Raw genomic sequence first — 72089 nt, forward strand, 5'->3', positions numbered from 1 at the left:
ATTGAGATGGGCTGGAGCTGTTGTTGTGGCTGTCCTGTTAAAATCCGGGCCCATTTCCTAGAAAAAACAAAACACACAGACACACATGGAGAGAAAAGAATATCAAAAATAGAAAATGCAGCTTCTGTCTCTGGCATTGACTCTCACTTTCAACCTCACTGCCGGAGAAACACAGGCACAGCAGAAGTCCTTATGAGTCAGTCCTGGACCTGGTAAACTTGTACCAGCACAGGGCTAATTAGGGCATTGCTTTTAGCTGCCTCTTTGATCACAGGCTTACAGCAGTGTTACAAAACATATAGTCTTGGCCAGCTAAGCCAGACTTCTGTTATACAGAAGAAAAAAGGAGAGAAATAGGAAAGAGAAGAATCAGGGTAGGGAAGGAAAAGGAGACACAATAATCTTACATCCCAAATGGGTGAGCTTGCATGCTTGGTATTAAATGAGGATATTGATATAACAGGCATTACAGAAACTTGGTGGAATGATGATAATCAATGGGACATGGTAATGCCAGGGTACAAAATATATATGAATGACTGACAAGATTGCATTAGTGGGGGAGTGGCACTATATCTGAAAGAAAGCACAGAGTCAAATATAGTAAAAATCTTAAATGAATCAAATTAAATCAGAGAATTCATATGCATAGAAATTTCATACTTGAATAATAAGTGTATAGCAGTAGGATTAAACTACCAACCACCTGACCAGGATAATACCAGTGACTGTGAAATGTTCAAGTATATTGTAAAGAGTCTACAATAACAGAAAGCCCAGTAATAATGGGGGATTTCAACTATCCCCATATTGACTGAGTACATGTCACTTCAGGATGGGATGCAGAGATAAAATTTCTAGACACCATTAATGAGTGCTTCTTGGAGCAGCTAGTCCTGGAACCCACAGGGAGAGGCGACTCTTGACTTAGTGCTAAGTGGAGCACATGATCTGGTCCAAGACCTGAACCGCTCAATAATAGCTATTACAATGTAATTAAATTTAAGATCCTTGTAGGGGGGGAAATAACAAAGAAACCCACCACAGTAGCATTTAACTCAAAAAGAGGAACTATACAAAAATGAGGAAACTAGTTAAACAGAAATTAAAAGGAACAGTCACAAGAGTGAAATGTCTGTAAACTGCATGGAAATTTTGAAAAAAAACCACAATAGGGGCTCAAACCATATATGTACCCCAACTAAAATAAAATAAAATTAAGGAGGATCAAAAAATGTCACCATGGCTAAATAACAAATTAACAGAGTCTGTTACAGACTAAAAGGCCACTTTTAATAATTGGAAGTCAAATCATATTGAGAACAATAAAAAGGAGCATAAACTCTGGCAAGACAAGTGGAGAAGTATAATGGGGCAGGCCAAAAAAGAATTTGAAGAGCAACTAACAAAAGACAAAAAAATACAATTTTTTTTAAGTACATCAGACTCAGGAAGCCTGCCAAACAATCACTGGGATCACTAGATGATCAAGGTGCTAATGGAGCACTCAAGACAGACAAGGCCATTGCCAAAAAGCTAAATTAATTCTTTGCATCAGTCTTCACTGCAGAGGATGTGAGGAGATTCCCAACCTAAGCCATTCTTTTTAGGTGACAAATTTGACATACTGTCCCAGATGGAGGTTTCAGTAGAGGATAACAAATTGATAAATTAAACTGTAATCAGTCACCAAGGCCAGATGGTATTCACCCAAGAGTTCTGAAGGAAATTGCAGAACGCCTAGCTGTGGTATGTAACCTATTGCTTAAATCAGCCTCTGTCCCAGATGAATGGCAGATAGCTAACATGACATCAATTTAAAAAAAAAAGGCTCCATGCGTGATGCTGACAATTACAGGCTGGCAAATTGGTTGAAACTATAGTAAGGAAAAGAATGATCAGACACATTGATGAACATGGTACCTTGGGGAAGAGTCAAAATGTTTTTTTATAAAAGGAAATCATGTCTCATTCAATCAGAATTCTTTGAGAGTGATGACAAATGTGGAAAAGATTGATCCAGTGGATATAGCAGAGCTGTGGATTAATAGCAGTTAACTCATACAATTAATTGTAATTTAAAAAATTAATTGTGATTAAAAAAGTGATTAATTGCACTTTTAATCAGACTGTTAAACAACAGAATACAACTAGAATACAATTTATTAAATATTGTGGATGTTTTTCTACATTTTCAAATATATTGATTTCATTTACAACACAGAATACAAAGTATATGCTGCTCAACTTATATTATTTCATTACAAATATTTGCACTGTAGAATTGATAAAAGAAATAGTATTTTTCAATTCACCTCAGACAAGTACTGTAGTGCAATCTCTTTATCATGAAAGTGCAACTTACACATGTAGATTTTTTTGTTACCTAACTGCACTCAAAACAAAACAGTGCAAAACTTTAGAACCTAGAAGTCCACTCAGTCCTACTTCTTGTTCAGCCAATCGCTAAAAGAAACAAGTTTGTTTAGATTTATGGGAAATAATGCTGCCCTTGTCTTATTTACAATGTCACCAGAAAGTGAGACCAGACATTTGCATGGGACTTTTGTAGTCAGCATTGCAAGGTATTTAAGTGCCAGATATGCTAAACATTCGTATTCCCCTTCATGCTTCAGCCACCACTACAGAGGACATGCTTCCATGCTGATGATGGTCCTTAAAAATGCATTAACTGAATTTGTGACTCCTTGGGGAGAAATGTATATATGTTCGGCTCTGTTTTACCTGCATTCCGCCATATATTTCATGTTATAGTAGTCTCGGATGATGACTCAGTTCATGTTGTTCACTATAAGAACACTTTCGCTGCAGATTTGACAAACTGCAAAGAAGGCACCAATGTGAGATTTCTAAAGATAGCTACTTGACCCACAGTTTAAGAATCTGAAGTGCCTTCCAAAATCTGAGAGGTGTGAGATGTGGCAACTACAGAACCTGAACCACCAAAAAAGAAAACCAACCTTCTGCTGGTGATATCTGACTCAGACTGTGAAAATTAACATGTTGGTCTGCACTGCTTTGGATTGTAATCCGGCAGAACCTGTCATCAGCATGGATGCATGTCCTCTGGAATAGTGGTTGGAGCATGAAGGGACATATGAGTCTTTAGCACATCTGGCATGTAAATATCTTGTGATACTGGCTACAACAGTGCCACGTGAATGCCTGTTCTCACTTTCAGGTGACATTGTGAACAAGAAGTGGGCAGCATTATCTCCTGCAAATGTAAACAAACTTGTTTGTCTGAGCGATTGACTGAACAAGAAATAAGCCTGAGTGACTTGTAGGCTCTAAAATTTTACATTGTTTTATTTTTGAATGCAGTTATTTTTTGTACATAATTCTACATTTGTAAGTTCAACTTTCACAATAGAGATTGCACTATAGTACTTGAATTAGGTGAATTGAAAAATATTTCCTTTTTACAGTGGAAATATTTGTAATGAAAAATAAACATTAAGTAAGCACTGTACACTTTGTATTCTGTTACAATTGAAATCAATATATTTGAAAATGTAGAAAACATCCAAAGGCTCCCCAAAGGCTCTTAAGCAAAGTAAGTTATCATGGGATAAGAGGGACGGTCCTCTTGTGGACCAGTAACTGGTTGAAAGACAGGAAACAAAGAGTCGGAATAAATGGTCAGTTTACACAATGAAGAAAAGTAAATAGCAGGGTCAACCAAGGATTGTACTGGAACCAATGAGTTCAACATACTCATAAATGTTTTGGGAAAGTGATAAATAGTAAGTTGGCAAAGTTTGCAGCTGATAATGAATTATTCCTGATAGTTAAGTCCAAAATTGATTGCAAAGCGTTACAAAGGGATATCTCACATCTAGGTGGCTGGGCAAGAAAATGGCAGAAGAAATTGAATGCTGATAAATGTAAAGTAATTCATATTGGAAAATATAATCCCAACTATACATACAAAATGACGGGATCTAAATTAGCTTTTACCACTCAAGAACGAGCTTGGGGTCATAGTGGATAGTTCTCTGAAAACATTTGCTGAATGTGCAGTGGCAGTGAAAAAAGTTCACAGAATGTTACTAATCATTAGTAAAGGGATAGATATCCTGATCTTAATTATTCTGTTCTCATTTTTGACTGTTGCTGCACATTGAGTGGATGTTTCAGAGAACTATCCACAATGACTTCAAGATCTCTTTCTTGAGTGGTAACAGTAAATTTAGACCCCATAATGTTATATGTATAGTTCGGATTTATGTTTTCCAATGGGCATTACTTTGCATTTATCACCATTGAATTTCATCTGCCATTTTGTTGCCCAGGCACCCAGTTTTGTGAGATCCTTTTGTAAGACTTCGCAGTCTGCTTGAGGCTTAACTATAATGAGTAGTTTTGTATCATCTGCAAATTTTCCCACCTCACTGTTTATCCCTTTTTCCAGATCATTTAAGAATATATTGAATATGACTGATCTCAGTACAGACTCCTCAAAGACACCACTATTTACCTCTCTCAATTCTGAAAACTGACCATTTATTCCTACCATAGCATATCAGGGTTGGAAGGGACCTCAGGAGGTCATCTAGTCCAACAACCTGCTCAAGCAAGACCAATTCCCAACTAAATCATCCCAGCCAGGGCTTTGTCAAGCCTGACCTTAAAAACCTCTAAGGAAGGAGAATCTACCACCTCCCTAGGTAACCCATTCCAGTGCTTCACCACCCTCCTAGTGAAATTTTTTCCTAATATCCAACCTAAACCTCCCCCACTGCAATTTGAGACCATTACTCCTTGTTCAGTCATCTGCTACCACTGAGAACAGTTTAGAGTCATTTTTTTTGGAACCCTCTTTCACAGACTCGTAGACTCATAGACTTTAAGGTCAGAAGGGACCACTCCTGTAACAATGCCCTAACCTATGTCTGAGTTATTGAAGTCCTCAAATTGTGGTTGGAAGACCTCAAGCTGCAGAGAATCCTCCAGCAAGTGACCCGTGCCCCACTCTGCAGAAAAAGGGGAAAAACCTCCAGGGCCTCTGCCAAATTTCCCGGGAGGAAAATTCCTTCCCGACCCCAAATATGGCGATCAGTTGTTGCAGGTAGTTGAAAGCAGCTATCAAATCCCACCTTGTTCTTTTCTTCTGCAGACTAAATAATCCCAGTTCCCTCAGCCTCTCCTCATAAATCATGTGCTCCAGACCCCTAATCATTTTTTTTTGTTCTCTGCTGGACTCTTTCCAATTTTTCCACATCATTCTTGTAGTGTGAGGCCCAAAAATAGACCCAGTACTCCAGATGAGGGCTCACTAATTCCGAATAGAGGGGAATGATCACGTCCCTCAGTCTTCTGGCAATGCTCCTACTTATACAGTCTAAAATGCCATTAGCCTTCTTAGTAACAAGAGCACACTGTTGATTCATATCCAGCTTCTCATCCACTCTAACTCTTAGGTCCTTTTCTGCAAAACTGCTGCCTAGCCACTTGTTTCCTATTCTTTTACCAGTTACTGATCCAGGACAGGACCTTCCCTCTTACCCCATGACAGCTTACTTTGCTTAAGAGCCTTTGGTGAGGGACTTTGTCAAAGGCTTTCTGAAAATCTAAGTACATTATATCCACTGGATCCCCCTTGTCCACATGCTTGTTGAACCCTCCCCGAAAGAGTTCTCACAGATTGGTGAGACATGATTTCCCTTTAGAAAAACCATGTTGACTCTTCCCCAACAAATTATGTTTATATATGTGTCTGACAATTTTGTTCTTTACTTTAGTTTCATCCAGTTTTCCCAGTACTGAAGTCAAGTTTACCAGTCTGTAATTGCCAGGATTATCTCTGGAGCCCTTTTTAAAAATAGGCATCACATTAGCCATCCTCCAGTCATGTGGCACAGAAGCTGATTTAAATGATAGGTTACTGACTACAGTTAATAGCTCTGCAATTTTACGTTTGGTTTCCTTCAGAACCCTTGGGTGAATACCATAGAATCATAAAATCACAGGACTGGAAGGGATCTGAGGAGGTCAGTTAGTCCAGTCCCCTGCACTCATGGCAGGACTAAGCATTTTCTAGAACATCCATCTGGTCCTGGTGACTTATTACTGTTTAGTTTATCAGTTTGTTCCAAAACCTCCTCTTATGACACTTCAATCTGGGAGACTTCTTCATATTTGCTATCTAAAAGATTGGCTCAGGTTTGGGAATCTCCTTCACATCCTCAGCCATGAAGATGGATGCAAACAATTCATTTAATTTCTCTGCAATTACCTTATTGTCTTTGAGTGCTCCTTTAGCATCTCAGTTGTCCAGTGGCCCAACTGGTTGTTCCTGCTTCTGAAGTATTTTTAAAAAAATGCTATTAATTTTTGAATCTTTGGCTAAGTATTCTTCAAATTCTTTTTTGGCCTTCCTAATTATATTTTTACACACAATTTGCCAGAGTTTATGCTTCTTTCTATTTTCTTCACTAGGATTTAACTTCTACTTTTTAAATGATGTCTTTTGTCTCTCACTGCTTTGTTTTTGGTTCTCTTACTATGTTTTTTGATTTGGAGTATACATTTAAGTTGAGCCTCTTTTATGGTGTCTAAAAAGTTTTCATACAGCTTGCAGGGATTTCACCTTTGGCACTGTACCTTTTAATTTCTGTTTAACTTCATCATTTTTGTGTAGTCGCCCTTTCTGAAATTAAATGCTACAGTGTTTGTCTGCTGTGGTGTTTTCCCCACCACAGGGATGTTAAATTTAATTATATTATGGTCACTATTTCAAAGCACATGGCTCATGAACCACAGTTTGGCAACCCCGGTCTAGATAATTATGAATAGTGTGGATAAAGTGAATAAGGAAGTGTTGGAGGATCAATGTCCATCAATGCGTATTGGACAAGATGATCAGGGATACAACAAGGATGCAACTCCTAAACCCACCCATAGTCTGGGTGTCCCTAAACCTCTAACTGCTAGAAGCTGGGACAGGATAGCAGTGTATGGATCACTTTCTGAGGTCACATGCTCAGTAACTTGACCATTCGCAAGAGTCTCTTACCCTGAATATTTATATACAGCTGCTCCCAGAGCTGAAGGATTAACCCTTTCACTGCCAGCCCAGGGATACATTTGTGAATGCCATCACAATGTCCTGCATATCAGTATGAGTCAATTATGTTACAATAATAATTAACTAGAGTCATCATTAGTTATTTTGTGCAGTGTATTTACTCTAACTGTAGTATTTGCTTAATACAGATTGTAAGCATCAAGGCTTTAAAAGTATGCATTGTAGATATAGACATATATTAAATTTATGTGGCATTTGGGTTTCAGGAGCTGCCCAAGATTGTATTCAGGATTTTAAAACTCATTCTAAATGTACCCTATACTTTAAATTATTTCCAACCACCATCTGCACGTTTGTGGTGTGTTATTGGGTCATTTAAGCCCATGTTGCTGGCTTGAATCCAGGCAGGTTGATAAGTCAGCATTCCAGGGACCTTTGCATTAATTCTGGATTCTCACACATAAAGCAAAAATATTTCGGGTGCAGCAGAGACCTCAGTACTCAGTGCTGGGTTGTTATATGAACTTTGATAGTATGCCTTCAAAAGCTTAAAAGCCCTGCCACTGGAGGACAAGTAGTGGTGAGAACCCTAGAAGACCCAACGGCTATCTTCTGTTCTGGCCCGAAGGCTGTAAAGGGATTTCACACTTTAGTGTTTTAGAGCAGGAAAAAAAGGAGAGAGGGTAAAGATAGGGAAGAGCAACCTAGGAACTGCTTTGTCTGAAGCCTGTCAGCTCAGAGAAATAGTACAGACATGAAAAGCAAAATCCAATTATGTATGTCTAGCATGTGACAACTGCCCTGCAACAATCTGAACAGGGAAAACAATAACAAAGAGCTCTGAAGTGAAAAATAAAAAGGACATGGACTGAATACAGTTTGTTTCATTTTATATAGATATTGTCACAGAATACACTTTTGCATGTAGATGTACAATGTGCACAGTGCACACCTGTAAGTCTATCCAAAGAGTACAGAATGCTGGCCTTGAAAGTCAATTTCCTGCTTGCGTATCTCAAAGTATATGGTAAATGAACAATTTATTTAGGGTAGCAGATTGTCTTATTCCTTGTGAATACCAAGAATGCTTTTTTTACTTTCATAATGTAAACTGAAGAGTAAAGACTGGCATAGATTAGAAAAAAAAGTTCCTCAAACTGAGATTAGAGCTAGTCTAAAATGTCGTCTCTGTGAATGTTATTTTTAATTGCCTTCCTTCTGTTTGCAAATAATTCATGAACTGAGTCCTGACTTTGAAATTTGTTATTAATAACTTTCACTGAGTAGTTTGAACCAATGCCTTTCAGACTATGGATTGTTGTTGTCTATTTGCTATTCACAGTGTATGATTTGTCATGTAAGTCACATGATATATCTTCTGCTCCTTGATAACATTTTAAATATGAGATTCATGACTAACAACTGCATACAAGTAATTAGTAAACAAATAAATACTAAATATTTTTGTTTGACTGTTCTGGGTAGAAATATAGGTTATGTTAGGCCTATTTACAAGGTCTGAGGCTCCAACACAATGTTTATTTGCAGTATGCAACCAACACCAATTGAGACTTTTTTAAATGTAGCCTTAAAGCACATTATAAAATTAACAATATTTGCTATTTTTGAATCTGTTTCTCCCTTTTCTGCACCTAGCAGTCAGTGTTTGACAGTTGTCAACAATGTCATGAGCTGTAGCAAACATCTAAAATGATATAAGGAATATGGCTGTTTTGGAGCACAATCCTGAAAATCTTTTACTGACATGAGTCATCGATGATCCCTCGGAATTCAAGGATGATTGTCTTCCACAAAATGATGGCCAGTTATCACTAATAGATCTGCAGATGGCTAATGAGACTGTTCTGGGATCCACAGATCTTGTCACTATTCGGGCAGACATTTCTCAATGGAAGGGACAGATCTGGATTGTTGAGATTCAGGCTGCAATGCGTTCCTTCCTCCTTTCCCATTTCTCCATTTCCTATTGTCTCTGTTGGATATTGAAATACTTGGATCTTTGCTGCAAGGTCCTTTTCCATTTTGGTTGGTGCAGGGCTTTGGTTTCCGTGAGTTTATGTCTATAGTGCACTTCATGTCGGCTTTGATGGTGTATTTGAAGAGCTTTTTTTTGGCTGCTCCTAATCCACAGGCCATGGCTCATTGTGAGAATATGACCTGCTTTGGGAGTCGATTTTCTGGCATTCAAAGAACACAACCAATCCAATGGAGTTGGTGGAGGACGATCATAGCTTTATTGCTGGAGGTTTTGGCTTGGGATAGAATACTGATATTGGTGTGTTGGTCATTTCACTTGATTCAGAATGTCTTATGGAGTTACTATTGATGGTATTGTTCAAGAACCTTGTGATGTCTAGTGTACATGACCCAGGTTTTGGCACCATACAAGAGAGTAGGGATAACAATGGCCTGATACCCAAGATTCTTGAAAAAGGGGTTTCTCACATTCCAGATGAGTACCTTCACCTCTGCACTGATGGTTATAAAGAAAGCCTTCCTCCTCTTCCTCTCTGACTGTTTTGTGGAGTTAGATGGCTTCTAAGCATGCCTACCATTCTTGATGTCACAATCTTTGAAGACATGTTTTCTCAAGTGTCCAAAAGCTGCTCTGGCGCATTGATGAGTAAATTCACCACCACCTTCAATGTTAGCTTTCTATGATTGATAGTTGCCAAGGGAAAAAAAGAGCTCAATGTTATCCAGGGTCTCTTTATTGATCTGAATTATGGGAGCAGGATCCTGGTGATCTGGAACCTGTTGGTGCAGTACTTTAGTTTTCTTGATGTTGTGCATGAGGCTGAGTTCATTGTAGGCCTTAGAGAAAGTGTCAGCTATTTTTTGAAGATCTTCTGAGTGGGTGCACAGGGCACAGTCATCTGAATATTGGAGTTCAGTGACTGATTTAGTGATTGTCTCTGTCCTGGATCAGACGTGAATGAGGTTGAAGAATTTGCCATCCAGTCTGTATTGGATGTCAAGTCCAGAGGGGAGCTTGTCAATGATCAGAAGGAAAATGACAGCAAGGGAGATGGAGAAAAGAAATGGAGCAATGACACAGTCTTGCTTATCCCCTGTCTTGACTAGGAAGGGGTCCATTTCAGATGATTGCTGATGTTTTCATGACATGTTTTCATGGAGGAGTCGAAGGATGTCAACAAATTTTGGCAGGCATCCAAATTTAATGAGAATTTTCCACAGAGCCTCACAAATGATGGAGCTGAATGCTTTCAGGAAGTTGATGAAGGTCATGTAAAGAGGTTGATGTTGCTCATGGCACTTTTCCAGAATTTTGATGGGTAGTGAAGATCATGTCGGAGGTACCTTGAGATGATCTCAATTGACATTGTGATTCTGGAAGGATTTCCTTGGCTAACAGAGCAACCAGTTGAGGAGAATTCTGGAAAAAACCTTTCCGGAGGTGAACAGGGCAATTCCTTGATAGTTTCCACAATCTGATTTGTCTCCTTTCTTGAAGATGGTCATGATCATGGCACCTCTAAGATAAGAATTGGAATTCAGAAGAAATCCCAGCTGGAGAGTTAAGACTTGAAGCTGGGAGGCCAATTCTTCTCCTCCTTCTTTGAAGATTTTGGTGGGGATTCCATTAGGTCCAGATGTGTTATTACTCTTCATCTTCTTGATGGCTTTCTTTACTTCAATTAATGTTAGTGGGGTTCTGAAGTCATCCTTGATAGGATGTTGACATGAGTAGTCATTACTCAACCACATGACTATCCTTCCTCATGGGACTAAGGTCCAGAATTTTAAAAATTATTTAGATGCCTAAAGATACATTTAGGTACGTGATCAGATTTTCAAACACACCTAACACCATGGCAGTTACTCAAGAAATCAGGGTTCAAGTCCTGTCTCTGTCACTGATTTCCTGCATGACCTTAGGCAAGTTACTAACGCTCAGATCCACAAAGAGAATTTGATGTTACAACATTTCACTTTTAGGCACCTAGAAAATCACAGGAACAACACTTATTTACTGAGCCAGAGTTAGGTGCCTAGGCTCCCTCTACAATGAAAGGAGAGAAAGAAGTACCACAAAATATAATCCACAAAGATAGAATACAGGTGGGGAGCTACCTAAGCTAGCCAATGGCAGATGCTAGTGAGAAGGATATGCGCTAAGCTGCACATACCTGAGAATTCGGTGCCTAAAGGGCTGCAGGGAGGCACCTAATTCTGCTTGTGAACCATGAACCCGGGAAAGAGAGAAATTCAGTTGCTTAAATTTTGTTCAGGGCCTGATCTGGTAGGCATGCTTAGAAGCCATCTAATTCCACAAAACAGTCAGAGAGGAAAAGGAGGAAGACTTTCTTTATAACCATCAGTGCAGAGGTTAAGGTACTCATCTGGAATGTGAGAAACCCCTTCTTCAAGTCTGCCTCCTGAGTAGCAAGGATTTGAAAAGGGATCTGCCACCTTTCAGGGGAGTGCTCTAACCAGTGGACTAGAGTTATTCTAATACTTGATAAAGCCCCACATCAGAATATCTCACATCCCATTGCTCAGAGCACTCAACTGAGAAGTAGTAGATCCCCGTTTAAATCCCTTCACCTCACCAGGCAGAGGGGAACTTCAACCAGTAGTCTCCCAAATCCTGTGTGAATAGCCTAAACAGGTAAAAAAAGCTAAAGGTTTTAAGGGAGGTGGTCCTCTTCTCTCCCTGGCTGTTTTGTGTAGAGTTAGGCAGCTTCTAAGCACTCGTACCAGTTTGAGTCTGTCACGGGGCAGGACTCACTGGTGTGGTGCCTCTTGCTGGTCGTCCAGGGAATTAGCATTTCCAGCCTCTGGAGCACCCTCTGCAGGCCAGTGTCCTGCTTGCTGCTGGGCCCGAGTCCCTCCTGGACCCCAGTGCCTTTTCAGGCGGGGTGCTTCCCCTTAGCAGTCCCCCTACAGATCTGGGTCTCCCCTCCCAAGGGAACCCCCTCCCTCTAGCCTCACCTTGCCGCAGACTATGGCTACTGCCAGTTTGAATCTAGCCCCCAATCACTGGGGCTGACTGCAGTGTAAATGCCACTCATCACCGGCAAGGAGCGTTTGGACCTGCTGCCTCTGCTTACTCTTGGGCTGCCCCTTTGCAACCCCAGTACCCTTTCCGGCCTTTAACAAGGCCTGTAGCCTGGGGGATTTCCAGGCTTGAGTTCCCCCAGCTCCTCTAGCCTGCCCCCAGCCCTGCTCCACCTTAGGTACTCTTTCTCAGCTCCCAGGCAGCCAGGCCCTTCTCCTTCAAGAGCTAGAGGGATAGTCCTCTCAGCAGGGCTGGCTCTAGGTTTTTTGATGCCCCAAGCAAAAAAAAATTGGCTGCCCCCCATCCCAGCCCTGGGCTTGTCGCTGCACCCCCCTGCTGTCCCAGCCCTGGGCTCTTCCTCCACACACACACCTTCTGCTGCCCCAGCTCTGGTCTCCCCCCTTCTACCCCCCCAACATTGCCCCATATACACACTTCCTGCCACCCCAGCCCTGGGCTCTCCCCCTCCCCCACCTGCACCCTCCTTCCGCCGCAGCCCTAGGTCACTGATAACTTGCTCCCAGGGCAGGTCGTTCAGCAGGAATTTTAGATGTGCACAGAACAGAGACAGGATTGGTTCCCATATGGTTACAGTACTGCAGTAAAGTGGTACAATTTTCAGCTTGTGTGATTGGAGGATATCTGGATGCATATTATAAGACTGTCCTCCATAAATGAGGAAAAGTTGAGGTGCCTTCATTATTCTTTTTTTCCACTCTTTCTTTCTATGGGGAATTTGCCAATGCAATATTACTGTCTTCCTTTTAAACAAACAAACAAACAAACAAAAAAGGTAATGGCTGTTGAAAATAGCAATTCCAGTCGTAATAACCACTAGGAAGCATTTCTTGCTCAATTTTATCCTCCTTTTTCTACAGCAAGTTACAGTGGATCAGTAAATTTGATTTGGGAGAAATGAAGTAACAGCTGCCCAAACTAAGCTTGAGCACTCCTGAATTTTGAGGTGTTCAAATCTGGAAGGCAAGTGCTGTGGGGGGGTGGGGCTGGGGGGTCAACAGGGGAGCACGGCAGCATGTATGCAGCAGCGTGTCTGGCTCTGTGCAGAGCCAGAACCGCTGGTCTGAGTGGCAAGGTAAGGGGGCTGGGAGGTTGGAGAAGGGGTAGGAGGTTCCAGGGGGGCAGTCAAGGGACAGGGAGCAGGGGGCGTTGGATGGGCAGAGGTTTGGGGGGGCAGTCAGGGGCAGGGAGAAGGGGGGGTTCCATGGGTCAGGGGTTCAAGGGGGCAGTCAGGGGACAGGCAGCGGTTGGATAGGCATGGGAGTCCCAGGGGGTTGTTGGAGGACAGGTAGGGGGTAGGGTCCTAGGGGGGAAGTTGGGGGTGGTCTCAGGAGGAGGCAGTTGTGGACAAGGAGAAGGGAGGCTCAGATAAGGAGTGGGGTCCCAAGGAGCAGTTAGGGGCAGGGGTCCCAGGAGGGGTGATCTGGGGACAGGGAGCAGGAAGGGTTGGATGGGTTGGGGTTTCTGTGTGGGGTAGTTGGAGGGAGTGGATGGTAGCAGAGTGGGGCTACCCTCCCTCCCCGTGGAGTGTCCTATTTTTTTGAATATTAAAATATGGTACGCTACCCTTCACAGTGCAACTCTCCATTCACAGCAAGCTGCTGCATGAGGTCTTAGCTACCTCACTCCCTCCCCCTTCCTTTCCTATTGGTAGTTGCCAAGGGAATGCTGGGAAATGTAGTTCTTTCCCTGCTCCAGGGCTGGCTCTATAGGCAGGGAGCTAACCAAGGAACTACAGCTCCCAGGGCCCCCTGTTGATTCTCAGCTCCCAGGCTGGATCCCTGCCGCTCCTGCAAATGGGCTGCCTCAAGCACATGCTTGCTTTACTGGTGCCCAGAGCCACCCCGGAGTCAGATGCGACTTCACAGTACTTACTATGTGGAGTGAATTTGGTCCGTGTAAGTAATGTGTATAGGACTAGGATTTCAGGTTTTACTGATGTAATCAATTGATGATGCTACAGAAACTTGAAGGGCTGTACTCACTTCCCAGTACATCTGCAAATATTAGTCACTTAACTGTGCACATTTTTTTCCTGTTAATAGTTGGGGTAGTCAAACTGATTAGTTTATTTGTTAACAAACAGTATTTCTATTCGTCTCAAAAGATTTATGTCTGTTCCCCTTGTGCTTCTTCATTTTCTTTATACAGTTATGCTTAACTACAAAATAATCCAATTAACTATATCCAGATTTCTCTCTTCCTTATGCCTGCACAGCTCAGGTTGTGCTTGAAAAATTCCCAAAGTGTTTAATCATGGATCCAGTTTTCAGAAAATACTTACATACAATAAGACAATATTCATAATTGTTTAGAGACATATCTTATTTTGCATATCAAGGAAGATGACTGACTCATTCCTACTGAAATACATGTGCCTCTGAATGAAGATGTATGTTGACCTACAGGTATCTTAGGAGGCTAGTCACCTTCCCATTCTTTTCTCTGCCTAGGTGAATTATATGCACAATGCAGTAAGCACAAATGGAAGGGGCTATTTTTTTCTGTCTTGTCACAGATATCCCTTGAGACTGTTTTTGAACTGATTGTGAGAGTGATACCCAACTGGCTCACACACACACACACACACACACACACACACACACACACACACACACACACACACACACACACACACACACACACACACACACACACACACACACACAGGAGCACTTTACTGCTAATTTGCCAGTGAAGACTTTTATCTACCTCTGCATGTGTGATGACTCAGACATTACATTCTCCAGAGACTAGAAATTGGCAATACTATTATTCCTGGAACTATCTCCTATACAAGGAGATAATATGTAATTTACATGGTGAAACCATCAGTGTATAGTAAAGAAAACCTGCACACCACCTACTAACCCTAGGGAGGTACTATGACTTCTCAAACATTGCAGAAGGCACAAAACCTCACTGAGCACTTTATCTCCCACATAATGCTTTGATTAACTCCTTTCTACTTAAGTCTGTAAGTTTAATAAATACTAATAAACACTAGTTAATGCTCTGTTGCAACACTTAAAGACCCCAAATTTCCCTGGAGATGGGCAGGAGACACATTGCCCCAGCAGCCAGCCTAGAGGTTTGAAACACTCAATTATCCCCATGGCTTCTAGGTAAGAGGAGAAGAGAGATCCATTCCTGTACTTTTACACCAGCACTGTCCCCAGCACAGTTCTCCTAGTGTGCAAGGACAGAGCACAGCACCACTCTGACCCTGCAGTAATAAGGCCCCACTGGAACTGCTAGTGCAACCCACAGTGCATGGGATCCAGTTTATGCCTAGCCTGCCTCTATGTGAGTGAGATGTGGGAGACAGGCAGAAAGGGCTGACTGTGATCTCTTCTCCTCTGTGCCTTACCCTAAAGGTAGAGGCATTGATTAGCTTTAACTCTGTAGCTGTAGAATGCTACGTAAAAAAAATACTTTGCTCCAGGTAGTTTAGTAAGGATAAGTTGCCTTTCATCTTCTGCACAGATACTTGAAAGGTTCTCTAGCAAAGTGTTTTCCAAGAATGCAGTCTTGAGAATGAATTAAGTGATTTTTGCAGCAATGAAATCAAAATGTTATTTTGTATGATGATGATTTTGTAATTCTAGGGGATAGAGAGTTAACACAATTTACAGCCAACTCCCCCACCCCCCTTCATTAACAGAATTAAAGCTGAGCACAGGAATAAGGGTCAGAAAGTCCTGAGTTGTAATCCTGGTTTTGACATTAACTATCTATAACTTTGCATAGGTCACTTCACTGTTCCGTGACTCAATTTCCCCATAAGTAAAATAGGGCTAATTTGTTTGACTAGAAAATAATGAAGAAAATCCTTATTAAAATTACAAAATTAATAATAAAGAGTGAAAAAGAGGAGTGTTTCAATTGTGCAGGAGCCAAAGAACTGAACTACAGCTTTCCTTTTCAAAACCATATTAGCTATGCCCCCATCACCCAGTACCACTATCCACAAACATTTTAAGAACCACTGCAAACTATGAGCACTTTAAGCTCTTTAAAATCTGCAGAGTGAGCACTTGAAGATTCATAACAGGAAACAAAAGCTTTTGGAAGTTTACAATGTCTGCAGGCTGTGCTATCAGACATTGATTTAGTCATAACAGTGAGAATGGAGCTGTTAAGCTCTGTGCACAATGCCTGCCAACCTTATGAACTCGGAAACAGCCAGCAGGCAGCTAATAAAGTCCACACAAATTAATACAGAGGTAATCATATCTTTTGTAGCCTGATTCCCAGAAGTTCTGAGCAACTGCAACTACCACTGAAGTTAGGGACAGCTGTAGGTGCTCAGCACTTCTAAAAATCAGGCTACTAATATCTGAGACCAGTGTTCCTCTTCACCCTCACAGGCCACAGTCGGGGGGCAAGGGAAGAAGAATGGGTGGCAACGAAGGAAAGTGGCAGCTCTACAGCCTCCTCTACTCCCTCCTTCCTCAGAAGACCATGAAAGTCCTTCTGTCCCAACTTCCTCTGGCTGGGGAAGGAATGCATTATTCAGACAGGGTCAGAGACATAGCAGCCGTCCTTTCCAGAACATTTCTCTCAGAATGCCACAAATATCAAGCTCGATGTTAATGTGGCGAAGAGCATTTATAGACTCATAGACTCCAGGACAGGAAGGGACCTCGAGAGGTCATCAAGTCCAGTCCCCTGCCCTCATGGCAGGACCAAATATTGTCTAGATCATCCCTAATAGATATTTATCTAACCTACTCTTAAATATCTCCAGAGATGGAGATTCCACAACCTCCCTAGGCAATCTATTCCAGTGTTTAACTACCCTGACAGTTAGGAACTTTTTCTTAATGTCCAACCTAAATCTCCCTTGCTGCAGTTTAAGCCCATTGCTTCTTTTTCTATCATTGGAGGCTACAGTGAACAAGTTTTCTCCCTCCTCCTGATGACACCCTTTTAGATACCTGAAAACTGTTATCATGTCCCCTCTCAGTCTTCTCTTTTCCAAACTAAACAAACCCAATTCCTTCAGCCTTCCTTCATAGGTCATGTTCTCAAGATCTTTAATCATTCTTGTTGCTCTTCTCTGGACCCTCTCCAATTTCTCCACATCTTTACTTCCATTCTGCTCCATGCTCACATCTAGAAGGAACCTATTGTATATGTTTAGACAGAGCAAATAGTTAAATGAAGCCAGGCTGTCAGAGAAAGTTTGATACCAAGCAGCAACTTCCTCCACTGCTTAGAGTTCCTGTACTCAGCTTGTTCAAGTAGTTTGTAGCCTGGAGGTGCTTTTGGACTTCCCAGTGGCTACTGGATTTCTGTATAGCCATGGCAACAACAAGCAAGCAAGCAAACAAACAAACCCCACTAACCCAAGAACTTCCATCTGTGACCGATCATAAGACTGTACTCCTCAGTGGGGATAGAGCTAGACACAGTGATCCATGTACTCATGACCTACAGACTTTTTTTTCCCAAAAATATTATATTTAAGACAAAAGCTGCACACATAAGGGATTTCTTCCTGATCCAGAAAATGGTCAGGACTCTTGGTCCATGGAGGGCCCCGATCCTCAGGAAAGGCTTGGAAGGACTAGGCCTACTGAGACTCCATAAAAAGCATGTGCTTGGGCTGAGTCAAAGATGTGATGAATTTAAAACCACAAGGAAATCCTTGCATGGGGCTTTGAAGAACCGCTCCTGTCAAAGCCCAGGTTAGGGATGGGGTGACCTCTGGTAAGATTATTAGCATAAGGTTAGGTTCTTTTATTGTTTTTAATAAGTTTGCTGTAATGTTTTTACCTTAAGAATAAAGTTGGCTTGCAGAGGAAGTGCTATGTGGTATCTTATCACTGTGAGCACTTACTCTGTTATCAGTAGGGTCCTACCTTATTTACAACCATGAAAAATGCATTGCAGACCATGAAATCTGGTCTCCTCCTGTGAAATCTGGTCTTCTGTGTGTGTTTACCCTATACTATACAGATTTCAGAGGGGAGACCATCATTTCTGAAATTGGGGGCCCTGACCTGAAAGGGAGTTGCAGGGGGTGTAACAGAGTGGACACCTGCTCCTGCCCTGATGACCTTAAAACAGCCCTAGGAAAGGGCAGAGACAGGAGAAAGCAGCCACTGGGCTGATTGGGGGAAGCAGGCAGAGCTGTGGCCATGCCCCAAACAAAGCCCAGCTGGCCCCTATAAGAGGCTGTGAGCCAGGAGCCCAAACAATCTCTCTCTAGCTGTAGAGGGAGATGGGTCTGGCTGCAGGGAGCTAGAGACAAGGTACCGGGAGTGGAGCAGAACTGGGGGAAGACCATGGGAGCTGGGGAGCTCCAGCCTGGAAACACCCCCAGGCTGCGGCCTAATATAAGGCTAAACAGGTACTGGGGTTGCAAGGGATAGCCCAAGGCTAGACAGAGGCTGCAGGCCCAAACTCCCCTTGCCAGTGATGAGTGGCATACACTGCAGTCTGCCCCAGGGAACGAGGGCTAGTTGGTGACTGGCAGTAGCCTTACACTGAGGCAAGGTGGGGATAGGGGATGGGGGGCTCCCCGTGGCAGGCAGACCCTGAGACTGAGTGTTTACTGCCAGAGGGGCAGCACCCCAGAGAAAGGGGCACCGGATCCTGGGAGGGACACTGGGGCCAGCGGTCAGATGGATCAGCAGCCTGCAGAGGGTGCTCCAGAAGCTGGACGAGCTAATTCCTGACAGAGCCCAGCAGGAGGCGCTGCAAGGGTGAGTCTGCATCCTTATAGGGGGTCACAAGGTTATTTTAGCGGAGTCATAGTATTGCCACCCTTACTTCTGTGCCTTCAGAGCTGGGTGGCCAGAGAGCAGTGGCTGTTGGCCGGGTGCCCAGCTCTGAAGGCAACGCCCCACCAGCAGCAGCGCAGAAGTAAGGGTAGCAATGCCATCCTTCTGCACGGCTGCCTTCAGAGCTGGGCAGCAGAGAGTTGCAGCTGCTGACTGAGCAGGCAGCAGCACAGAAGGGTGGAAATACCATCCCATATCATCCTTACTTCTGCACTGCTGCTGGTGATGGCTCTACCTTCAGAGCAGGGATCCTGGCCAGCAGCTGCCGCTCTCCAGCTGCTTAGCTCTGAAGGCAGCACTGCTGCCAGCAGCAGCACAGAAGTAAGGGTAGCAGTATCACAATCCCCCTACAATAACCTTGCCCCCCCCAATAATTCCTTTTTGGGACAGGACCTCTACAATTACAATACCGTGAAGTTTCAGATTTAAATAACTGAAATCATGAAATTTATGATTTTTGTAATCCTATAACCGTGAAATTGACCAAAATGGACTGTGAATTTGGTAGGGCCCTAGTTCTAAGTCTCTGAAAGGAAGGCAAGCAGGCCTATTTAGGTAAAGCCCCCTTACACTATAAGGGGACTGTGCAGCCTGGAAAGACCCCAGTCAGAATGGAGTGAGATGTGAATCTCCACTCAAGAGATGTAATGGCCAGGGAAGCTGGAAGCCTAGTATGGGTGCCTCTTGCTGGACCATAGAGGGGAAATACAGGTGCAGTTCCCACTAGTTCAGAAGTAAGGTGAATAGGGAAAATATTTGACCATACCATATACCCTCAATACTTCCATTAACACAGGACTTTATCATATCACTTAATATAGTTAGTCTAATTAAAAAGAAATAAAGAAATAGTATGGGTTCAAGATAAACTGGGAAATCATCACGTATATGTACTTAGGCTGTTCAAACATTTGTCAGAGACTTACAAAAACAATTTGGATTTGAAAATTGTCTATTTGCTCTTTGCCTGAAGAAACAGTAGGAAGGCTGAAATTCATTTTGGCTCACATTACCAATCTTTCAAATTAAGTTATATCCTCACATTGAAAACCCTATTAGGCTCATTGTTTGAAGGCTTGTCTTCCTTTGCCCCAAGCTTTTTGGAAATACTAGTCATTTGTTAAACAAAGACAGGAGTAGTATGGTTGCTTTGCCCTTCCAATACAAAACCTTGATTTTTAGTATTTTTTGCAAGAGAACAGGAAGAATTAAATTAAAAATAAATCACATGGAAATGCCCGTTTGCAATTAATTCATTGAAACAGGGCTTTTATTTCATCAGATTCTTCTTAACTGAGGCAAATGATGTAGTTTAATGATAAACCAGCAGAAGGTTTATTTAAACAGACGGTTCTCGACAGGACCTTTGATCTTTCCACTGAACAAGGATCTTCCCACTTCTTAGTCCAAAAGCCAGCTGCCTTGTCACATTTCCTTACTTCTCAGGAAAAAGTGTATTAGATGGTGATATTTTTCAATCAAGGATTCACATTGTGATATTTGGAATTTAATAACCTGACAGAGTTAAATGTTTTTTTCATTGTCAAATAGATGGGGCCAGTAATCGATACTTACCTCTTAGAAATTGGTTTATTTGGCTTAAAATTTAATGCTTAAGTTTGATTAATAAAAGATAAAAGGTGGAGGGAAAGTTACTGGGTATTTTATTGGTTTAAACAAAGAGCAGTTTCACTGATACCAACTAAGTTACTTCAGTTTGGCAACAAAGTAACCAAGAACAGAATTTCCTCATTGCCCTTATCCCATATGGTTAATAAATGGATGTTCACTTAGGGTTCAATCCCGCAAGTTCCAAAACGTTCTAGCCCCAATCCATAAAAGCATTTAGGCATGTTCTTATCTACCATGTAAGTAATCCCACTGAAATTAAGCATATGCTTAAATGCTTGGCTGGAGTATTATGCTAGTGCTCAGCCCCTTGAAAGATCAAGTCCATAAATACCAGTGTCTGTTTGCTTTAGGGACCCACACTATGATGATAGCACAAAGTAAATTTGGATAATCTGTATAATCCATTATAACCTATTGTGATGCTCTGTACCTCAGGGGAACACTCAGGACGCCCATGTTCATCCTTGTAAAATGATTGTGTGGTATCAATGCAAAGTTTGTCATGTTGGGTGTCTTCGGAAGGCTCATGATGTACAGAGCATTGTCATTATAGTGATATTATAGCAATTGTGGTTGCAGTAATGTTACAGTAATCTTATAGGTTTTAATTTCATGTATATAGTTATGAGGCTGAAAATGTATCTTCATGGCTTAAAATAAGCCCAGGCAAAAATTCTCCAAGAGCAGAGAGGCAGTTCACACCTTATCAGGGCATGTATGGGACAACCCAGCCCAGCCTCACAGGAACAAAGGACGCTGGCCTAGGCAGCAACAAAAGGATCTGTTAGACTCTTGGGTAAGTCACCCCCCTTCCTTTGGTCAGTTTGGGACTGCAATGAGATAATGCTCACCTGACTCTGAAAAGGGGTAGGGGGCGGGGGTCAAAGCCAAAATGGAAGAAAGAACATGACAAAAGGGAAAGACTTTGCCATGCTCTTCCTCTCTCTCTTCCACCTCCATCTACAGATACCACACCAAGCGACCGAAGCACTGATCAAAGGGGAGAGTCTGGCTGAAGAGCAACCAGCCAGCCCATGGTGATAAGCATCTAAGTTTGTAAGGGCATTGAAAGTGTTAAGATCAGTTTAGAATGTGTTTTGCTTTTATTTCATTTGACCAAATCTAACTTGTTATGCTTTGACTTATAATCACTTAAAATTTATCTTTGGAGTTAATAAATCTATGTTTGTTCTACCTGAAGTGATGTATTTGGTTTAAAGCATGTCAAAGACTCCCTTTGGGATAACAGGCCTGATACATATCAATTTCTTTGTTAAATTGATGAACTCATATTAGCTTGCAGTGTTTAGCGAGCATAACTGGGCACTGCATGACAGAGGTTCCTAGGATTATGTTTGGGACCGGAGATATTGGCTAGTGTAATTCGGTTGCACAGTCCAAGGAGCAGCTTACATGCCAGAGGCTGTGCGTAAACAGCCCAGGAGTGGGGCTTCTCACAGTAGAGCAGGGTAAGGCTGGCTCCGAGAGTCAAGGATAGGAGTGACCTAGGAGATCAGCGGTCCAGATAACACCAAAGGGGAACGTCACAGCTATACTTTCTGGTTCGCCTGTGCCAGCCCACATTTTTAATGAAGAATTGCAGCGGTGAACAAATCTCTAGTCTCTGCAAAGCTCATATGTTTTCTCTAAAGATTTAACAGCCTAAAGCGGTGCAAAACTTAAAAGGAGAACATGCCAATTGTCGAGCAGGGAAGAAAGGTTAAGTTAAATGAACTGACCACAATCCTTAGACATGTTCTGGCCAGGAATTAGATAACTGGGATGAGGTATCCACCACTTATTTTACAAAGGACAGTTCTCCCGTCCCTACTTTAAGACCCCTTTAAGCTCCTCACAGAGATCAAATAGCGTTTGTTTGTCAAATCTATATGTATGAAAAACCTGTTCCTCTCTTAGACCTAAAAGAGAGAGTCTGCTAAGCTCTATAAATCCTATTAGAAGGATAAACCTTCCTATATCTTTTCCTCTGTCTCCAGTATCACAGCAGCAGCATTTTTCCTAGCTCTCAGCCATTCTCCTCGTGCTATGACTTTCAAGCTCAAGATTGAACAAGTCAAATCTACCTAATAATTGCTTTGCCATGTGTTCATTTCATCTGGAAATGCCCACACTTTAATAACTCATGAATCCTAACGAAAAATTCAAAACGCACAACTAAATCTTATCACCACTCATTTCATTCATTTCTCCCTAATGTGGAAGTCTACCTGTGCTTTTATTCACTGATAAAGTGGGCCCAGTTAAAAACTAAGATGCTTATATTGTGCTGTAGCTTCCTATCTACACATTCATTTCCCATTTTGAGGTACACAAATGGCATGATCATTTTTGAAGAATCAGCCAGAATGTCCAGGCAAAGTGTAGTGCAAATGAATAGTTTGACCTGTTGGAAAGTGGTAGGAAGTGCAAGATATGTTATTAGCATAGAAGTAGGTGAGCTAATGAGCTGATTTAGTGTTGATATATCTTCACCTTTGAGCATGCTCACTATGAATTAGACATTTGAAGAGGTTGTTTGACCTGGCAGCTGATGGAGTTCATGAAAGTTCTGGGACTTCTGTTAAACCAACAGTGCACACTAAACATTATGACTGGGATTTTCAAAGGAGGCTGATGGAGATAGTTGCCAAAATCCTCTTGAACATCCGTGAGATTTGGGCACCTATCTGACTTAGGCTCCTGTTGAAAATCTGAACGCAGAGATGTCAGAAGTTTTACTAAACCAGAGAAGGAGCAATTTCTTCCTCCATGTCCAGTGGAGTTGCAGAAAAGAAAAAAAAACAGGAAAAAACCCCATAAATTTAAATGACAGTAACATTTTTCTAATCACCATAGAGGCTAAAGACTCATAGACTCATAGGTCAGAAGGGACCAATCTGATCGTCTAGTCTGACCTCCTGCACAAGGCAGGCCACAGAACCCCCCCATCCAATTTTATAACAACCCCTATCCCAGGACCGAGTTATTGAAATCCTCAAAATTGGTTTGAAGACCTCAAGCTGCAGAGAAACCACCAGCAAGCGACCCGTGCCCCACGCTGCAGGGGAAGGCGAAAAACCTCCAGGGTCCCTGCCAATCCGCCCTGGGGGAAAATTCCTTCCCGACCCCAAATATGGCGATCAGCTAAACCCTGAGCATGTGGGCAAGAGTCACCAGCCAGCACCCAAGAAGGAATTCTCTGCAGTAACTCAGTTCCCATTCCATCCAACATCTCCCCGCAGACCATTGAGCAGACCTATCTGGTGGTAATCCAAGATCAATTGCCCAAATTAACGATCCTATCATAACATCCCCTCCATATACTTATCAAGCTTTGTCTTAAAGCCAGGAAAGTCTTGTGCCCCCACTACTTCCCTCGGAAGGCTGTTCCAGAACTTCACTCCCCTAATGGTTAGAAACCTTCGTCTAATTTCAAGTCTAAACTTCCTAATATCCAGTTTATACCCATTCGTCCTCGTGCCTACATTAGTACTAAACTTAAATAATTCCTCTCCCTCCCTAACGTTAACCCCCCTGATATATTTATATAGAGCAAGCATATCCCCCCGCAGCCTTCTTTTGGCCAGGCTAAACAAGCCAAGCTCTTTGAGTCTCCTTTCATAAGGCAGTTTTTCCATTCCTCGGATCATCCTTGTAGCCCGTCTCTGAACCTGTTCCAGTTTGAATTCATCCTTCTTGAACATGGGACACCAGAACTGCACACAGTATTCCAGATGTGGTCTCACCAACGCCTTGTATAACGGTACTAACACCTCCTTATCCTTGCAGGAAATACCCCGCCTGATGCATCCCAAAATCGCATTTGCTTTTTTAACAGCCGTATCACATTGGCGACTCATAGTCATCCTGCTATCAACCAGTACCCCAAGGTCCTTCTCCTCCTCCGTCGCTTCCAACTGATGCGCCCCCAACGTATATCCAAAATTCTTATTATTAATTCCTAAATGCATAACCTTGCACTTTTCACTATTGTATTTCATCCTATTTCTATTACTCCAGTTTACAAGGTGGTTCAGATCTTCGTGAATAGTATCCCTGTCCTTCTCCATGTTAGCAATACTCCCCAGCTTCGTGTCATCCGCAAACTTTATTAGCACATTCCCGCTCTTTGTGCCAAGGTCAGTAATAAAAAGGTTAAATAAGATCGGTCCCAAAACCGATCCTTGAGGGACTCCACTAGTGACCTCCTTCCAGCCTGACAATTCACCTTTCAATACGACCTTCTGGAGTCTCCCCTTTAACCAGTTCCTTATCCACCTTACAACTTTCATATTCATTCCCATCTTTTCCAATTTGACTAACAGTTCCCCGTGCGGAACTGTGTCGAACGCCTTACTGAAATCTAGGTAAATTATATCTACCGCATTTCCTTTATCTAAGTAATCCGTCACCTTCTCAAAGAAGGAGATCAGATTGGTTTGACACGATCTACCTTTACTAAATCCGTGTTGCAATTCGTCCCAATTACCATTGACCTCTATGTCCTTAACTACTTTCTCCCTTAAAATTTTTTCCAAGACCTTGCATACTACAGACGTCAAGCTAACAGGCCTATAATTACCCGGATCACTTTTATTCCCTTTCTTAAAAATAGGAACTACATTAGCAATCCTCCAGTCATACGGCACAACCCCCGAGTTTATCGATTGCTTAAAAATTCTCACTAACGGGCTCGCAATTTCACGCGCCAGTTCCTTTAATATCCTCGGATGGAGATTGTCCGGGCCCTCCGACTTCGTCCCATCGAGCTGTTCAAGTACGGCCTCTACCTCAGATGCGGTAATATCCACTTCCATATCCACATTCCCGTTTATCATCCCTCCATCATCGCAAGGTTCCTCACTAGTCTTATTAAAAACTGAAGCAAAGTACTTGTTTAGATGTTGGGCCATGCCTAGGTTATCCTTAACCTCCATTCCATCCTCAAAGAGCATGCACAGAAAGTGAAGGCTATGAATGATCTCCATGTGGCAGGACCAACAGCATTGCAGGTACATAAAAGTGTTACAGGGGAGTTGGAAAAGGAGGAAGGTTTGGGCAGTTTATAGATATAGTGGCTAAGTAACATAATCCCAGGAAAAGAAGTTATGTCTGAGACTTTTGTTATTTAATGGCAACGAATGGAAATATGCCTCTGTTAATGATTTAAAGTTCAAACATATGAACCTGGGGCACTATGTGATCCCTTATTTTATTTTATTTTAATGATTTAGAGTGTGCATAGTTGTCTAGCCAAGCGATGGCATCTTCAGTGGCGTGATGTAGTTCTTCTAGGCCACCACTGAACCTAGTCAGCAGGCATTCATTGACAATATGTGTCATCGTCTGTGTTGCACCGCAGCTGCACAAAGGGCTGTCACAAAGGTCCCAGCTATATTGGTTGGCTGTACAGAGACCTGACCCAGTCCAGAACCTATTCAGCAGGGACCACTGGTCACAGGGCAGGTCAAAACCAGGTGGGCAGATTGTGGGGTCGGTAACAAGGGACAGGTTGGGGATTATAACATATATCCATTCCTCTCATCAGAGTGTTTCTGCCCTAACATCTTGGTGTGGTGGATGAGACCATAATGGGCAACGTGATGGCAAACATGCAGCTGGTGGTTTAAAAAGGTCATTGTGCAGTGGCAGGCTTGGGCTGGTATATACTTTCTCCAGTAACTTCCCAGTGGCAACCTCTCTCATGATATGAGGAGGAGCAATATTGCTCACAACTGGAAGACATGGGAGTGAAGTTGGATGCAGAGTGCCAGAGGTGCCTTCCAGTTCTAGGAAATAAGTATATCTCCATATTTTTTTTATTTTATTTTTTCCATGCAGCCAACACAGACTGTCACTGATCTATATCAGGCTACAGCTCCTAGTTGTCAAGAGTTCCAAAAAGAGGCGATTCAATTTCTGAAAAGCCAACTGGGAAAAATACCAGGAAGTGCTGGAGAAGTGTGAGGTGACAATACCAGCCTGGCATATCTCGGTAAATTAGACCTACCATTGCTTCTGTGGTGCTATCTACAAAGCAGCCTGCAAAGTCATCCCATGCTGTTGCCCCCCAGTCTACATCCCCTGTTTTGATCTCCACCAAGCATTCTCAAAACTACAATACCCGCACGAGGAAATAAGGAAACAGATCAACAGAGCCAGATGTGTACCCAGAAGCCTCCTACTGCAAGACAAACCCAAGAAAGAAACCAACAGGACTCCACTGGCCATCACATACAGCCCCCAGCTAAAACCCCTCCAACGCATCATCAAGGATCTACAACCCATCCTGGACAATGATCCCACACTTTCACAGGCCTTGGGTGGCAGGCCAGTCCTTGCCCACAGACAACCTGCCAACCTGAAACATATTCTCACCAGTAACTGCACACCGCACCATAATAACTCTAGCTCAGGAACCAATCCATGCAACAAACCTCGATGCCAACTCTGCCCACATATCTACACCAGCGACACCATCATAGGACCTAACCAGATCAGCCACACCATCACTGGTTCATTCACCTGCACATCCACCAATGTAATATACGCCATCATATGCCAGCAATGCCCCTCTGCTATGTACATCGGCCAAACTGGACAATCTCTACGGAAAAGGATAAATGGACACAAATCAGACATTAGGAATGGCAATATACAAAAACCTGTAGGAGAGCACTTCAACCTCCCTGGCCACACTATTGCAGATCTTAAGGTGGCCATCCTGCAGCAAAAAAACTTCAGGACCAGACTTCAAAGAGAAACTGCTGAGCTTCAGTTCATCTGCAAATTTGACACCATCAGCTCAGGATTGAACAAAGACTGTGAATGGCTTGCCAACTACAGAACCAGTTTCTCCTCTCTTGGTTTTCACACCTCAACTGCTAGAACAGGGCCTCATCCTCCCTGATTGAACTGACTTCGTTATCTCTAGCTTGCTTGCTAGCATATATATACCTGCCCCTGGAAATTTCCATTACATGCATCTGAGGAAGTGGGTATTCACCCACGAAAGCTCATGCTCCAAAATGTCTGTTAGTCTATAAGGTGCCACAGGATTCTTTGCTGGGTACCATCAAGTGTGGAATAGCAGCAGGATATGACAACATACAGTATTTCCAGAATTCCTGTGATCCTTTATAAAAGTAGAGCACAAGGACACATATGGAATGAAAGAGACTACAGAGGCTGAGTGCTGCAGGAATTTGATTTAATCTTACATGGAACTGTAAACATTTATAAAACCAGTGAAATAAGTAAAACAGCAGTTTCAGGCTTTACATCTCTTGGTTCAGAATGAGCAGATAATCCACATGTCATCAGACAACAATTCCTACCCAAGAATTACTTTCAAGGTGGACTGAGCTCTGAATTTATGTGAAATTTTAGTTACTGTACAAGCAGTGGTAAATCAAAGCCAGTTCCTGATGTTTATAACCAATAGTATTATTGCTATTGGGTAAGAGGCATTTCCGAACTGCCATTGTGTCTTCACTGACATCACCTCTGAAATATGGGAACCTGTCAACAGCCACAAGTTAGCATATGCTGTGTTATTCTGATACAATCTTATAGGGCTTCAGAGCAAATGTGATAGTCACACTCACACCAGCCTCCAATCTGCCTGTGTATCTGTTGCTAGGTGCAGACATCATTTTCATAAGCCTGGGCAGTAAAACTCCTTCTTACAGAGTCAACTGTGCTGGATCAGGTGGAAGAGGTGGATGAGGCTTTTTTCAAACAACTAACAAAATCATCCAAAGCCCAAAATTTGGTGATGATGGGGGACTTCAACTATCCAGATATATGTTGGGAAAATAACACCGCGGGGCACAAACTATCCAATAAGTTCCTGGACTGCATTGCAGACAACTTTTTATTTCAGAAAGTTGAAAAAGCTACTGCGGGAAGCTGTTCTAGACTTGATTTTAACAAATAGGGAGGAACTTGTTGAGAATTTGAAAGTAGAAGGAAGCTTGGGTGAAAGTGATCATGAAATCATAGAATTTGCAATTCTAAGGAAGGGTAGAAGGGAGTACAGCAGAATAGAGACAATGGATTTCAGGAAGGTGGATTTTGGTAAGCTCAGAGAACTGATAGGTAAGGTCCCATGGGAATTAAGACTGAGGGGAAAAACAACTGAGGAAAGTTAGCAGTTTTTCAAAGGGACGCTATTAAGGGCCCAAAAGCAAGTTATTCCGATGGTTAGGAAAGATAGAAAATGTGGCAAAAGACCACCTTGGCTTACCCTTGAGATCTTGCGTGACCTACAAAATAAAAAGGCGTCATATAAAAAATGGAAACTAGGTCAGATCACGAAGGATGAATATAGGCAAATAACACAGGAATGCAGAGGCAAGATTAGAAAAGCAAAGGCACAAAATGAACTCAAACTAGCTATGGGAATAAAGGGAAACAAGACTTTTTATCAATACATTAGAAGCAAGAGGAAGACTAAGGATAGGGTAGGCCCACTGCTCAATGAGGAGGGGGAAACAGTAACGGGAGACTTGGAAATGGCAGAGATGCTTAATGACTTCTTTGTTTCAGTCTTCACTGAGAAGTCTGAAGGAATGTCTAGTATAGTGAATGCTTATGGGAAGAGGGTAGGTTTAGAAGAGAAAATAAGAAAAGAGCAAGTAAAAAATCACTTAGAAAAGTTAGATGCCTGCACGTCACCAGGGCCTGATGAAAGGCATCCTAGAATACTCAAGGAGTTAATAGAAGAGGTATCTGAGCCTCTAGCTATTATCTTTGGGAAATCATGGGAGATGGGGGAGATTCCAGAAGACTGAAAGGGGGCAAATATAGTGCCCATCTATAAAAAGGGAAATAAAAACAACCCAGGAAACTACAGACCAGTTAGTTTAACTTCTGTGCCAGGGAAGATAATGGAGCAGGTAATCAAAGAAATCATCTGCAAACACTTGGAAGGTGGTAAGGTGATAGGGAATTGCCAGCATGGATTTGTAAAGAACAAATCGTGTCAAACCAATCTGATAGCGTTCTTTGATAGGATAACAAGCCTTGTGGATAAAGGAGAAGCGGTGGACATGATATACCTTGACTTTAGTAAGGCATTTGATACAGTCTCACATGATATTCTTATAGATAAACTAGGAAAGTACAATTTAGATGGGGCTACTATAAGGTGGGTGCATAACTGGCTGGATAACCGTACTCAGAGAGTAGTTGTTAATGGCTCCCAATCCTGCTGGAAAGGTATAACAAGTGGGGTTCCGCAGGGGTCTGTTTTGGGACCGGTTCTGTTCAATATCTTCATCAACGATTTAGAGGTTGGCATAGAAAGTACGCTTATTAAGTTTGCGGACGATACCAAACTGGGAGGGATTGCAACTGCTTTGGAGGACAGGGTCAAAATTCAAAATGATCTGGACAAATTGGAGAAATGGTCTGAGGTAAACAGGATGAAGTTCAATAAAGATAAATGCAAAGTGCTCTACCTAGGAAGGAACAATCAGTTTCACACATACCGAATGGGAAGAGACTGTCTAGGAAGGAGTATGGCAGAAAGAGATCTAGGGGTCATAGTAGACCACAAGCTTAATGTGAGTCAACAGTGTGATACTGTTGCAAAAAAAGCAAACATGATTCTGGGATGCATTAACAGGTGTGTTGTAAACAAGACACGAGAAGTCATTCTTCCGCTTTACTCTGCGCTGGTTAGGCCTCAACTGGAGTATTGTGTCCAGTTCTGGGCACCGCATTTCAAGAAAGATGTGGAGAAATTGGAGAGGGTCCAGAGAAGAGCAACAAGAATGATTAAAGGTCTTGAGAACATGACCTATGAAGGAAGGCTGAAGGAATTGGGTTTGTTTAGTTTGGAAAAGAGAAGACTGAGAGGGGACCTGATAGCAGTTTTCAGGTATCTAAAAGGGTGTCATCAGGAGGAGGGAGAAAACTTGTTCACCTTAGCCTCCAATGATAGAAAAAGAAGCAATGGGCTTAAACTGCAGCAAGGGAGATTTAGGCTGGACATTAGGAAAAAGTTCCTAACTGTCAGGGTAGTTAAACACTGGAATAAATTGCCTAGGGAGGTTGTGGAATCTCCATCTCTGGAGACATTTAAGAGTAGGTTAGATAAATGTCTATTAGGGATGGTCTAGACAGTATTTGGTCCTGCCATGTGGGCAGGGGACTGGACTCGATGACCTCTCGAGGTCCCTTCCAGTCCTAGAGTCTATGAGTCTATGAGCCTGAACTGAAAGCAACCTGCTTTCCACAAGTAATCTGGTGCTCAACCTTTGGTTTTATGCTGGGATTTATTATAATACTGTAACTAAGTATGTGGTCTTGCATTAGCCTTTATGTCCCCAGGTTTCTGTTGGAGGGCTGTTTATGCTTTTTGCTATATTTTAAATTAGTAATATATCCCTTTTAAGATGTTTTCTATTTAACTGATCCCAGAGAAAGTCACAGCTCACTTTGAAGAGGCTGTGCACCTAGGTCTTCATCCAAATGCACTCTGGGTGTTGGATTGTGTCCCCTGTTCTCAATGCCACATGTCAGAGGTTCTCTGAGTGTGCACAACATGCAAAGTTACAGACTGTCTCATTGACCAATATCACTTCCATCCACAATTGTATGGACCAACATCATCACAGCAACTACAGCAAGTACTTTGATTCAATAGTGACGTAATATCAAAGACATAGTTAATGTATGTATCTGTTTTTAATGTTGTGTAGCAGCCAGAAATAGATGGAGACACAACCATCTGAGCAACCGACTCACCCTTGGCCCACCAATAGCCCAGAGACCCCAAGCTGAGAACCTCTATCCTACAGCATTGCCAGGACTAATGTATTAAAAGTGATTTCTAAGTGCCTGAGCAGTCTGTTCACACTCACACTTTGTGGGCACTGACCAGTCTTAGGTCTGTTGAACTCGCCACAAATACAATGAGTGATTACTTGGTCTCAGTAATGCAGAGTCCTAAATGTGAGTGTGTAGAACAAAAGATAACCACATACGATTTAGAAATTGGTAATATGTTTTCCCAAGGAAAGACAGACTTTTGCAGTATGATATTGTTTATTAAATAAACACTATTTGGGAGAGAGAGATGTTTAGAACTAATCTACATTTTCCTACTCATGATATCTCCTAAGTTTCTGTAACAAAGCTATTTAACTGTTTAACATAAAATGGAAAAAATATCGTTGTTCTGATAGCAGGTTGATAAAGGCAAAGTAGTGTTTGTCCAATCTACATTATGACAACTATTTTGTTGGAAAACTAGATTAAAAGACAGCTCTCCATAATGTCTGAAATAAGGTTTGATCTTGTAGTGCACAATGGAGCAAGCTGTGATTTTTAACCATGTGCTTTATCCATACTACAGCATTTAGAATAATTGAGTGTAAAATACTGGTATTCTGAGGACAAATACATTACAATTTTTTAGGCACTCCAATTCTATGACAATGGGAGCAATCAGATATGGATGAATTAGATGGGGCCCTGCATTTCTAGTGAGCTGCTCTGTATATAAGGGCCAATGTTTTAAACTATCCCATTTTTAGTGCCCAAGTTCTTTAAGGTACTAGATGTTCAGAGAGTAGGTGGTCTGCAGGTCTTGAAAAGAATGCTCCTTTAAAGATGCTTCAAGTTGGTATGTAATCTATCATTAATCTCCTCTGAAAATCTTTGCCAGAGAATACTGCAATATTTACAGGAACCAATGTTTTGTTAGTTGTCTAGTTCTTACGCTTAGAATTTCCTTTCCGTTGATTGACAATATATGATTAAAAGGAGAGCTATATCTTTGCAAAAAACCAAAATAACGAACAACAGAATCATTATGAAAGCTTTTCTGAAAGAAAATTGTTTCCAAGGTAGCAATTTTAAACATCAAAAAACACATCCAGTAGCTGCAGAAAAAGCATTCTATGTCCCAGCCTTGTATGTGATTAGCTTTTTAAGAATTGTAATAAAACACATACACTTTTTAGAAATAAAATTTATTATCACTGGAGAATTGTACCGTATGGACATTGTTACATGAAATAGCTACCAGAACTCTGCAAGCTTCCACATAAAAACTCTACACCGGTAGACCACTGGCTGTAATAAAAATTCAATACCCTAATCACTCATGAAAAGTGCAGGTAATGAATATAAGTAAGCAATAGCATGTGACAGGGTATATTCATTGGCCAATATATGCCCTTCTTGGCTGAGCCAAGACACAAAGGTGCAGTTGGAGGGTCTTAAACCCAAAGTGTGCATGGATTTGTTAGTATAGGGCACATCTTAAAATGTGGTATTGCACTAACATAATTCCTACATTTAAATGTTTTTCTCAATCAATGAACTTATAAAATCATAACCTGCTAAACATAATACAGTAGTGCCATTTCAATGTGGTAATTTGATCCAATTACAGACTGTGTGGTTGAAGTTGCACATTTTTTGGTAGGACGATGAACATAAAAAAAACTAGTTTATTATGCTGCCAATATCAATATGTAGCTGCTCTAACATTATAGAGTGTGTGGTTGTATCAAAGATAACTACACAGTTAGCATACATGGGACAAGTTTAAAATTGTCTGTAGACCTCTCTTTGTTTCCTTTCTTTTCTGCCCACTCCTTTCTTCCTTCTGTTGGTCTTTCCCTACCACACCCTCTTAGCTAACAACACTGAGAGTGAGGTTCAGAAAAGTAACCCGTTTTTCACAGTAGTAGTGTTTGAAAGTTATTTCACTCACTGCCCAATTTCTGATGTGAATTCCAAGTGAAAGCAATGTTGTGCCTGCCCACACTGGCCATCACAGTCAGCAAGCTTCTGTTTTCCTTATAGGAAATGGAATCTAGATTGCAGCCTATCAAGCCAACTACAGGGACCTTCCAGTAATTTTTTTAAAGACCTGAGACAGGGTATTCTCACCAGGCATGGTGCTTCTTTTTCAAAAAGATGACTGACCAGCAAGTGCTCAATACAGACTGCTCAGGAACTCAGAAAAAGAGAACAATGTCCAGACAAATGTTAGTATTTCCTCTTATTGAAACATCAGCTGTCATGTTAAAAAAAATCAGTTTGTCTACTCATATTAGCATATTGTTTCAGGAACTACAAGGCAATAAAAGCAAATATGTTGCATTCTGAATATAGATCCACATCTTCAAAGGCAGTTGGGAGCCTGACTCATTGAAATCAACAGGAGCTGTGTGCCTAAATATCTTTGAGGATCTAGGCTATAGTAAAACCTCTCAGCCATGCTTTATCTTCTTTCCTTATGTACTTCATTAGTCAGATTTCTGCATGAAGAAGTGACAATGGCTCACAAAAGAAAGTGAAAAATTAAGATTGTAATAAAAGTTAAAGAAATAATATATGGAATATCCCCTCTCTTCACCTACCTGCATAATGCTGACCATGAAAAAAGAGTGCTACACTGTCTTTAGAAGTCTTGCTCCACTCAGTCATTTTTCTTATCTATATTCATGGGTTTTTCAGGGACCAAGTAGTTGCATGTCAGAATGATGAGTCTCAGCCTTGTTTCAGGATAAGGCATCAATCTGCTGGAGCGCACTGGAGTCTGACCTGATAGAATTTAAGAGATACTATGGGCCCTGTGATTCCTCTACAGAATGTAATTCTGAATTCAGTGCTCAGTGATGGACAAGATATCCTATCAAAGCTGCTTCTCAGTTCGGCCAAGAGATGTCCCAGGAGTATATCTTTGAAGGTTTTGCCAATCTGTGTTTTTGTGGATACTAACAGCACTTTTACAATTGACTTTTTCCCTCTGCCCTGTATGTAATTTCTTGTTTTTATTCTGTTTTACCCTCCAAAGATACTCTCCACTGTCACCAACAGTTTGCTGCACCTAAAACTGTCCCCTTTTTTTCATTATCTTTTAGAATCTAGGACTAAAAATATGCTGCAGGATATATCAGAGAAGCTGCACACTTAATATTTCACTGAAACACCCTCTCTTCCTATTATAAGCTATGCAAGCAGCACATCATTAACTCCAGACCTATTTGTCATTGTGTGCGCTGAAATTCATGGACAGTGTTTGCATTCAGATAGTCAAAACCTTGAATGTTCTTTATTCGTCATATAAATCTGGAAATGCAAAGTCTTTTTTAAGTAAGTTGAATGGTAAGTCAAAAAGAAAATAAAAGATTTTAAAGATTAAGAAATGTCTATAGTGAAAGATGTCTCTTCTTCCAGGATACCCAGCACATTTTTTCTTAATTATTCCTCAGTTTTATTGTAAGCCATCTCAGAGGACAGAAATTGAAGGACAGTTTTAAATTAAAAGACTCCTCAAGGAATAAAAGCATGAACTGAACAGACTCAGGCGTCACTGTGCTGTTGGAGCTGCATGATGGTAAAATGAATTGAATCCAATAAAGATTTCAAAAACAGAAAGGTAGACGCAGTCCAAAACAAGTGCAGAGTGTAAATGTGCATCTAGTAAAGGACCTGGAATTAGGTCAATTACATATAATTGAACCTTACTTATAAAAATCTACTCAAAGAAAATGAATATATATTAACATTGTCAGCTCAAATGCATTTATTCAGCAAATATTTAAATAATATTTTTCTCTTAGTAGTCATTCTGACTTTTGAAGTACAATGCTTATGTTGTTAAATCTTAAATAAATTCTAAATGTGTTTAGAATGCAAAGTCACATTTCAATTAACTACATTTTGATTTCTATTTATTTTAATTACTATTTTGTACCTCTTATTATACAAATTTTATTGATCTTATTCTGCTGGCCAAATTTTCCCCCTAGCTATATGGAATACTGTATTGTAGTCTAATTAATTAACAAACATGTACTCTGTTGAAGATGGCAAAAGGAAAGTATAGTTTATACATCACAGATGAAACATACATACTTTGCAAATTCTAGATAATTGATTTATGTTTAGTTCTCAGCTACATTGTTCCTCCACTACTTGCTTCTCTCAGACGCTGTTCAAACTGATCTATGACTCTACAGAACAAGTAGGGATGCAGGAGGAAAGCAAAAGAAGCCTTCATCCCTTGTATTCCCTGCATAAAAATATGCACCATGGCAATCCCTGCACTTATAAGAGCACAGACAGATATTGCTTCCATCCCAACATCCCCTGCTGCCTACAGCAGCGCAAAGGGGCATGGAAGAGCAAGGAGGCAGAGGCACGGCTGAAGACAATTTAAATATTTTGTAGTAAACACAGAGGAGGCCAAATTTTACTGCCTAAAAGTGAGCCAAAAACATTTTCACAAATACTGGTTGCATACGCAGACTTTGAGTTTGTACACTCAAGTGGGCATTTTGATATACTGATGAGAGTGCAGTTTAAACAGTTGAAAATAATTTGCATCTGCCATTAATTGGGGGAGGGAAAATGCTGGCTCCATTACATTTGCACCTACAAATTCCAAGCCATCTTTCAGAAAATGACACTATCAAGGTGATTGAGCCCCCAAAAATGGGGGGCCTAATTCTGCTTCCTCTGAAGTAATATGGAGTTTGCTATTGACTTTCTGCAGTGATTCTTGCAATATTTTGTGTTTTATTTAATGCTGCAACTCCTGCAGACAAGTGACTGCATGAGAATCACAGCTAAAGTTTAAAAAAAAAAGGTTTAACCCTTATGGTTGCACAGGAAAGCATGAAGATATGAGCTGAGTGCGCCCAAAAGGATCAGAAACCAGAAAAGAAAAGGAACCCAGTAGTTTATATATATATATATATATATATATATATATATATATATATATATAATTTTAAGCCAAGCTCATGATATTTTTGGGTCTGACTCATGATTTTTGAAGTCAGCAGTACTGTTATTAAGAATAGTTAAATAGAAAAAAGTAATGTTTAATGAGTTCTTTTTAAAAGTTAAATTTCAATTGAATTTATTTCTATTAAAATGTGTTTGCTTGGGTTTAAAAATTCTCCTACAATGCTTCCAATCAAGATATTGCAGCATCGTGCCAATACATGAGAACCAGGCAGTGAAACCAGTTTTCATTACACAAGCTGAGTAAAATGCAAAAAGTAAGCAATGAGTACTGGAGATGAAAAGTACATTAAACATTTACTGTTCTTTCAGTTTCAGAAGTCTAAGGAGTTAAAGACAAAGGATTGAGTTTTTAAAAATATGGTCTTTAATCTACCAGTGTACCATGATGGAAAATGAAGTCTTTTGTCTCTGAGTAGCAGGTAAGTTGAGCTGAAAATAACTTTAATAAAAAATCAAGTTCAAAAGGAAAATGAATCAAGACAATTACTATAGCATGAGAAAAAAAAGTCAAGAATCTGTCAATGGATGCACTGGAAATGGTATTTCATTTAGATTGTGCTAAGGGGTAGTTAAATTCCTTATTAGCTGTCCAAAATTCATCAGGTGGTTATTGGCCTATGTTAAATTTAAAGTCTCTAAATGAATTCATAAATACTCACATATTTAAAATGAATAATGAAAATTCTGAAAGTCACTTACATTCAAGCAAGATGTCTACTAAAAGTTAAAACAAAAAGGAATATATTTTTAAGTATTGTAATCAACCACCACTTCAAAAGATACCTTTTATCAGTGAATGACATAATTTAATAATAGACAAATTATTTTTGGTTTGTCCATGAATGCAAGAACTATTCTTGTGGTGCTTAGAATTCTTTCTTTCTGCTCTAAACTACATTATGGATATAATATATTAATATACTTTATTTAAAAAATCTATATATCTACCAACTCTCTGAATGTATTACTTTTCCACCTCAAATATATTTGCTCTCAGTATTCAGGTTTATAATGAACCCAGAAAAGTCAATAATTATTCTCTTATATAATTGAACACTTTGAGTCAAGCTTTAGACATTTTTTAAAGGATGTATTGATTTAAATCTTGGGGAAAAATGCTTGCCAGAGAACCATTATCTCACACATGATTAATCAATTTTCATCTGTAGTGTATCTCTTGCCAGCTTCTCCACAAGTAACTATTTTTCAGGAATAAACAGTTTTCTTCTTTCAATTGAAAGAAATATAGGGTTAATGAAACAAATAGCAAGATTGTCTAATCTAGTCTGAGGCTATTTTACAATACAGGTCAAATTTAGGGCCCAATCCAACCCCACCAAAATCATGGAAAGACTATCATTGATTTCAGAAGGAGATGGATAGATACTTTCTAATAACTCCACCTTTCTTTTAAGCATATTTATGTCTGGCTACGAGTAGCGAAAGATGCCTAAAACAAAGGGTAGGAATATTATTAATGAGTGAAATGCTGGAGGAGCAGGATAATATTCAAGGCCACTAAAACTTTGCTGAAGTGCTACAGAGAAAACAATTAAAAAAAAATCACCAGAATTTTAGTATTTACCTGTGACTGTTTCTTTGGATTTAAAGAACACACTAAGAAAGATGCTTAGCCATATGACTCATAGACTCATAGACTAATAGGTCAGAAGGGACCAATCTGATCATCTAGTCTGACCTCCTGCACAAGGCAGGCCACAGAACCCTACCCATCCAATTTTATAACAACCCCTATCCCAGGATCGAGTTATTGAAATCTTCAAAACTGGTTTGAAGACCTCAAGCTGCAGAGAAACCACCAGCAAGCGACCCGTGCCCCACGCTGCAGGGGAAGGCGAAAAACCTCCAGGGCCCCTGCCAATCCGCCCTGGAGGAAAATTCCTTCCCGACCCCAAATATGGCGATCAGCTAAACCCTGAGCATGTGGGCAAGACTCACCAGCCAGCGCCCAAGAAGGAATTCTCTGCAGTAACTCAGTTCCCATGTCATCCAACATCTCCCCGCAGATCATTGAGCAGACCTATCTGGTGGTAATCCAAGATCAATTGCCCAAATTAACAAGCCTATCATAACATCCCCTCCATATACTTATCAAGCTTTGTCTTAAAGCCAGGAAAGTCTTTTGCCCCGACTACTTCCCTCGGAAGGCTGTTCCAGAACTTCACTCCCCTAATGGTTAGAAACCTTCGTCTAATTTCAAGTCTAAACTTCCTAATATCCAGTTTATACCCATTCGTCCTCGTGCCTACATTAGTACTAAACTTAAATAATTCCTCTCCCTCCCTAATGTTAACCCCCCTGATATATTTATATAGAGCAAGCATATCCCCCCGCAGCCTTCTTTTGGCCAGGCTAAACAAGCCAAGCTCTTTGAGTCTCCTTTCATAAGGCAGTTTTTCCATTCCTCGGATCATCCTTGTAGCCCGTCTCTGAACCTGTTCCAGTTTGAATTCATCCTTCTTGTACATGGGACACCAGAACTGCACACAGTATTCCAGATGGGGTCTCACCAACGCCTTGTATAACGGTACTAACACCTCCTTATCCTTGCAGGAAATACCCCGCCTGATGCATCCCAAAATCGCATTTGCTTTTCTAACAGCCATATCACATTGGCGACTCATAGTCATCCTGCTATCAACCAGCACCCCAAGGTCCTTCTCCTCCTCCGTCGCTTCCAACTGATGCGCCCCCAACGTATATCCAAAATTCTTATTATTAGTTCCTAAATGCATAACCTTGCACTTTTCACTATTGTATTTCATCCTGTTCCTATTACTCCAGTTAACAAGGTGGTTCAGATCTTCCTGAATAGTATCCCTGTCCTTCTCCGTGTTAGCAATACCCCCCAGCTTCGTGTCATCCGCAAACTTTATTAGCACATTCCCGCTCTTTGTGCCAAGGTCAGTAATAAAATAATATGCTTTAAGGCCAAACATGATCAACTGGGGCAAATATTAAGTTAGAAACCTGTGCTAACTGCTACATGCTGGTGCTTGTATTCTGTTTAATATAATTATTTGTATTACCATAGCACCTCAGAGCCCAAGTCATGAGCCAGGATTTCATTGTGCTAGGCGATGTACAACCAGTGAACAAAAAGACTGTCCCAAAGAGCTTACAGTCACTGCAAGATTAAAAACATTGTGGGCCTTATTCTGAGCTCACATACACTTACATCAATGAAGTTGCATCATGCTAAACCCAGCACATGTGAGGTCAGAATAAATCTCTTAGACTTTCAGCTATACCACTTATAGAGACATGTTTAATTTGTTATTATACCTAAATTGAATGCAACTGCCCCCAAAGTGATTTTATTTGTCCATTTGAAACAGTCTTGTACATGTGGAAGTAGAGCAAGAACTGACAGGGATCTGAAGGGGATTTCAATGCAAACAGTCGCCTCTGTGAGCAAGAGTCAGGCTAGCTGTAACCCTAATAATGCGAGATTTGTAGAAGCGAGGATTGTGTGAGGCAAGTGGGAAAGAACTGTGTGAAAAGTTGTTGCTACCTTGTGTTAGATAAGTATAGAATGTAGACTAGAATCTAAATTGAAGTGAGAAAAATAAGATATCAGGATGACTTATGTATAAATAAAATGCAGCTGTTGCTTATTATTGTATGTAACAAAAGGTATAAATGCTTGCTGTAATTGTTTACCTGGAGAGAGACCTGTTTAGCTCTCTCCCTCCAAGCAATTGCTAGAGATAATAAAGTATCTGACTTGCTGCATCCAATCAGTAATTTCTCTGCTCCTACACAAGAGTCCCCTGTTTACGCATCCAAAGATCACATTAGCTCTTTAGGCCACGGTGTCACACTGGCAGCCCATGTTCAGTTGGTTATCCACCATGAACCCCCTGATCTTTTTCAGACTCACTGCTTCCCAGGATAGAGTCTCCCATCCTCTAAGTATGATCTACATTCTTTGTTCCTAGATATATATATATTTACATTTAGTCATATTAAAATGCATGTTGTTTGTGAACGCCCAGTTTACCAAGCAATCCAGATCTCTAAAATCAATGACCAATCCTCTTCATTATTTACCCAACCCCCAATTTTTGTGTCATCTGCACAGTTTATGATTTTATATTTTCTTCCAGGTCATTGGTAAAAGTGTTAAATAGAATGGGGCCAAGAACCGATCCCTGCAGGACCACACTGGAAGCACACTTGCTCAAGGATGACTCCTCATTTATAGTTACATTTTGAGACCATTCAATTAGCCCATTTTAGTCCATTTAATGTGAGCCATGTTAAGTTTGTATCATTCTATGGTTTTTTAAGTTAATATGTCATGCTGTACCATTTCAAGCACCTTGCAGAACTCTAAATATATTGTGTCCACACCATTAAGTCAATATCATACCTATCAAACAATTATAAGTGTATCAATCCATGCTAGTTACTATAGACATTTTTCATTCAAAAGTAATGATGATATTGCCTCAATAGTTAAATCTTATAACTGATCATAGTATTTTGACTGATTGTGGGAGTACATGAGAGAATATTAGCTGCTTCTAGAAGGGTGACCTCAACATTGGAACTCCTCCCTCTGGCTGGGAGTGACATAACAGCTCTGTCCTTTCTAGCTACCCCTGCCAATTGTTGCTCTCATCCTTCACTCAGGATTTTCAGGTCTTATCCCCTTCTCAGGGACCTCACATCACATCGACAAGAGCTGATAGGAGAACCCAGACTCTCTTCCCATTACATTGCGTTCCAGTCCAAGGACCCCACTGCAGCGTCTCTAGATTAATCTTTATTTCAGAACAGGACTCACAGGGCTCTCCTATGGAATCTCCCAACAAAACCACAAACTAAATCCCAGATAAACCCATTTCTACCCTCCCTGAGCATCACCTTTCAACCCTCTCAGTTCCTCAGTTGAACAACTTCGTGGGCTCTCTTCTTGCAAGTCCAGAGCCTGCCCTTTTGTCAGGGCTCACCATTAGAATTTGTTCCAGTCCGGAGGCTACTCTGTTTCTCTATGGCTTCTTGCTAGACTTTGCTGCTCAGGAGAGAAGAGGATCCCCTGAACCAACTATCCTCCTGGGCTTCCTCTTCAACTCAACCAGTCTATCCACTCTCTAGTGGCAGGTACTTCAGCATTCTTTTCCACTCTCTCTGGGGCCTTCTCCTATTCTGGACTTGCTTTCTTAATAGCTTCTTCCCAACTGGCCTTCATCTTTAATTAGGTCTGGCCCATCTGCCAGGTACAGTCCAGTGTGTTAATTGGCCCTAACACTTTCCCTGCCTGTGGGGGGTACAAACCCTTTTACACTGGTTAATTAAATAAACTTGTAGGAAACTGAGATGCACTAGTGTAGGTTTATGTTATTTTGTTGCAATGTTCTCTTTGTCTATCTTTGCTAGCTGTTTTATTAACCTTACATAAATATTTTCTGAATGAAGAGTGCTAGAGTGACAGAATATACCCCCATGTTCACACCCTACACACTATTGTAATAATCTTTGTCCAAACAATTCCTTGTAAGGTATCATTTGAAAACTCATCATTTGCTGGTCAATATTGTCCTGGTAAAATATGTGTGGCAACATTGCATGTGCAGTTACACATACAATGATGTTATTAACGCATGTTCCAACCTCCCCAGCCCTGCCCAGTCAGAATACGGTCCTGTCCCAAACAAAGGAAGGAATGTGTGCTTGCCTTAATTTGCATTTAAGCAGTAAACAGAGTCATCAAGCAGGGAGGGAATATGAAGGACAGTCAAACAGGTGAAAAAAACCAACAGGGAATATCCTTTTACATAGAGTCTTTGTTTCCTGGGTCTCAGCTGGATGTATTCTTCAAGAGGGGGACTGAAACTATAAAAATGAGGGACAAACACCCCAAGACACATCCTTCCTCCCCACCTCCTGCCCATCGCATTCACTGCACCTGGAGAGACAAAGGAAGCAGCTGCTGGACTCTGGGGGAGGGATCCTAACATAAAAAGTTTGGTCCATAAGATTGCTGAAAGCATATTGTGAGAAACTTTGCTCGAATCTCATACAGTTGGCTAAAATTAGGCATTAGACAATGTTTTACCTTCATTTTTTCTTGTAACCATTTCTGACTTTTATGCCTCACTATTTGTACTCATTTAAAATCTCTTTGCAGTTAACACACACATTTTACTGTTTTATCTAATCCAGGTTAAAGTGTATGGGTAACTCCATTTGGGGTAACAAATTGCATGCAGGTTATTCTTTTAAAGGAATAATGTACTTAACATGTTTGTACTGCCCAGGAGAGTGCTGGGCAGTACATGTCGTATGTTTCTGACTGATTATCTGGGAGTGTGTTGGGGTCATTCTGTGGAAATCTTTAAGGCTGGTAAGTGCCAAAGTGTGGCTGGTTGGCCGCAACACATAGCGAGGAGTGATTTACATGCTGGAAGTTGTTTGTGAGCAGTCCAGGTTGGTGGCTACAGCAGCAAGGCATTGTAAAGGGCACCCCACATTACAGGAGATGGGTGACACAGCTATTCTTTAGTCTGGATTCTACTCTGGTATGTTGCTACTTGATAACCCTTTGTTAAAGAAAACTCTGTGTTTCACCTTCTGACGCAAGACAAAATCAAAGCTTGCTTGTTTCTGGAATCACTTCTGCCACAGCTAAACACAGAAGAATAGTACAGCCTTGTGAGACCCCGGTCTCAAATGCATTTCAGTGATGACAGACCCTGTCTGCTCTGCCTTTCAGTAGTCAACACTGCATAGCATGTAGTAATGTACAGTGTGATACTGTACTATCTTTTATCTTTAGAGAGCTCTGTTACCAAACTTAACTCAAAGAGACAATAGAATACATGTGTTTGTACCTCAGCTAGCCCATTGTATTAACACTAGTAAGCATTAATAAAATCAATCAGTTTAAAGATCAAATAAACCCCAAGGGATACTGGAGTAGATATTACTGTATTATGCTCACTTCTTATGCTGTTGAAAAAATAGCTTCAAGAAAACAACATTTTTAAAAGACTACAGTCTTCAGAGAGTATAGGCAAATGTCAAAATAATTCTCTAGTTGAGTCTAGCTGAAGTCTTTTTTCAAATAGTCCTCAAGTCACTTTGGTATATTTAAATCTTAAGCCTATTTTTCTCTTAATTATAATAACCATTGACTCCCCACCCATGTCATAGATAAAATTTGCACATATATTGTGTGCCAAATTGCTTAGTTGTATTATTCACATTCTTTTAGAATTCATCTATAATTTAACTAATTCAAAGTATACTCCTACAACAAAACACCATTTTGAACTTTCGAGTGCAGTAGAATTCTTTAGGAAAAACAGCTATAAAATAGAGACTAAGTCCAAGACTCACAACTCAGCTGCAGGTTCCCTCTTGCCCCACAAGTGAAATAAGCTATGCCAGCTTTTTTATTGGTAGAGGTTTCTTCCCCTCTTGTATCAGTTAAGTTGTGCTGCCTGGTGCCTGTGTGGAATAGAACCAAAGCCCTGCATGCTATCCACCCACTCCCCAAGGGACAGGGAGTAGTGGCCTGGCAATGCCTGATCTTCCCTCCACCATTGTTAATGTTGCTAGGGTAGCAAGCCCAGGGGAACAAGGGCTGATTCAGCTCTATTGACACTGACAGATTAATTTCTCTGCCTCTACATGGAAATCTATGGCTGATGTCATCTATTCATATAGATTTAGCCCCCAGTTTTATGCTGGCAACTTGCAAGGTTTTTTCTACTTCTGACCAATCCCTTTTTGTCCTGTCCTGCCTTTCTGGGTCTTCCACCAACACCATCTCCAGGCTCTCACTGCCATCTTAGCCTTAACATGACAAAAACTTAACTCCTAATTTTTCCTCCAAAGTCCTCCATACTTCCATTACTGTTAACACCAACGTCCTCATTGTGGCACAGGCTCAGGCCCTCAAGTCATCATTGTCTATATCCTCTCATCTAGGCTGGGTCCAAATCCCGCCACTTCTTTCTCCACAACATCTAAGATGTGATGTTTCCTTTCCATGATGTTTCCAAGACACCACACAGACCCTTCATACAATACATAAAGTAGAGACAGATTAACAGATTCTCTGAAGATCATAAAGGGAGTCTGTAGACAAGCCAGGAAGCTGGGCCTCCCAAGTCCCAATGCCTTGTCTTAATCACATGACAAATCATCCTCATTTTGTTAGTTCATGAGTTTCTGTTGTTAGGCTTAGGTTTATCCTAATGTACTTTGATAACAACTTGCATAATCTAGGGACTTTCATTGAGACAGCTCTTTCTTAGGCTCCCAGGAATTTCACCTTGGGTATCATCAGCTTCTTAGCAAACAGGGACTGAAAGAAGTTTTAGTGGAAGATCCCAGCTCTCCCCAGGAGGGGCAAGGAGCCTGGTTGGAGCCAGACAGTCTGCTTTTTTAAGTTCCCAATTGTGTTAATAGGTTGTAAGCATAACCTTCTCCATGGCAACCAAAGGAGCATATTACTATTCAGTCTGAGACATTCTGTCTAATACACTTTGCATCTGTATATGTAGCAATTACAGTATGCCACGATAACCAGAGGATTGATTCAAAACTATGAGTCATTTTTCACAGGTATTCTTGTGTATGTCAAAATAGTATAGCATGATATATTTCTTGTCGTTGCTAATTCCTCTCATTACCCCTTCGACATCCTGTACCTCTCCCTTCTGACGGGAGAGCTTGAAACAGGAGCACAACTTCATGCATTGCACAATAATTCTAGTTTCATTATGATTTTCTACCAGGGCAAAGATTTTCAGTCTCATTTTCCAGCCTCCTTTTTGAGTAGAATACACTCTCCTCTTTTCCTTCATATTTCTGAAGAAGATTTACACAGACAAAACTTTCAGTCAAAAAGCAGGATAGTAGAGAGTTGGCTGACTAATTTGAGCAAATTTGGGAGCATTTTGAGAGAAGACCTGTGGCTGGCCACTAAAGATCAACTTGCAGCAAAAGAAATGTTTCTATGCAGATGAATTTAGTGACTTTGAAAAATGCTGGCATGACAGATCTGAAAAATACAATCTTATTACCTTGAGGAATGAGGATAGTTTAATTTCCCTGTGTATTCTTGATCTGATCCAACACCCAGAGGAGTTAATGGAGGCCTTGCTATTGATGTCAATGGGCATGGGTTCAGACGTTGTATATTTGACCTCTCTGCTGAGATTCAGTAAAAGGATGTTAAAAGTAGTGCAATGTGCTTTGATTGATGTGGAGATCTGCCCTCTTGAACCTGAATCCATATTGACCCCTAAAGACCAATTGGATGGTGACAAATTTTCTCTTTGTCTTAACCAAGCTGGGCTGAATTGGGACCTGCAATCTAAGGATAAAAGGTTTTGTATCTCATTTCCACCCTCTTGAGCTATCCAATCTATTCAAATAATTTTAAAAGAATAGAATAGTGACATCTAAGTGAGCCAGAGAACGTAAGGTAGTGGGAGACAGAACTAGCTGTTTTTGTCTGATGCAGATTTAGGTCAACCAAAACATTCATGCCAACTGTTTCAGTTGAACAAAAACAAGAACAACAACAAAAAAATGAAAAACAATTGAAACACATTTTGACATTTTCAAAATGAAACTTTTTTTTACTTGAAAAGACTTTTCATTTTGAATTTTCCTTCTAATTCAATTTTTCAAATTTTAAAAAATTTCAACATCAAACAAAAACATTTTGTTTGAACCCAAATGATTTTTTTTTAAGTTTGGCCAAAATTTTGGAAGGATTTTTTATTTGGAATTGCCTAGGAACCAAAATAAAATAATAATAATAATAATAATAATAATAATAATAATAATAATAAAATTAAAAACATAGTATTAGAGGGGTAGCCGTGTTAGTCTGGATCTGTAAAAGCAGCAAAGAGTCCTGTGGCACGTTATAGACTAACAGAAGTATTGGAGCATGAGCTTTCATGGGTGAATCCCACTTCGTTGGATGCATGTAACTCCCACAGTGCTACTCAATACCAATGTCAACCCCCTCAGCAGGAGTGAACTCTAATGACAAGAAGATATTGAGGCCCATTCCAGATTAGCTTCCTTTTTCCCAGGAAACCTGCTATTTAATGCCAAATTGTGACAACTGGACAATTAATGATATGACTGAAAAATAAGCTCTGGCAGGTACAAATAATTAAATTCAATTTTAGTTATTTTGAAACAGCACCATTTTCATTTTTACATTTTAATATTTCTTTTTCTCTTAGACAAATGTTTTTGGCAGAAAGTGATATCCTGCTACCTGGGATCCTCAAATATGGTGGTGCAAAGTAGGATTGTGTTTCCTGTTGCCATTTATTCTATTTTCAATCAGAGGGTAAAAAGATCATTTTACATATTATAACAAGAGAAAGCAAATGATTATATTTTTGTTTTCTTCCCAAGAAACAAAGGAGCCCACATAGAAAGAGATAATCACTTCTTCCAGCTAATTGGATGGGTAAATATATTTTATTTTCTTTAAATAAGTCTGCCTAAACAAGTGCTACTTTGCACTACTGACTCCTATAGATAAGCCACTAGCAGGCAAATACTGACTTGCAGAATTTTTTTTTTCACCTTCACTATTGTGGAGACTAAGTAGTGATTTCAGAGCAAAGGAAGTTCTCATTCTAAGCCCTATTTCTGAATCCTTTCTCCATTTGAAAATCCCTCACACTCCCCTCTTTTCAGCCTAATCTAGAAGAAAGTTCATCTGCAGAATTCCAGATGAACTCAACAGCACAGGAAACAGCAGAGCTCTGCAAATGAAGCCACAGAAGTCATATTTTTGAGTCATAGCCCTCTGATAAGATACTCTTCACAATATCCACATCCCTGATGATAAAACTAAGTATGATTTCAGACCAATTAAAGTATTAATTTTCTTGTGATTACCATGTTGCTCATTTCTTTGTTTCCTTGCATGAGTGTACATTAGGAAACTTCAGTTTAAGAACAGAATAATATTTTAACAAATGTTGTCAAAACAGTATGAGATTTATACATTCACTGGCAGGGTAGGAATTGCCATTAAGGCACTCAGACAGTGTGGAGAGGTGGTATAAGAACCTGTATAGATTAGAATAGCATATGTGATTAGACCAGTGACCATTTTAGCCCAGCGTCCTTTCTGCAACATTACATCTATCAGTGTAGCTTATAGGACTAACCTGTTTGTGTATATATAGAGAGAGATATCTTTTATTTGATGTATTGTATTAGGTTTAGAGATTTATATTAAAATAAGTTTGGCTGTAATGCAAGAGATCTACAGGCCATATCCTATATGTTAAGCTAAGGCAAAGTTAGCATATCTAGATTAAGACCTTTTATTCAGAAAGCAAAGTTGACCTATATCTTGTTACCTAAATAGATGAGTACCCACGCCTATGTCTATGACCTTTTATGTAGACTGATAGACAATGATGAATGGCATAGGGGGGGTTTCCCACAGACTTAACAAGTACACCACAAGAGACTGATGTGCGTACATACCTGTCATCAATACACACATAAATACTAGCCTATGGCATAAATGTACCCTAACATTTCTGTGGGTGAGGAATGAAATTTGGGCATGAGAGAAAGGAGGTCCGGTATTTGCCCTATAAAGAGATAGCCACCTCACTAGAGGATCTCCATTTTGCTCCAGTTTCTCCATTTTCTTACTAGCTTTAGATCTCCATTTCTCTCTATCTCCATTTCTCACTTACTTCTTCCACTCTGTCTATCTATGATGACTGCTACTATTTGTAGGCTAAACTTGTTCTTCTTAAATTTTAAAGTTTCAAGGGAACTAGGCTAAGCTTGGTTTCCCTAAGTTTTATTCTTTGTTTATTAGGTTTTGATTTAAGTTTAAGATAGTCAAGTAAACCCTAGTCAGCTTTAACAGCTTTTATCATTTTCTAAGCATTGCATCCCTCACTCAAGCATTGAGAAACCTGAACTGCAAGGCTGGTCCTGTGTCTCTTACCACTAGGTTATCAAGGAAGGATGTGAGTATATTAACCAAAGCTTTGTTGCATATAATACTGTATTCTCATATGTATCTTTTGAATAGCAGTAATGCAATTGTAACTTTGTAACTCTTGAGTATTTTACCTTTTACTTACTATTATCGATTTTAATAAAAAGTCTTTAAGGCTATATCTGTCTCAGTGTGAGCTTCCTGTCATACCTCCGAGGGTCCTTTATAAATTCTGTGAAGCCTGATTCAGGACAAGAACTGTTATCTTCTGATCAAACAGAGTGGCGAGCCTAAACCCATACTAATTATTATTATTAATTATTATTATTAATAAAATAAAATTAAATTAAATTAATAAACTAAATTCCCATATTATCCAAATTAATATTATCAGTACACCCTAAATCAGGCTACATCAGCTTCTTCAGAGGAGGGTGGTAAAATCCCCAGTGAACAGTTACAGAAGAACTTGCCTTTGGGGTAAGTTTTTTTCCCTAACTTCCATTATTTAGTGGTTGGCTTATGTCCTAATGGATAAGGACTTATATCCCTTATATTTTTATCCTAATGTAACTGTGGGCGTTCTAATTAACCATACAATAAAGGGACAGGGTTGCATTCTTTAAAAAAAATATTGAACACATTTTTTGGGGGGGAGGAGAAACTTTTATTTTAAAGTTATGTGTAGATCTGAAAATAAGAACAATGGCCACACTGAGTTAAGTCCATTTATGGCTATTAGCCAGGATGGGTAAGGAATGGTGTCCCTAGCCTCTGTTTGTCAAGGGTGGTGATGGATAGTAGGAGAGAGATCACTTGATCATTACCTGTTAGGTTCACTCCTTCTGGGGCACCTGGCGTCGGCCACTATAAGTAAACAGGATACTGGGCTGGATGGACCTTTGGTCTGACCCAGTACGGCCATTCTTATGCTCTTATGAGTTAGACCAAAGGTCCATCTAGCCCAATATCCTGTTTTCCAGCAGTGGCCAATGCCAAGTGCTTAGAGGGAATGAACAGAACAGGCAATCATCAAATGATCCATGACCTGTCATCTACTCCCAACTTCTGGCTGTCAGAGTTTAGGGACACACACACATTATAGGGTTGCATTCTTGACCTTCTTAACTAATAGCCATTATTGATCCTATCCTCCATGAGTTTGTCAAATTGCTTTTTGAACCCTGTTATAGCTTTGGCCTTTACAGCTCCCCTGGCAATGAGTTCCAAAGGCTGACCACAGTGTGTGAAGTATTTCCTACAGTTTGTTTTAAACTGCTGCCTATTAATTTCATTGGGTGACCCTTGGTTTTTGTGTTATGTGAAGGAGTAAACAGAACTCCTTTTTCACTTTCTCCACACCATTCTTGATTTTATAGATCTCTTTCATATTCCCCCTTAGTCGTATCTTTTCTAACCTGAAAACTCCCAGTCCTTTTAATCTCTTCGCATATGGAAGCTGTTCCATACCCTCATTCATTTTGCTTACTTTTCTCCAGGCCTTTTCCAACTCTAGTATATCTTTTTTTGAGATGGGGCAACCGAAAGCTTTAGGTGTGATCCCCAGCTTATATAGACATACTCACATTAGTTCTTATCAAGCTAGCCTACTCAAAATAGTAGAGTAGCCAGGGTAGTGCAGTGAGTGGTGGAATAGGCTAGCTGTAAGGAGTACAAACCACCTGCACCTTGTGGATACAGCACAACTAGCCCCTGCCACCATGTCTACCCTATTATTTTTAGCCTTCTATCTCAATGAGAGCTGGTGTGGAGAATGTCTTTGTCAGCTGGGAATCACATCCCTAGATTGTAGCATAGATGTAGCCTTTGAGGGGGTAGAGTGGATTTTTTTCTTAGTGTGAGTTTGATTTCAGGGTATACTTCAAGTTAGCCTTCAGAGCACTGGTAAGGACAGGAAATTTTAGTGTATTGTTTAGCGAAAACTAAAATTTTAGTTCCTTGGTTTGATATACAGTATTGATTTCTGTTTGGGAGTTTTATCCTTTTACTTTACTGCTAGATATACTGACATCATTGAGAAATGACATGACTCATATTTTCTGTATATATATTTTTTAATATACTTTATCTCTGTATAAATTGTAGAAATTTTTTCTAGGATGCTGGGTTTACTTTTACAATGATTCAATCTTAGCTTCTTAGGACTGATTCTAAATAATATCTCTTAGTTATGAAAGAACAAACAAGTCTTTGATTCCTATGAGAAATGTTTATCCACTAGAAGTTTGTCAGCTTGTTTTTACTCTTCTCTTCTTTGAAAATATTAAAAAATATAAAACCACCCACACACATTCAGATTGAGCATAAAAAGACAGTAGTGGGCAGGTATGATTCTCCAGCACCTTACACCTTGTGTAGTTGTTTATCTATGCAATGTGGGTGTTAATGCAACACAATCAGAAAGACAGCATTTTATATTCACTTTGCACAACCATAAATTACTATGCAATATGCAAGGCAGTGGGGAATCCAGTCAAAACTATTATTTTAAGAGCTTTTGACTGAACATAGGCAAGAGATGATTTACAATCACAAGACATTTGGAAGAATGTTACAGGAAAACAACAGCAACAGGAAAACTCAATACATTTCAACATAAAAATGGATTAGTAAGGTATAAAGAATTATAAATGTGACTGCATTGGCTGCACCTATTTATCAGTCAACATGACTGACCAAAGGTATTCCCAATTACAAAATGGTAATCAACCATGGTATACCATGACCAGTGTATCCCACACCCAGTACCAACTGCCCAAAGAAGAGCTGTAAGAATTATAACATTGGGCTTAAATATCAAGGCTGGCAGCAGATAGGAGAAAGTACAGAAGAGGCTGAATTTTTGAGAGGTGGACATTATTTACTATAAATAAAACAGGAGACAGTGAGCAAAGAGTCAGACTGTTCTGTCTAAATACCTGCTCCTGGAAAATGAGTGCTCTAAGGCACTTTCACTGCATGTGTTTAGAAATGCCAACTGGTAAATTATACTGTAAGTATTTTAAAATAAATAGTATAATGCATCCAACGAAGTGGGTATTTACCCACGAAAGCTCATGCTCCAATACATCTGTTAGTCTATAACGTGCCGCAGGACTCTTTGCTGCTTTTAAAATAAATAACTTTGTTTAAGATCTCAGACCCCTGACAGCATACATCAGAAGATTTATGATAAAACCCTCTCTTCACAGCCTCCTAATAACAATCAGTTTATTCCATGTGGCCCTGTCTACTCTAGGGACATTTGTACAGAACTTCCTACCATTGCTAACACCAGTTCAGCTTCTGTAAGTAGGAAACATTGGAGCCCTAGTGTAGAACTGTTGCTGCTGTTCAAACCACAGCAGAGTGTCTGCAACTCCCATTAACCTCAGTGTGCATCACATGGAAGGAGTGACTTACTTTACTCTGAATATTAATGTGTAGATCTCAGGAAAATTTTGTCCATAAAATAATGAGTAAATATTATATAACTAAATATTGTAGTTGAAAATTATTTCATCCTTTATGTGACAAAAGTTGAGTTCAGGATTTTCTGTTTCCTATGCAGGGGTCAAGCTTTCACCAATTCCTTCGGGGAAAAAAAGGAGAAGAAATATAGCTCTCTGCATTTTTGGAACATTTCCAAATTAGGTTTAATTGACACATTGGTAAAAACACCAGAAACCTTTAGAGTCTTGTTTACAGCAAGGATCCTGCTAGCACTATGCTTAATAGTCATGTTGGTGAGAACTTTTGACCCACACTGCAGACAAGATTATGGAGACTGAAGATTCATCTGTTGAATTAAACATCAAAACTCCCATTGTAGGAATGAACACAGTATTGTAGGAATGAACACAGTATTGGTTCCCAAAGGTGTTCAGCCACTTTTACATTATTCACTTCTGCCAGCATAGCTATGTCAATCATATGTGTTATGAGGTCTTATCTTGACCAGCACAGCGCTGCTAGCAAAAGCCCCTAGTGTAGATGCAGTTATATCAGCAAAGCTGGTTTTGCCAGTACTATAGTTTATTTCACTGGGGGAGGAGGGGCAGGGGGAAGAAGTACGGGGTTGCAATAAGCTACACTGGCAAAGTGTAGTTTTGCTGGAATCACTGTATCTATACTCTTAGCACTTTGCCGGTACAGTATCCTGATAGAACTATACCAACAAAGCATTCCTAGTGCACACATGACATGGCCTTAGTGCTTTCAGTTGTTACACAGAACTGAATGCTTTTAACTGAATTATAACATTGAATCGAATGCTTGACCACAGTTTTGCAAAACAAGAAGACTTTCAGCTGCACTTTAGATTTTATTCGTGCTTTTAAGCATACATCGATATTCTGTTTAATGTGTCTGGATCTTTAAGTTATACAATTGATTGAAACACTGGAATTTTCCTTTAGACATGAAGAGATGCCATGAATTTCTGTACAACTCTGACACATGGGCAGTATACATACATCTTTCACCACATTCCGGGGAGAAATGTTCTTCTCTTCCCCAAAGTCTCTCCCTCCATTCAGGCAAAAAATAAATGACTGCTACTGGATTGTTCAAATATAATTTCTTGTTACACTCTCTGGACCTACAAGGCAATATTAAACATAGCAATCCACAGTTTAAGATTATTACAGTTTCCCAGATAAAGCAGGTAATTAATTCCCTAAGGGGACTCATGAGGCTGTGCTTTGCTATAATCATGTTAGTTTTCTGACTGCTTAGAGAAGGCACTAAAAATTGGATAAGCACAATAATAGAATGCCAGTATGATTCTATGAAGTGACATGTTATACCTGCTAATCATCTGTTAATTTCATGCTGGACATCATTGTTCAAGATATAATAATTGTATTATGTATTTGCAAATTACATAATAAAACTCTGTGTAGATTGGGGCTGAAAGAACCATGTCTAGAGCTGCTTATGACAGAAGAATTCATGTAGCCACTTAAGAATTATTGGAGATTAACATTTTTTGCCATGCAATACTAAGTTATCCGATTTCCCAGCTACAGAAGTTCAAACCTAGGCATAATTGCCATTGACAGAATTGCAATTACTGAATTATGAGAATTAGTGAGTTAAATAAACACTCATAATAAATAGCTAAGGATAAAGCATAAGAAAATGTATTTTGATCACCTGTTTTTACAATAGTAGTTTAATTATTTGCAATAATAAATCACAACATATTGTAATTTAATAAGTATAATGATATTTTAGCAATATTATCTCACCATATTCATCTACTATTTAAGATCTTTGCTGAGAAATGGTCCAATTGTCTATATTTTTATGCAAATTATAAAGCCTGCAGAAAAACAAGCTGAGCATCAAAGTTTCTACTGTATGTCATTTTTTCAAAATAATCATTTAAGTTTTTTATATCTTCATAAGTACTTTGAGGAGCTGAACTAAAAATAGTACTGAACATTTAAAATGTTAGCTGTTTTTGACATGTACACATCATCATTTTCTATTGAAAATAGGATTTTTAATTTTTTTTGAATGAGTAATTTTCATTTATTCACATAATGCAATACAACAACAACAAAAAAAGCTTTTTGTCTTACATACTATACAATGCTGTAGCACAACTCATTTCCTGGAAGATCAGTTTTCACTAAGTAACCAAAGCTCATCTTCTGACTTGCAGTAAATGGATGTTCCCAAGCTAATTTTGCTGATAAAAGATGATGCATCGGAGCTTAAAATGGAGCCAGGATTTTTCCTAGGTTCAGTTATGCTAGCACCACGTTTATGGAAATAGCAATTCTCCTGCTTTTGATTGCACTTTTAAAATGCAAATACCAAATTTTATTTCACTGTACCTGCTGCTTCCATTGCATAATAAAAAAGGTGTCAATGCTACACTGTAAAAAGTCATCCATTTTCTAAAGCAGGTCAAATTAAAGGAGGACTAAAGATAATCACAGACAAAGCTAACAAAATTAAATTATTAAGAGAAAGAATATCAAGTTTCAACAACCATACAAAAATTAACTGAAAAAATAGTATAACCAGATTTATAAAAAATATTTTCAATAGACATGGTAGTGCAGGAATAGAGCATAAGAACAATGTAAGCAGATTGTCTGCTGGCTCCCTGAACTCTTGCTCAACCTCCCATCAGCAACATTAGTGGAAAGATACATCATCTAGTAACTTGGCGTTTTCTGTAATTAGTAAGTACATAAACCTTCTGATAATACTAAAAATCATCCTCATTCTCAAGAAGTGACAGGTTATATGAGCAAACCAATATTATAAACAATAAACTTTCCATTTTCCCAAACCACATTTTGGTGAAATTTTGGGTTTGTTTTGTTGTGTTTTTTGTTTTTTTAAAGGAGATTCTCAGCTGATTTTTGCTTTTGGAAGGGAAGTTGTTTGACAACCTTAGTTTTAGATAGAAAATGTAAAGGTTGGTTGTTTGCCTAGAAAGGTGGGTTCCCAACTTCCCACTCCACTCAACATTGCATCTGTATCAGTTATTGTCCAGAACTCTTCTCATACCACTTCCTGGGGATTCCTTTCATTCACAAGTAAAAATCGCAGCAAGCAAACAGCCTAAGCTAAGTTTTCACTGAATAAGTAACGGTATATCTACACTGCAAATAAACACTTGTCTGGCCCATGTCAGCTGACTGAAGCTCATAGGGCTCAGGCTGCAGGATATAAAGTTGTAGTGTAGATGTCTGGGCTCAGCAGGATACCAGGTTCTGGGACCCCAGAAGGCTATCCATGTGAGAGAATACCATAACATCATCTGGAAGGTGGGCCCCAACTATGGGATCATTTCCCTCTGCGCCTGCTTGATGCTCTCCTTCCCTGAGACCGTCATTCTCCTCGAAGGCACAGAAGCTATCAGACTGGGGGTGGAATTGCTTTATTGTCTCTCTAGGGCTTGGCTACACTCACACTTTACAGCTCTGCAACTGGGGTGTGAAAAAACACCCCCCTGAGCGCTGCAAGATACAGCGCTGTAAAGCGTCAGTGTAATCAGGGCAGCAGTGCTGGGAGCGTGGCTCCCAGCGCTGCACGCTACACCCGTAAGGGATGTGGTTTACATGCAGCGCTGGGAGAGCTCTCTCCCAGCGCTGCCGCTCTGACTACACTCACACTTCAAAGCGCTGCCGCAGCAGCGCTCCCACAGCACTGCCGCGGCAGCGCTTTGAAATTCCAAATGTAGCCATACCCTCTGAAAGCCTCCTCTATGTCCCTCTGTCTCCCTTAGCTCCTGCAATTCAGCTACTCGGGTCTCAAGAGCCTGTATTCAGTCTGAGGGCCAGAAGTTGCTTGCACAAATGCTCACATATACCACCTCCCCACAAGGCAGGTAACCCTACATGCTGCATTCAGTGCAATAAACTGGATAGCTCCCACTCTGCTGCTGGACTTCTACCTGAATTGTTTTTACTTTTTCAGGGTGGTTTTGTTTGTTTTTTTTTCTTTGGTTTTTGCTTTTTTTTGGTGGGGGGGAGTGCTATTGGCTTTGGTTTAGAGTATATTTGTTAGGTGTTTCTGCCTCTTGCACTCCCAAATTCTCCTATTTGCTAGTTCCTCTGGTGGCTTAGAAGCTGCTTTTTAAAAGCCCGTTTTTTGGGAGTTAGCCCTCACCCTGGTCAAGGGATTTTACAAGGATTAGAGATCAAAGGATAGCAAGATTTCAGCCTAGCTTAGCAGGTAACTTGGCTGAGCACACAGCCCCTGGAACAGACGAGCAAGCACATAAATTAGGAGACAACAAACTAACCCCAAGGTTTAAGTAGTCTCCCATTTCACCTTCCAGAATTTCCTTGCAAAGCATCCCTGTTTGCTAACCCTTCCTCTGTTTCTGGAAAAATATATATCTTGTCAAATTAACCTGATTTCTTTTTTTTTAAAATAAAGATAACATTGTTATAGCCTATTTAGACTGCTGTAAGGCATTTGACATTTTGATTAAGAAAATAGATTGATACAAAATCAGCATGGAACAAATCAAATTCTGGCTAACAGGTCTCAAAATGCAATTGTAAATGGGGAATCTCTATCAAGAGGTATGTTTCTAGTGGGATTCAGCCCTATGTTATGGAACATTTTTATCAATGACCTGGAAGTAAACAAAGTCATTAATGATAAAGCCTGTAGGTGACACAAAGACTAGAGGGAGTGGTAAATAATGGAGGTGACAGGACACAGATACAAAGTGATCTGGATCACTTGGTAAACTGAGCAAAAGCAAACAATATCTGCTTCAATACAACCAAACAGCAAGTCATATACCTGGGAATGAAGAAACAGGTCATATTTATAAGATGGGGGACTCTATCCTGGGAAGCAGTGACTGACAGACATATGGAGGGATAATCAGCTGAACTGTGATGGATAATCCTCTGAACCATGAATCTATAAACATTGTTCTTATTTGATTGTTAGGGCCTAAAGGCTTGTAGAAAGGTGAATCAGGGCTTCCCTCCTTTCCAATGGTACCAAACTGGGGCAATCTGTTCAGGAAACAAGGCTTGACAGGGTTGTCCTTATCTGGAGAATGAATTTCAAGACTTGGTGCAGAACAGGCTTGTTACAGAAAAACAGAGTCCTGCCTCTTATTGTCCTTTTAGCTTTGCTGGGAGTGGAGTGGAGTGGAGTCTAGAAACTTTTAATATGCAGGCTTCTCTACCAGTCACTCAATTTTGTAGAAGAAGGAGCACAGGCCCCTACTTGAAGGAATTGAATTGTATATAGAACTTGGGAAACTAGATCACTGAAAACTTAAGAAAAAGAGATGTATATGTATTCTATTGGCTGTTGGTAATACATACCCTAGTTGTTCAAGAAATGCTCTATCTCCCCTCCTTTATCTTTCCTTTTTTATGGTGGGCGTAGCAGCCTGACTTGCAGTGCTGATGATATGACCTAAGCAGTCTCCTGTCTAGAGAGGTTCTCTGCTACTTTTTATGCTCCTCATAAAACAAACAAAGAAACCTCAACCTGTTAAGGCGGATAGGGTGTGTAGACAGAATAGCTCTGGACATCGCTAAATGAGGGAACATCTACAATACAGCTGACAAATCTACCCCATTAACACTTACCAGGCAATTGGTAGCTAAACAGCCACACAAAACTATCACTTTTGACATCTTCTTCTGTTTCAGCACATTAATTTTCCACATGGGATAGTCCATCACCAGCTGAGCCAGCACTGATTTATCTGCTCCGGTGTTTCCTTCATTTTTAGCTCAATGCTGGCTGAGTGCTGCACTGCTGGCTCTGGAGCAAATGTGGATAGAAGGTGAGGAAAAATTCTGATAAATGCCCCCTATCAATACCTGGAACAAAGGACATGTGACTTTCTCGCACACAGAAAATTTCCAGACTGGATCAGCTCAAGGTCCATCTAGTCCAGTATTCTTTCTCTGACAATGGGAAATACCAGATATTTCTGAGGAAGATGTAAGACCTTCAGTAGGCAGATTTGGGATAATCTGTCTCACATATTAGGTCTCATACTGGTCTCAGAGAAAGATTGGTTTGCAGCCTGAAGCATGAGGTTTAACGTCTTTTCCAAAATTTGGTATATTGTATTATGATAACACTGAATATTCTTGTTGTTCATATAAATGTTCATCGCCTTTTTTAATTATGCTAAGTTTCAGGCCTCAATGACTTCCTGTGGCATAGAGCAGCATTTCCCAAACTTGGGACGTCACTAATGCAGGGAAAGCCCCTGGCATGCCAAGACTGTTTGTTTGCCTGCCGCGTCCACAGGTTCTGTCAATCATAGCTCCCACGAGCCGTGGTTCACTGTTCCAGGCCAATGGGAGCTGCTGGAAGCGGCGTGGGCCAAGGGACGTACTGGTGGCTCACTTGCCTCAGGTCCAATGTCCCTACTGGACCCCAGTGCCCCTTACCTCAAGATTCTGCCCCAGCAGTCCCCATGCTCTGAGGACTCCCTCTAAACCCATCTTGCCTCAGTGGCTACTGCTAGTCATCATCTAGGCCCCGCTCACTGGAGCAGACTGAAGTCTGTAAAGGCCACTCATCATTGGCAAGGGGGTCGGACCAGCTGCCTCTGCCTAAGCCTGGGCTGCACCTCTGCAACCCCTATATCAGCTTGGCCTTTAGCAAGGCCCGCAGCCTGGGGATTTGTCAGGCTGGAGCTCCCCAGCTGCTCTTGCCTTTCCCCAGCCCCGCTCTCCTCACTGTACCCTGGCTCCCAGGCAATCCAGTCCTTCTCCCTCCAAAGCTGGAGAGATACTCCTCCAGTTTCTGGCCCACAGCCCTCTTATCAGGGCCAGCTCGGTCCTCACTGAGCTCTGGCTGCTTCCCCAGTTAGCCTAGCTTGGCTGCTTTTAACCCCTGCCTATCAAAGTGGGGCAGTCGCCCCTCTACACATTTATATACATAAACATTTATATTTTATTCTTGACTATTTCTATTTAACTCCTTAATCTAACATCTTGCTGATTTTACAGAATTTACCTTATCTTTCTTACCCTTTGCTTGCTTATGTTCAGTTTTAATTTGCATCCTATCCATTCTGCATTTGTTTGCCTAAACAATTAATGTAGTGTAATGACTATAATTTTAAAGGACTAGACTAGATGCTTATTCATGAAGAACTGACCCAAGCCACTAGCAAAATGATCACAAATAAAATTGACTACTGTGAAACACAGCCAGGATCATCTTGCTTGTGTAAGACATTAAATATGCAATTCACTGTTATTGACAAAAGTGAAACAAATGTGCACAACTCATGTACAAACTGGTCCCACTCACCTGCCCCCACTGACACACAGATTATATTCAAAATGAGAGATGGTACAAACCTGACAGTTTTCAGAATGTTTTGAGTTCTTCCTCCAGTGACACTGTACTTGACTTATTCCTTTGCAGAGCAATAACCTATGGTTTATGTAAAGGAGAGCACAGAAGGATCTTAATTTTAACCTTTATTTTCTCCAATATAATATAGAGTAGCAATAGTTTGCTGTAATGTTGTCCTTTTAGTATGGCTTATTTGTATGGGCTGGATATTCTACCCAGTAGGTTTTCAAAGCAGTGCACAGAAGGTAAGCACACAAATCACATTCACAAGTAAGGGGCATTGTGGACATATTTTAACCTCCTATTTAGTGCCTTGGAAATGGATTTTACAAGGAACAATGAATTATCTGTATTCTATTATTTTTAAAACAAGAAACAAAAGAGAGTAAATAACATATTTTTAAAAAAGTAGAATAAGACCACTGCCGATTGCAGCAGTGGCCATTTTACTGAACTAATGAAATGAGCCAGGCTGTAAACCAGCTCACTGCTATACAAGGTGCCCCTTAAGAGTGGAAGTGATTACACAAGCCTTTATGATCCCTCAGCAAATAGGAACACTGTGATGACCCCATAAACAAGAGGAGCTCAATGGCAATGGCCACTCTTTAATAAGCAGCCTAATATTTCTGAGGATCTAATTAGACACTTGACAATTAGCTGTTAAAGCACAACAAGGAGGCAACATACATTGCTCAGCACCAGGACTGGCTCCAGGCATCAGCGGAGGAAGCACGTGCCTGGGGCGGCATATGCTAAGGGGCGGCATTCCGTCCATTCTTGGGGTGGCATGGCCCAGGCAGCCTTTTTTTTTTTTTTTTGCTTGGGGCGACAAAAATGGTAGAGCTGGCCCTGCTCAACACCCTATAGCATCAGCTGCTTTAACCCCAAAAGTAGGTATTTGTGCTCTTGCACGGATTAGCTCATGGTCTATCACTGCAGGGCTGCATGAGCAGCATCATTTGCTTTTATACATTTTGAATTGCTTGACTCACTAAAGCAATAACCAACAAACACAAAACATCTTGGTTTAAATTTTGCAAGCTAAAACTGGCATCTGACCTTTAGATACACAAATGGCTTAGGGACAACATAGAGAGGTATTTGAATGGTCGAAGTTACTGGGGTTGGTGATAAGTCTCATTACATGGACCAGGCAAATTAACACCACCCTAGTCACACCCTGCTTGGGGCTCTATTCCTAAAAAAATTAATTGTATTGGATTGGATGGAGTGAAAGACTCAGGCCAGAAGGCTATAAGAGGGTAGCGGAAGGCAGGTATACCAGCCTCAGAATGAGCAGGTCCCTGTTCCCTGGATAGCCAAACGGGCTATTCCAGGCCAATCAATACACCTGATGCCAATTTAACCAGTTAAGGTTGTTAGGCTAATGCTGGCACCTGACCTCAGTTAACTGACTGTCATAAACAGATAGCTAAGGGTTAATGTCTCTTTCACCTGAAGCACCTGACCAGAGGACCAATCAGGAAACCGGATTTTTTCAACTTTGGGTGGAGGGAATTTTGTGTCTGAGGTCTTTGTCTGTCTGCCTGCTTTCTCTGAGCTTTGGAGAAGTAGTTTCTGCTTTCTAGTCTTCTGTTTCTAAATGTAAGGACAAAGAAATCAGATAGTAAGTTATATGGTTTCTTTTCTTTGGTATTTGCATAAATATAAGTGCTGGAGTGCTTTGATTTGTATTCTTTTTGAATAAGGCTGTTTATTCATATTTCTTTTAAGCAATTAACCCTGTATTTTGTCACCTTAATACAGAGAGACCATTTGTATGTATTTTTCTTTCTTTTTTTATATAAAGCTTTCTTTTAAGACCTGTTGGAGTTTTTCTTTACTTCAGGGAAATTGAGTCTGTACTCACCAGGGAATTGGTGGGAGGAAGAAATCAGGGGGAGATCTGTGTGTGTTGGATTTGCTAGCCTGATTTTGCATTCCCTCTGGGTGAAGAGGAAAGTGCTTTTGTTTCCAGGACTGGGAACGGAGAGGGGGAGTCACTCTGTTTGGATTCACAGAGCTTGTGTCTGTGTATCTCTCCAGGAGCACCTGGAGGGGGGAAGGGAAAAAGGATTATTTCCCTTTGTTGTGAGACTCAAGGGATTTGGGTCTTGGGGTCCCAAGGGAAGGTTTTTCAGGGGGACCAGAGTGCCCCAAAACACTCTAATTTTTTGGGTGGTGGCAGCAAGTACCAGGTCCAAGCTGGTAACTAAGCTTGGAGGTTTTTCATGCTAACCCCCATATTTTGGACGCTAAGGTCCAAATCTGGGACTAAAGTTATGACACTGACAAAGGGTCAGCTAAGGCTGTTAGGCTAATGGAGACAGCTGGAACCAATTAAGGTCCCACTTATACTGCGTTAAAAGCTCTCCTTTCCAGTTCTCTCAAGAGGAGCCCAGGTGAAAGGTGCTGGAGGAGAGAAAGCATTACTGATCCCTGAGGTCAGGGTGAAGCCTGGAAAAGGGGACCATGGAGAAGTGGCCCAGGGAATCAAAGCAGCATCAGTGGAGGAGGGAAGCTGCCAACAGCTGCTATCATTAGGGTCCCTGGGCTGGAACCCGGAGTAGAGGGTGGGCCTGGGTTCCCCCCTTTCCGCTCCCCCCTGCCATGATCTACAGAGATCCCTTGGAGAGGGGAAACAGACTTTGGTCCAGGCAGGAGACCAAACTGCCAAAAGAGCTGTAAGGAGCAATAGAGACTGTGGGTATTCCACCTTCCCACCTCCCATACTGGCCTGTGATGAAAGTAGCTCCATAAACTGTAACCTTTGCTGCCATACTGGGAAAGGGAGGTCCTATTAAGGGCCTCTGAGGCCACTGTATCCGCCAGGAAGTGTAGGACCCACCAATACAGGCTTGGAACTTTGTCACTATATATATTTAAATGCCCTTAGTGACTTAGTAGCTTTTAAAATATTTGCCCTTTACTTTTCGAGTAACAGAAAAGTTCCTAGCCTGCATGATTACTAACAACCAAGTGTCCGCCTGCCAAATTTGATAGAAAAAAAAATCTGAAATATGGCATGTTTCTCTCTCTTTTTTACAATAAAGAGGCCTGCTTATATGTTAAACTAATTGCCATGCTGTCTGGAGTAGCCCATGACTCTGAGTGCCTCAGAGCAGACTGTCAGAAAACAAGGCAGACACCCTAAACTGGTAGCGTTTTCCATAATTAGATTTCATCAAGCCAGTGACAAATGTGAACTCCTGGATCACTATATCAGGCTTACCATGGAGGCACAGACAGTCCTCTTAGACTCTCCAGTCTGTCTTGCCACCTGGACAAACTGGACTTTGTGATTAAATGGTTACTTACACCAAAAATCACACCATATTTAGGTTACTTCTGATCCCAAGAGACCAGTCACTTACCTCAGGTCTATTGGTACTCTAGATCTTTACAATCAATGACAATGCTGGTAGCCAATTCTACAGTAAACTAACTAAAGGTTTATTAGCTAAGAAAAGGAAATGAGAGCTGTTGAAATTTTAAAGCAAGTTAAATATATGCACAGGTAAGTCACATTCTGTAATTCCAAGTGGTGGAAGTGATGTAATAAACTGTCAGTTTCTCAAAAGTCTTTTCAGGGTACCCAGACTATTTCTGGGGATTTCAACTTTGCATCTGATACACTTCCCTGTAAGAGTCCAAACAATCCAGAGATCCAGGATCTTTCCTTGAATCCATACTTATAGCGTCTACTCACAGAAAACTAGCTGACAGTATTACTACCCATATGGGCTTTTTCTTTGATGACAGACACTGAGGAATGCATTTTGAGTCTTTGACCTCTGATCATCACACACAATGACCACTTGTTTTGAAATTTGCCCTTTTCTATTAAAGTTCTTTATTTGCATTCCACATGACTTCTTCCTCCTTCGATGTGTTATTTAGTTACTCATTATAATGAGTAACTAAATAACACTCATTATAAATGAAAGCAATGCAAGCAACATCCCACTTGTCTTCATGAAGTTTGTTAAATATATGAGTGTATTGGATATATAATCACTTTAATCTATACTAATACACAAGTAAATTTGTGTGGGTCTCTGGCATGAGCTGACACCCAGTCTGCCAGCATCACATGACAGAATTATGAAAATAAAACCAAGTCAAAGAATTTTGGCATTTCATTGGGTACATTCTTTCTGCCTTCATTTGCCAGATTGTAAAACAATCGTAGGCATAGCTATCTACTCATAGAGGCATTGTGACAATCACTGTTTGGAAGTTGTTTGAGATGCAGGGGTAAAATACAGTATAATTACAAGTTCTAAAAGTAGTTCCTAAACTAGTTTTCTGAGGTATAGGGAACAGGAGAGTGTGATGGTGTCAGTGCCTGTTATAGAGCTGCAACATGCATCCTCTGGTTTGCAATGGCATCATTCTTGTTTTTAGAAGGCTGGAGAAGGAAAAGGAATCAGGCAGAATCATTAACATCATCCTTTTCCAGGTAAGAAATGGCATTGGAGCGTAGAAAACAAGTACCAATCTAGGCTTCACTTGACAAGCTTCCTCCCAGAAATAACTCCTCTAACATACTGGTAAAATGTAGATAACACCCACAGGAAAACTGTTACAGAGAACTTCAATCTCTTATTTTATTATGAAAAATATAATAGGATTTGGAAATGATTTTTTCTCAGACTGAATGCTGCATGGGTTATTTGTATTCACTTCAAGCAGTCAGTGAGGATAGGTTACCATCTTTTTCATTTGAGGTCTAATCCTGTAAGATTCTCAGTCAACTTAACTCCCACTGAGCTATGGGTGATATGATAAACTGCCATAAACAGGTGTTGCTACACTGAAGTCAGCTAAACTAGGCTAATATTGCTGATATTTAAAAACGTGCTGCTTTTAATCCTTGAAACAAAAAAATGCAATGGTGCAGGGGTATTCTTAAAAAGTTGCCCAAACAATTTCATACCTGAAAAATTGTTTGGCTTGGATTCTATTCAAGAAATAGACAATGGATTAATCTTTAGCTTATTCAGTCCTGTTTGACTATCTCTCAAAATTGCCAACCTTAAGAGTTCAAAAATCATGTGTTGCCCCCATCCCCCAATTTTTTGATTGGCTACAGAATCATGAGGTACTACATAATAGATCTGGAGTAGAATCATAGAACTGGAAGAGACCTTGAGAGGTCATCTAGTCCAGTCCCCTGCACTTGTGGCAGGATTAATTATCTAGACCATCCCTGACAGATGTTTGTCTAACCTGCTCTTAAATATCTCCAATGATGGAGGTTCCTCAACCAACCTAGGCAATTTATTCTAGTGCTTAACCACCCTGGCAGTTAGGAAGTTTTCCTTAATGTCCAACCTAAAACTCCCTTCCTGCATTTTAAGCCCATTCATTCTTGTCCTAGCCTCAGAGGTTAAGAAAAACAATTTTTCTTCCTCCTCCTTGTAACAACCTTTGCATACTTGAAAACTGTTATGTCCCCTCTCAGGCTTCTCTTTTCCCAGATTAAACAAACCCAATTTTTTTCAATCTTCCCTCATAGATCATGTTTTCTAGACCTTTAATCACTTGGTTGCTCTTCTCTGGATTCTCTCCAATTTGTCCAAATCCTTCCTGAAATGTGGTGCCCAGAACTGGACACAATACTCCAGTTGAGGCCTAATCAGAGCAGAGCAGAAGAATTACTTCTCGTATCTTGTTTACAACACTCCTGCTAATACATCCCAGAATTATAGCTGTATTTTTGCAACAGCTTTACACTGTTAACTCATATTTCACTTGTGGTCCATTGTGACCCCAGATACCTTTCTGCAGTACTCCTTTCTAGGCAGTCATTTCCCATTTTGTATGTGTGCAACTGATTGTGGGAGGTTTGAGTGAGTATGAAGAGCAAACTTTGGCCCTCAGCATCCTGAATAACCATTTTCTTTCTGCAAGTTAGCTATTTAAACTCAGTCTAAAGCAGAATCAAAGTAGTCTAGAAATTTATTAATCACATTATAATTAACAGTCTCAAAACAAACATTTTTGAAGGTCAAGTGAAATAACTTCACGCATTTGCTTTTTATCAACAGCAGTGAAGATTCTGACTAAATTCTAATATTGCATTTATAGGGGAAATACAATAGTCTAAACTCAGATTGCCTACAGCTCAGCACTGTACTCTGTTGTAAATAACCATAAATCTGATTATCAGTGGTCCCTACCACAATATTAGATACACTGGAGAAAATGGATATGGTCTGTAATTGCCAGGATTCTGGCTATTTCTGGATTTATGTTATGGAATGACTTTTACTATTTGTGGTTACTTGGGGGAAAAGATTAATGATATAAGTTAATAAAGAAACAATATACTTAGCTCCATATCTGAAAAGTTTTTCAATATGTTCAAGATGATCACTAGATTTGCAACAGGGACTTAATGCCTTCAATTCCCCAACAACAAATATCTTTCAAATGTCAAGAAATCCACTAAGTAAGTGTAAAGTTATTGAGAATTATTAAAAAGGTGTATTATTATTTGAAATATTATCAGGATTAGCTGCTTCTCTCCAACAGATTAAAAATAAATTTTTGAAGCTCCACACAACTTTTCAGCTTTTGGAATGGGGGAGGGTTTGGGGAGGGGATCCCTGCTGATGCAGTCATTTTCTGTGGGACGAAGGGCAAACATTCCCATAAAGATTGTAGGGGTGTCATGCTTCTGCTTATTTACCCAATAGATTAATTAAAAGAAATCATAGTAATAACTTCAGGTGAATTAAAAAGACTCCCACCACAGACTAAAAGTATTGAAACAATTGGGAGTTATCCAAATCCTGGAGCTGCAGAATTGGACCCAGAGGAGAGTACTGTTGTATGACTCATATATACATAGGACTGGCTGGTTGCAAATGGTTATGACAATATCAGCCATTGAAATAGCATACTGATTTTGCTCAGATTTATTGTATCTTCACTCTTATTGAATCATAAGACATTTTATAGGTCTGCTAACCACAGTTAAATATAATGCACAAGAAAAATCTCCTCCTCCCTACTTGACTGCAGGAATTTGTAAGCATACTGCTAAGAAATTCTAATATACAATTTCCAGATAGAAATGACTCATTACCTAAGGCCACGTCTATACTACACATTATGTCCACCTAAATTACAACAGCATTCACTGCCATAGTTATTATATTGCTTGTGCATGTCCACACTTTGCTCGATGTGTTGGCAATGCGCATCCTCACCAGGAGCACTTATATTGGTGGGTGTACAGGGTGGGACATTGTGGGACAGCTCCTGGAAGCCAGTAAGAGTCAATGTAAGCAACACAGTGTCTACACTGTGATTACATCAACCTAATTACATCAACCATGACTCTATGCTGCTCGGGGAGGTGGTATTCCTAAATCAGTGTAGCAGGGCACTTAATTTGATGAGAGCCAAATTTAAGTGATGATGCCTCCACAGCTAGATTGACGTAAACTGCCTTGCATTGATCTAGCCATGTAGTGTAGATCAGGTCTAAGTCAGCCCTTGCATTTCCGTAACCAACCTAGGCTTGCTACCGACTGTATATTCTAGTGTTTGTCCACTCTAGTCCCACATGATTTCACCATTTTTTCAAAGGAAAGTTATTCCACAGCATAGTACATTTCACTATATGCCTCTTAAATTTCTCCTTTTGTTTAGTTATATTCTTGTATCTTTTTTCTTCTCACTAAGTAATTCTCTTCCTTCCATTTTATTTAAACCCTTGAAGTATTTGTTGGTTTTTCATGTCTCCCGTTTATTCAAACTACACCTCTTCTAATCTTTTTTCAAAGCAGTCCCACCAGCTGTCTGATCACTTTTGTGCTCTCCATGAATTCTCTCAGATTAATTTATCTAGTTGAAGGAAGTCAAAGGAAGATATGTTTACAATTGGTGAAATATGGGTGAAGGTGAATTTTAGTGGTTAGCAGAAATTATTATTATTAATTGGTGCAGAGTAAAGGTAATTTGATCGTACATGCACATGGAATGTGCTGAGCAGAATATTTCTTTCTAGGAGAAGGGCATCTGATGAAATTTCCCACACAAGATCCCGATAGTCCTTTTTGTTCAGGTATGCATTGGCTGTGGAATTCCTATACTTTATTTCTCAGTGCCATTTAGTCTTGCAGAAGCAGACAGTCAGCAAGATGGAAGACAGGACTCTGTGTAAAAAGGAAAGACAGAAGAAGAAAAACAGAATATATGAGTGAAGATATGGAATTATATAGCATAAAGAAAAGAGAGATTAAAAAAGCATAGGCTGAAAAACAGATAAATTCATTCCAGATTCTAGGAATATAGCAATGACCATACTGGATCATATCTGTTGGCCACCCAATCTAGTATCCTGCCTGACAGCAGACAGTACCGGATGCTTCAGTGGACAGTGCAAGAAATGTTACAGTAGGCAGTTTATGGGACAACCTGTCCAAGGGAAGTTTCTTCCTCCTTTCCCTACCCATGTTTAGCAAAGGCTAAGCATTGGAAATGCTCTACTTCAGCAAGTGGCAGTATTTCTGTGAGGTTACACCAAGGGTTCCAGAACTTCGTAGAAGTGGTGGAGTCACCAATGCCAGAATGAGAGGGAGGGGAGGCAAGGGGGCCATATTCTCCACTTTTTAACGTGGCATAGATTAAGGGCAAAGCGATGCTGTAGCTAGGGTGACCAGATGTCCCGATTTTATAGGGACAGTCACAATTTGGGGTCTCTTTCTTATATAGCCTCCTATTACCCCCTACCCCATCCTGATTTTTCACACTTGCTGTCTTGTCACCCTAGCTGTAGCCCACCCAAACTGCAAGCCTCAGCCAGGCATGGAGTGGCACCATCTGGGGCTGCAATTCATGGCAGCATTACCCCCCCAAACTGCAAACCTAGGGCAGGTGCCGAGCGGCACTGGCAGAGGCTGTGCTTCATGGCAGGAAGCTGATAACGGTGATCCGCTCCTCTGATGTGAGGTGCAGCCCTTGCTGGGGCCACTTCGTGCCTGCCCAATGCTGCCCCCTAAACTGCATCCATGTTAAAAAGTGGAGTGGAGGCAGGGCGCTCTGGACCCCTGGTTCCGGTACTGTTGGGTCTCTCACACACACACCTTTTATATTAAAATAAAGACTCTAAGAATGTAAGAATGGACATACTGGGTCAGACGAATGATCCATCTAGCCCAGTATCCTATCTTCTGATAGTGACCGGTGCCAGATGCTTCAGAGGGAATGAAAAGAACTGGCCAATTTATTGACCAATCTATACACTGTCACCTAGTCCCAGCTTCTAAAGCATAAATTTGAATCTGAAGAAAAAAATACATAAATGGACCATTACATTTAAACAGGTGCTTACCAAAAAAAATTTTTTTAATTAATTTTTTTGTATTACCATAGCATTTAGTAGTCCTTGTGACAGATGTGATGAACACAGGCTGATCTGAGATTATTATAATTAACATTATGCAATATTATCTGCATGTTTGAGCCAGCCTTTGAAAGCATGACATTTCAAAGACTGTTATACTGAGATGGGCAAGATGACATTAGCCTGTAGACTATTCAGAGATTTTTTGTATCAATACATGTTATTTGCATTTGTGAATTCCTGGCTCACTGGGGGTATTTCCTGTGGAATCTGGAATCTCTAGGGTGCATAGGCTTGCCAACCCTCCAGGATTGGCCTGGAGTCTTCAGGAATTAAATTTTAATTAAAGATTATGTCATGCGAAGAAACCTCCAGGAATACGTCCAGCCAAAACTGGCAACCCTAAAGGGGTGATGAGTGCAAGATTTCAAAGCCGGTTATGCACATACCCAGCTTCCGATGCTTTACCCTCACTGGAGAAAAGTTCAGTGACTAGTTTTACCTGTATTCAAGGGGCTGGGAGACAAAGGCTTTTGGAATGTAAAAGCTGAGGTTAAACAGACTCAGAGGCCTTTCATTTGATTCAACCAATCAACATGACCTTCGGTTCAAGAGGGAATCCCCTCGCCCCACACACACTGAAAGGATTGAAGGACTGGAACCTGCTAGGATCACCATAAAACTGGTGGCAACATGTAGCTGAATTTAAAAACCAGCCAAGGGGGGGCACGTGATCTTCCCTCATGACCGTCCATGTAACTCCTCCCTGCCCTCCCCCCAGCCTGGGGCTGCAACACTCTCCCTATCCCCTCCTCATGATCCATCCCATGTTACCTGTGTGGGTGCTCTGTCCTCCTGCTTCACTGGAGACTTTGGGCCACTGGGCAGCCACATGCAGCTATGGTATAGGAAACTGCTCCCTGTAGGAAAATGCTATCTGTAGCAGTTACTGAATTTCTGCCCCTCCCAGCAGGAAAAAAAGCAGAACTCCCAGCCTCACCCCCTGCCCTTCCATGAAGTTGCGTCTCCATTTGCATACTATAGCAGCAACCCCGCAAGAGGACAAGGTTGATGGGACAGGGTTTGGGCTTCTGCTCCTTTCCCGAATGGGAAGGGCAGTGAGGGAAGAAGAGTGCCAGCAGCTTCTCTGATGGCTGTACCATCCCCAACCCTGTCCTCCAATGGGGCTACTGCTGTGCAGATGGAGCCAGGGGAGAGGCAGTTCTGTGGAAGGGCAGGGGACAGGGATAGGGGCAGTAAAGTTACACCAGAGAGGAGGTGTGGAGCTCCTCCTGCGTCTTTCCAATATGCTGTACTGGCTATAAATATCTTGCTGGTACGGTGTAGTGGAGTGTACTGGCCTATGTGCACTGTCACTGGTTCATAGCCATTGGTGAGAAAGCAGAGCACAGAAGATGGACTTTGGTCAAACCTTCTGAGATAATCACAGTGAAACTGTAGGCAGTGCCGCCTAACCCCCTGGCCTGGCAGGAGAAGATGTGGGTCCCTGATAGACAGAGGTGATGGATAGAAGCCTGAGAAGGCAATACTAGAGCAGATCACAAAGGGTGCTTACACATGCAACCCAAATCTATCATCCTAGTCATTGACCAAGACCCCATTGTGCTAGGTGCTGTAAAACATAAAACAAAAATACAGTCCCTAGTCCAACAAGCTTACCTTTTAAGAAAAGGAGAGTTTTGAGGAGGGATCTGAAGGTGGATAATGAGGTAGCTTTGCAGATGTTTACAGGGATCTCCTCCGAAGCATGACGGGCTGCATAGAAGAGAGCACAGGTGCTTGTTTGTAAATTTAACAAGTGAGCAATGGAAGCTGGCATTATGTGCAAACTGGAGGTAGGAGTTGCGAGCTAATAAGTTACTGACAGGTAATTCAGTTTTAGCACACTAGCTGGGCAGGAAGTCTTTACTAAGTTACATTAATACTGTACTTGCCAACGCTGGTGTTTGAATGAAAATGATGAATTCCACAACCTGCATGGTGGCTGATTTTGTGATATGATTTATGAACTGCCTTTTTTGCATTATGTTATGTGATTGAACCAATTGATTTCTTGCTCTCTGCTGGGCTGAAACAAAAGCAGAATCTTGTTTACTATATAAATAAGAGACAATTTTCTCTGTTTTGGATTATTATTAGGGAATGTTACTATTCTGGTTTTACCATAGAAAAGTCATCCTTCAGGTAAAGCTGCACAAAAGTTTAAAATTATGTTAAGTTTTGTTTCAAAGTAGCTTCCAGCTCTACCAGAGTAGTATGCAGAATTGTGCTCCGAAATCCAAGGTGGTGGTGTTTTTTTTTAATGGAAAGTGTTAGACTGCTTCATGGTAGAAAATGTGAACAGGGTATAACCAATATTACCCCTGCCAATTCCTATGAGCCATTACACATGATCAACTGAGAAAAACTTTTGGCATATTGAACATTGGAAGAATAAATACACTTCAATTAAAAATACTAAATATCAAAGTGGTGACTGTAATGGCTTATCTAATATTTCGTGCTATTAAAAGCTGCATTTAAAAAGATACAGATAAGTGTGCTGTAGAATTTCCAGTCTGCCATACCAGTATTGTAAAATTAGTGAATCATGCTGGGATTTGGATGGACTGGTCTACACTGATACAGCACTTCCTGCACTTTCCTATGGGAGCAACTACTATTAATGTCAATGGAATTTCAGCAGAAAAGCTATACAATATGTAGTAGGGTGTCACATTCTGGATAAGAGATCCAACCTGCAGATAAGAGAGGTATTTTACTGTAAAGGGAGACTAGAGTAATAGAGTACAATGATTTTTTGTCTTCTGACATTGTTTAAACGTAGGTATGAACGAGGAAATGCATTTGGTAGGAATTCTGGTGCCCTTAAAAATACAACTCAGTTCCTAGTAAATTTATGGAGATGCAAAGGCACTCACTGATATCAATTGTTCTTGAATACCTGAATATTACTGTATTTTTTAATCATAGTCTGTGGAATGGGAGTGCTACTCTTTTGCTATTAAAGTGTGGATGACACTTTTATTAGCATTTAACTTTTGCTAGTGTTCCGTGTTATAAAGAAAAAAAGGTATGAGAATTTAAGAAGCACTACAACTATCTTGTATGTCTAATCCCAAAATGTAAATGCATCAAAGACAAATATCTGAGAGTTCAAAAGTAAAAGTGTGATATACTGTATAAACAAGAAATCAAAGAGCCAAGCTAGATAAGTGTTAGCCATTAAAACAGCAAAGAAAAGAAAAGCACAATTAGAGGTAAATGGGCTCCGCTTTTCGAGTTTATAAACTTCTGTACAAGAGCAATTTACACTTAACTGTCTTGCTCAGTTTGGCCACTGAGATGGACCTAATTCCATATTCCTTGAGGAAAACTAGATTAAAAACATATTGACGTTAACGGGATTATTTAGTGTGCACAGAATGCAGGATCAGACCTTAAAACTGGGACCACACTATGGAACTGGCAAGTGTCAGCACAGTTATCAGTATCATTTTAGATCTTGACTGAACATGATTTAGCTTTATGTGTAGACAAGGGCAAACCACATTCAGCTCTATTGCTGA

This window comes from Gopherus evgoodei, chromosome 2 (genome assembly GCF_007399415.2).
Source record: "Gopherus evgoodei ecotype Sinaloan lineage chromosome 2, rGopEvg1_v1.p, whole genome shotgun sequence".
NCBI classification, from domain to species: Eukaryota; Metazoa; Chordata; order Testudines; family Testudinidae; genus Gopherus; species Gopherus evgoodei.